This window comes from Hordeum vulgare, chromosome 2H (assembly GCF_904849725.1).
Source record: "Hordeum vulgare subsp. vulgare chromosome 2H, MorexV3_pseudomolecules_assembly, whole genome shotgun sequence".
NCBI lineage: Eukaryota > Viridiplantae > Streptophyta > Magnoliopsida > Poales > Poaceae > Hordeum > Hordeum vulgare.
In genome coordinates this window covers 91222067-91294155 of record NC_058519.1, presented here as the reverse complement: position 1 = coordinate 91294155, position 72089 = coordinate 91222067, and the positions used below count along the sequence as shown (strand labels likewise).

Below are 72089 nucleotides of genomic sequence, written 5' to 3'. Positions count from 1 at the left end.
AATATGACCTAGAGGCAATAATAAATTATTTATTATTATATTTCCTTGTTCATGATAATCGTTTATTATCCATGCTAGAATTGTATTGATTGAAAACTCAAATACATGTGTGGATCATAGACAAGATACTGTCCCTAGTGAGCCTCTAAGGACTAGCTCGTTGATCAAAGATGGTCAAGGTTTCATGACCATAGATATGAGTTGTTATTTGATAATGGGATCACATCATGAGGAGAATGATGTAGATGAACAAGACCCAAACTATGAACGTAGCATGTGATCGTGTCAGTTTATTGCTACTGTTTTCTGCATGTCACATATTTGTTTCTATGATCATGAGATCGTGCAACTCACACGCACCGGAGGAATGCCTTGTGTGTATAAAACGTCAAAACGTAATTGGGTGACTATAAAGGTGATCTATAGGTATCTCTGAAGGTGTATGTTGGGTTGTCGTGAACCGAGATTGGGATTTCTCACTTCTTATGACGGAGAGATATCTCTAGGGCCCACTCGGTGATACAACATCACAATGAGCTTGCAATCAATGTGACTACGGAGTTAGTCATGGGATCTTGTATTATGGAACGAGTAAAGAGACTTGCCGGTAATGAGATTGAACTAGGTATGCAGATATCGATGATCGAATCTCGAGCAAGTAACATACCGACGGACAAAGGGAACACTATATGGGATTGATTGAATCCTTGACATCGTGGTTCGACCGATTAAGATTTTTGTAGAATATGTATGAGCCAATATGGGCATCCATGTCCGTCTATTGGTTATTGACCGGGGAGTGTCTCCGTCATGTCTGCATAATTCTTGAACCCGCAGGGTGTGCACACTTAAGGTTTAGTGACAATTTGGTATTGCTGAGTTATATATGTTGGTTACCGAAAGTTGTTGGGACTTCCGGATGAGATCCGGGGCGTCACGAGGAGCTCCGGAGGTAAAAAATTATATATAGGAAAGTGGTATTTGTTGTAAAGATGCCCTAGAAGCAATAATAAATTGGTTATTATTATATTTCTTTGTTCATGATAATCGTTTATTATCCATGCTAGAATTGTATTGATTTGATACTCAAATACATGTGTGGATTCATAGACAAACACATTGCCCCTAGTGAGCCTCTAGTTGACTAGCTTGTTGATCAAAGATGGTCAAGGTTTCCTGACCACAGACAAGTGTCGTCACTTGATAACAGGATCACATCATTGGGAGAATGATGTAATGGACAAGACCCAAAACTATGAACGTAGCATATCATCGTGTCAATTCATTGCTACTTTTTTCTGCATGTCAATGTATCTGTTCCTATGACCATGAGATCATGCAACTCCCGGACACCGGAGGAATACCTTGTGTGTATCAAAGGTCGCAACGTAACTGTGTGACTATAAATGTGCTCTACAGGTATCTCCGAAGGTGTTTGTTGGGTTGGCATGGATCAAGACTGGGATTTGTCACTTTGTGTGACGGAGAGGTATCTCAGGGTCCACTCGGTACTACAACATCACAACAAGCCTTGCAAGCAATGTGACTAAGGAGTTAGTTACGGGATCTTGTATTATTGAACGAGTAAAGAGACTTGCCGATAATGAGATCGAACTAGGTATGGAGATACCGACGATCGAATCTCGGGCAAGTAACATACCGAAGGACAAAGGGAACCACATACGAGATTAAGTGAATCCTTGACATAGAGGTTCAACCGATAGAGATCTTCGTAGAATATGTGGGATCCAATATGGACATCCAGGTCCCGCTATTGTTTATTGACCGGAGAGTGTCTCAGGTCATGTGTGCATAGTTCTCGAACCCGCAGGGTCTGGACACTTAAGGTTCAGTGACGTTTAAGTATGGTTGAGTTATATGTGTTGGTGACCGAAGTTTTGTTCGGAGTCCCAGATGAGATCCCGGATGTCACGAGGAGTTCCAGAATGGTCCGGAAACGAAGATTGATATATAGGAAGTTGGTATTTGGATTCCGGAAGGTTTTCAGGCATTGACGACAGTGTACCGGTAGTGACGAGTGGATTTCGGGGGCCACTGGGTGGGCCCACCATGCCCCAAGGGGTCCACATGGGTTTATTGGATGCGTAAGAAGGCTTATTGGGCTGACAAGTCATCCAAGGAAAGCCTATGAGGAAAAAGTGTTGGGGAACGTCGCATGGGAAAAACATCCTACGCGCACGAAAACATATCATGGTGATGTCCATCTACGAGAGGGGATTTCCGATCTACGTACCCTTGTAGATTGCACAGCAGAAGCGTTAAGAAACGCGGTTGATGTAGTGGAATGTCCTCATGTCCCTAGATCCGCCCCGCGAACCGTCCCACGAACCGTCCCGCGATCCGTCCCACGATCCGTTCCGATCTAGTGCCGAACGGACGGCACCTCCGCGTTCAGCACATGTACAGCTCGATGATGATCTCGGCCTTCTTGATCCATCAAGAGAGACGGAGAGGTAGATGAGTTCTCTGGCAGCGTGATGACGCTCCGGAGGTTGGTGGTGATCTAATCTCAGCAGGGCTCCGCCCGAGCTCCGCAGAAACGCGATCTAGAGGAAAAACTGTGGAGGTATGTGGTCGAGCTGCCGTGGCAAAAGTTGTCTGAAGGAGCCCCAAGGGGTTCGTTCGAGGCAAGGCGGGAAGTCCTCCCCTTCCAATCCTAGTCCAACTAGGATTGGAAGGTGGAGTCCTTCTCCACTTTCCCACTTCCGCCCTTTTTTCCTCTTTGATTTTTCTTTCTCCTGCGCATAGGGCTTCTTGGGCTGTCCCACCAGACCACTAAGGGCTGGTGTGGCACCCCTAAGGCCTATGGGCTTCCCCCAGGTGGGCTTGCCCCCCCCCCCGGTGAACATCCGGAACCCATTCGTCATTCCCGGTAACTCCGAAAACCTTCCGGTAATCAAATGAGGTCATCCTATATATCAATCTTCGTCTCCGGACCATTCCGGAAACCCTCGTGACGTCTGTGATCTCATCAGGGACTCCGAACAACATTCGGTAACCAACCATATAACTCAAATACGCATAAAACAACGTCGAACCTTAAGTGTGCAGACCCTGTGGGTTCGAGAACTATGTAGACATGACCCGAGGGACTCCACGGTCAATATCCAATAGCGGGACCTGGATGCCCATATTGGATCCTACATATTCTACAAAGATCTTATCGTTTGAACCTCAATGCCAAGGATTCATATAATCTCGTATGTCATTCCCTTTGTCCTTTGGTATGTTACTTGCCCGAGATTCGATCGTCAGTATCCGCATACCTATTTCAATCTCGTTTACCGGCAAGTCTCTTTACTCGTTCCGTAATACAAGATCCCGCAACTTACACTAAGTCACATTGCTTGCAAGGCTTGCGTGTGATGTTGTATTACCGAGTGGGCCCCGAGATACCTCTCCGTCACACGGAGTGACAAATCCCAGTCTTGATCCATACGAACTCAACGGACACCTTCGGAGATACCTGTAGAGCATATTTATAGCCACCCAGTTACGTTGTGACGTTTGATACACACAAAGTATTCCTCCGGTGTCAGTGAGTTATATGATCTCATGGTCATAGGAATAAATACTTGACACGCAGAAAACAGTAGCAATAAAATGACACGATCAACATGCTACGTCTATTAGCTTGGGTCTAGTCCATCACATGATTCTCCCAATGTTGTGATCCAGTTATCAAGCAACAACACCTTGTACATAGTCAGAAGACCCTGACTATCCTTGATCAATTGGCTAGCCAACTGGAGGCTTGCTAGGGACAGTGTTTTGTCTATGTATACACACATGTATCTAAGTCTTCATTCAATACAATTATAGCATGTATAATAAACGATTATCATGAACAAAGAAACATAATAATAACTAATTTATTATTGCCTCTAGGGCATATTTCCAACAGTGTCCCACTTGCACTAGAGTCAATAATCTAGTTCACATCACCATGTGATTCTAACGAATCCAACACCCATATAGTTCTGGGGTCTGATCACGTCTTGCTCGTGAGAGAGGTTTTATTCAACGGTTCTGAAACTTTCAGATCCGTGTGTTCTTTACAAATCTTTATGTCATCTTATAGATGCTGCTACTACGTGCTATTCGGAAATACTCCAAATATCTACTCTACTATACGAATCCGTTTCACTACTCATACTTATTCGGATTAGTGTCAAAGCTTTCATCGACGTAACCCTTTACGACGAACTCTTTTAACCACCTCCATAATCGAGAAAAATTCCTTAGTCCATTAGTTACTAAGGATAACTTTGACCGACGTTTAGTGATTCAATCCTGGATCACTCTCTGTACCTCTTAACAGACTTGAGGCAAGGCACACATCAGGTGCGGTACTCAGCATGGCATACTTTAGAGTCTACGGCTAAGGCATAGAAGACGACCTTCGTTTATTCTCTTTATTCTGCCGTGGTTGGGTTTTGAGTCTTACTCAAATTCACACCTTACAACACAGTCAAGAACTCCTTCTTTGATGATCTATTTTGAACTCCTTCAAAAACTTGTCAAGGCATGCATCTTGTTGAAACTTCTATTAAGCGTTTCGATCTATCTCCATAGATCTTGATGCTCAACGTTCAAGTAGCTCAATCCAGGCATTCCTTTCAAAAACTCCTTTCAAACAACCTTTTATGCTTTACAGAAATTCTATATTACTTCTGATCCACAATATGTCAACCACATATACTTATCAGAAATTCTATAGCGCTTCCACTCACTTCTTTGGAAATACAAGTTTCTCGTAAACCTTGTACAAACCCAAAATCTTTGATGATCTCATCAAAGTGTATATTCCAACTTCGAGATGCTTGCACCAGTCCATTGAAGGATCGCTGGAGCTTGCATACTTGTTAGTATCTTTAGGATCGACAAAACCTTGTGGTTGTATCACATACAATCTTCCCTCAAGGAAACCGTCAAGGAAACAATGTTTTGACATCCTATGTGCAATATTTCATAAATAATGCATCAACTGCTAACATAATTCCAACAGACTTTTAGCATCGCTACGAGTGAGAAAGTCTCATCATAGTCAACTATTTGATCTTGTCGGAAACATCTTTGCGACAAGTCGAGCTTTTCTTATTAGTGACTTATCACCATCATCGTCTGTCTTCCTTTTAAAGATCCATCTTTACTTAATAGTCTTACTACCATTAAGCAGTTCCTCCAAAGTCTACACTTTGTTCTCACACATGGATTCTCTCTCAGATTTCATGGCCTCCAGCCATTTGTCGGAATCCGGGCCCACCATTGCTTCTCCATAACTCGTAGGTTCATTGTTGCTCAACAACATGACCTCTAAGACAGGGTTACCGTACCACTCTGTAGCAGTACGGGACCTTTGTCGACCTATAAGATTTGTAGTGACTTGATCCGAAGCTCTAATGATCACTATCATCAGCTTCCACTGGTTGAACAACTTCCTCACTCGTAGTGAACAACTTCCTGCACCCTGCTACACACTGGTTGAAGTGACGGTTCAATAATCTCATCAAGTTCCACCACTCTCCCACTCAACTCTTTCGAGAGAAACCTTTCCTCGACAAAGGATCCGTTTCTAGAAACAAACACTTTGCTTCCAGATCTGAGATTGGATATGTATCCGACTGTTTTGGATATCCTATGAAGATGCTTTCATCCGCTTTGGGTTCGAGCTTATCAGACTGAAACCTTTTTCACATAAGCATCACAGCCCCTAACTTTCAAGAAACGACAGCTTAGATTTCTCTAAACCTCAGTCTATACTGTGTCATCTCAACGGAAATACGCGGTGCCCTATTTAAAGTGAATGTGGTTGTCTCTAATGCATAACCCATAATCGATAGTGGTAATTCGATAAGAGACATCATAGTATGCACCATATCAAATAGGGTGTGGCTATGACGTTCAGACACATCATCACACTATGGTGTTCTAGGTGGCATGAACTGCGGAACAATTTCCACATTGTCTTAACTGCGTAACAAAACTCGTAACTCAGATATTCATTTCTATGATCATATCGTAGACAGTTTATCCTCTTGTTACGACGAACTTCACTCTGAAACAGAATTGAACTTTTCAATATTTCAGACTTTGTGATTCATCAAGTAAATACTCTTGTACCTACTCAAATCGTCAGTGAAGTAAGAGCATAACGATATCCACTGCGTGCCTTAGCACTCATTGGACTTCACACATCAAAAATGTATTATTCCCAACAAGTTACTCTCTTGTTTCATGTGGCATGTTTTGCATGTCTCAAGTGATTCAAAATCAAGCGAGTCCAAACGATCCATCTCTCATGGAGTTTCTTCATGCATTTATACCAACAGGTATGGTTTGCATGTCTCAAATGTTTAAAAAATGAGTGAGTACAAAGATCCATCAGCATGGAGCTTCTACATGCATTTTATACCAACATGACTCAAGTGGCAGTGCCACAACTAAGTGGTACTATCATTATTACTTTGTATCTTTTGGCACTAATATTATGAACATGTGTAACACTATGATGGAGATTCAATAAACCATTGAGGGTAATTATTCAAGCAAATAGAATAACTATTATTCTCTTTAAATGAATAATCGTATTGCAATAAACACGATCCAATCATGTTCATGCTCAACGCAAACACCAAATAACAATTATTTAGGTTTTACCACCAATCCCGATGATAGAGGGAGCATGCGACGTTTGATCACATCAACCTTGGAAACACTTCCAACACATATCGTCACCTCGCCTTTAGCTAGTCTCCGTTTATTCCTTAGCTTTTATTTCGTGTTACTAATCACTTAGCAACTGAACCGGTATCCAATACCCTCGTGCTACTAGGAGTACTAGTAAAGTACACATCAACATCATGTATATCAAATATACTTCTTTCGACTTTGCCAGCCTTCTTATCTACCAAGTATCTAGAGTTGCTCCGCCTTAGTGACCGTTCCCCTCATAACAGAAGCACTTAGTCTCGGGCTTGGGTTTAATCTTGGGTCTCTTCATTAGTGCAGCAACTGTTTTGCCGTTTCACGAAGTTTCCCTTCTAGCCCTTGCCTTTCTTGAAACTTAGTGGTTTTACTAACCATCAACTATTGATGCTCCTTCTTGATTTCTACTTTCGCAGTGTCAAACATCGCGAATCGCTCAAGGATCATTGTATCTATCTTTGATATGTTATAGTTCATCACGAAGCCCTCACAGCTTGGTGGCTGTGACTTTGCAGAACCATCACTATCTCATCTGGAAGATTAACTCCCACTTGATTCAAGCGATTGTCGTACTCAGACAATCTGAGCACACGCTCAACGATTGAGCTTTTCTCCTTTACTTCGTGGACAAAGAATCTTGTCGGAGGTCTGATACATCTTAACAAGGGCACAAGCATGAAATCACAATTTCATCTCTTCAGAACATCTCTTATGTTCCTTGACATTTCAAAACCGTCTTCGGCGCCTTGCTTCTAAGCCATTAAGTATTTTGCACTGAACTATTGCGTAGTCATCAGAAACGTGTATGTCGGATGTTCACAACATCCACAGACGACGCTCAAGGTGCAACACACCGAGTGGTGCATTAAGGACATAAGCCTTCTGCGCAGCAACGAGGACAATCCTCATTTTTACAGACTCAGTCTGCAAAGTTTGCTACTATCAACTTTCAACTAAATTTTCTCTAGGAACATATAAAAAATAGTAGAGCTATTGCGCAAGCTACATCGTAATTCGCAAAGGCCATTAGACTATGTTCATGACAATTAGTTCAATTAATCATATTACTTAAGAACTCCCACTCAAGAAGTACATCTCTCTAGTCATTTGAGTGGTACATGATCCAAATCCACTATCTCAAGTCCGATCATCACGTGAGTCGAGAATAGTTTCAGTGGCAAGCATCTCTATGCTAATCATATCAACTATACGATTCATGCTCGACCTTTCGGTCTCATGTGTTCCGAGGCCATGTCTGCACATGCTAGGCTTGTCAAGTTTAACCCGAGTGTTCCGCGTGTGCAACTGTTTTGCACCCGTTGTATGTGAACGTTGAGTCTATCACACCCGATCATCACGTGGTGTCTCGAAACGAAGAACTGTCGCAACGGTGCACAGTCGGGGAGAACACAATTTGAGCTTGAAATTTTAGTGAGAGATCACCTCATAATGCTACCGTCGTTCTAAGGATAATAAGGTGCAAAAAGGATTAACATCACATGCAATTCATAAGTGACATGATATGGCCATCATCATGTGCTTCTTGATCTCCATCACCAAAGCACATGCACGATCTTCTTGTCACCGGCATCACACCATGATCTCCATCATCATGATCTCCATCAACGTGTCGCCATCGGGGTTGTCGTGCTACTCATGCTATTACTACTAAAGCTACGTCCTAGCAATATAGTAAACGCATCTGCAAGCACAAACATTAGTTTAAAGACAACCCTATGGCTCCTGCCGGTTGCCGTACCATCGACGTGCAAGTCGATATTAACTAATACAACATGATCATCTCATACATCCAATATATCACATCACGTCTTTGGCCATATCACATCACAAGCATACCCTGCAAAAACAAGTTAGATGTCCTCTAATTGTTGTTGCATGTTTTACGTGGTTGCCATGGGTATCTAGTAGGATCACATCTTACTTACGCAAACACCACAACGGAGATGTATGAATTGCTATTTAACCTCTCTCCAAGGACCTCCTCGGTCAAATCCGATTCAACTAAAGTTGGAGAAACCGACACTCGCCAGTCATCTTTGAGCAACGGGGTTGCTCGTAGCGATGAAACCAGTCTCTCGTCAGCGTACGAGTAATGTCAGTCTGAGCCGCTTCGATCCAACAATACCGCGAAATCAAGAAAATACTAAGGAGGGCAGCAAATCGCACATCACCGACCACAAAAACTTTTGTGTTCTACTCGAGATAACATCTACGCATGAACCTAGTGTCGTGGGTATAAGCCTGACAGTAGATGTGTAGGGTATGAATGAGATGGGCAGAGTCCTAGCTACGGCGAGGTTGTATGAGTTCAGGCCCCTCTACGGTGGAGGTAATAGCCCTACGTCTCAGTGCTCCTGGAGCTTGTTACCGAGTGTAATATGGAGTATAATGTTTTTCTAACCCTTTTACCAGTGGGGGAGGGCGGCTTATATAGAGTGTGCTGCCCTCCACAACGGTTCTGATTCAAGGGTGGAGTAGTGGCGATTTAATGCATGCATTAAAGGTAACGTATGCTGTAAATGCTAGTTAATGCACCCGGAAACGTACGGCAGTTTCCCTCCAGGGAGGGTTGGACGCACCGAGTGTATCCAGTCGGTAGGTCCGGTGTCCTCCGAGTCTTAGTCTCCGACTGGATGATGGGGGCACCTTAATACAGTCGGGCATACTTAAGGTCCTGTCCCTTGCGTGGGGTAGTCCTTGGGTAGGACCTGTAGGACAGGCCTATGACCCTACCCTAGGACTATGACCCCATCATTAGTCCCCGAATGGATTGGGGTTGAAACGTCAAAGCAGTGCTCGATGCTCAGATCCGACTGGACTAGGTTCGGCTTGGGCGTTGCTTGCCTCTATCCATTCTATCTCTCCTGGCCAATGATCCGAGTGAATGTGTTTTGCAGAACGGACTGTCGGGAACCGAGTGCCTTCGCGACATCTTTTGACATGACCGGTCAATTGTGAGCGGCGGATTTTCCGGGATCTCAAATTTCGGGTTCCGCGCGCTTAGCGGGGGCGACGTCAGCGCGCTCGAGTAGCGCCTAACTCCTCGATCCTCGAGCCTTCAACTCTTCCGCCGATATCGCAACAGCTGGTTGGGCGGATAAGATTTCGGGCCCGCTCGCCAGCGACCCAGTCGGTGTTCTATTTAACTCTGGCCGACGAGACTCTTCGGTTACGCTCGCCGAATCTTCTGCTCTTGCTTGCTCCGTCTTCCTCGCCACCTCTTGCGCTCATACACCTTTCCCTTCACATCCTTCTCGAAAGCTCACCATCGCCGCCATGACCAAGGGCCAGACCAGCAAGATGGAGGCAAGGAAGAAGAAGGGCAAGGCGGCGGCTGCTCAGCGGCGGCAGCGGCCATTGCCAGCGGGATGGATCCAGGGAGACTTTCTCCCCTCCAGAGTGACGGAGGGGGACCTGCTGGAGTTGGTAGAGCACGGCCAGCTCGTGCATAAGTCTTGGAGGTTGCCGGCGGACGACGAGGTTGAGCCGGCGCCACGGGAGGGGGAGCGCGTCTTGCTCCTCAGCCATGTTCACCGAGGTTTCTCTCTGCCCCCCACCCTTTCTTCAAGGGTATCATGAATCATTTTGGTGCACAACTCCATCATTTCCCTCAGAATGCCATCGTCCACCTTTCTGCCTTCATCGTTTTATGCGAATGCTTTATTGGTTGTCCTCCCCATTGGGGTTTATTCAAACACATCTTTTCCGTCCGCCCCCAAACCATAAAACGTCTTAGTCAATCGGATGACAAGACGCATCTCCTCCAGCTCTGTGGGGGTTTAGGGTTTCACAAGAAGAATCGGAGCATTTACCCTGCTCTACAGTTGAGTGAGTCGGTTAGGAACTGGCAGTCGACGTGGTTCTACTGCCAGGACATAGCCTGTCCGAACGCGTCGACTGGGCTGCCTCCATTCAGTCTAGACCGCCCTGCTCCGCCCAAGCAACTCGCTTTCTCGAAAGCGGAGAAAAAAGACATCCAGCCTTTGGTTGAGGCACTCGCGGATGTTGTCAGGACGGGGGTCACTGGGATGGACTTGCTGGAAGTCTTCATCGGTCGGCGAATCCAGCCCCTGCAAGCCCGCCACCACGCTATGTGGCACTACGCAGGACCCGAGGACTCCACTCGGACCAACGTGGAGGGCATTCTCGAGGAGAAGGTGACCTCAGGGGTGCTCCAAATCACGGGTCCCTGTGAGAATCCCAAGGGGGCCCGCCGAGTGACGCCTTACGGCACGGACAACCCTCCACCGAATCAGGTGAGTAGCATTAGCCGAGTGCGTTGAACTGCCTTGATTTCAGCAACTCATTTATATCTCCTCGTGATGCTTAACGTTTCCGACTGAAATTCATGCAGGCGTGGACCAACTGGTTCTCCCCCGTCTCGAGCGGGAAACTGGAGGAGGAAGATGAAGAAGGCAGCCAGGAGGGAAGCGTGGAGAGCGACGAATACATCTTCGACAGCGGAGAGTCGGAGGAGGAAAACAGCGAGGAAGAGGAAAAGGATAAAGAGCCAGACTCGCCGCCTCCGCAGCCAGAGCATCGGAATAGGCGTCGGCAAGAGTCTGCCGTCCCTTCAGTTCCCCCTGTGTCGCCGAGTGCCCCGCCTGCTTCCCCGGCTGCACCGAGTGTTCGAGGTACCAAAAGAGCCAGGGACGCAGTCGCTGAACCTGCGGGCCAGTCCTCCAAGGCGCCCAAATCGAGCGGGTCCAAACCTCGGAAGGCTCTGCCGCGGATGAGGGTGGCCATCCCCGTCACCTCCACGTAAGCGAATCTAGTTTTCGGTCCTTTCTGTTGACCGAGTGAACTCTTGTTTTACAAGTAGAATGGTCTTCACTCGACAGGGTTGCCACTTCTGCGACCTCGCCGGCTTGCCAAGGGGACGACCCCACGGACGCGGACAATGTCGTTTCATCACAGCCATGTACGTTGTGGGAGAGTCGGGTATTTTATTCCTGCAGACTGCGCCATCTCTTTCTTCTTCTGAAGCACTGCGTTATTCGGCTTGTCAGGGGGGAGAGCTGACCCGACCGCGGAGCCCGTCGAAGAGCCTGTCCCTGAGGCTGCTCCTCCTGCCGCCGCCCCTGCCGCCGACGCTCTACCAAACGATGTGCATCCGCCGACTGAACCGGCGCTGACGGGTGAGGAACCTACTGGGGCGAACCTTGGGATGAACCAGGATCTCCCCCCGATTCCCGGTTCGTCGAACACCGAATTCAACATTCGGTGTGTCCCGGAGGAGCAGGTGGGAGCGGTCAAGGGGACCATGGTTCAGGCGGAGCTGATGGCCGGAGAGGCCAAGAGGGTTTATGACTCCGCTGCAGCTTTATATCAGCGGAGCTTGGAGCTGCGCGATGACATCCGAGTAAGTAACCTAGTAAGTACTTACTTTTCTTCTGTAACCCACTGGGTGTTGTCTGTTGTTTGCAATGGGTTCACTCCGAGTGAACCCAGTGGGTGTAGTCCCCGAGACTTCTGTCGAGTGCTTGCACCGACAGTTGTCTTTATACGTTTGGCCTTTATGTTTATCGTGTCCGTAGACAAGATTTCCGAGTGCGAGTATTTACTGCAGTCGGAGCACTCTTGCGGTAAGAGTCTCTAGAGTAAACTACACACAAGTCGAGTAGTTTTAGCCTCGGAGGCGTAGGTGAAAACGTGCACCTCAATAGGGCGGACCTGCTTGAGGTGCGTGTCAGTGGGGTCACTCTCAGTGAACCCACTGGGTGTAGTCCCCGAGACCGCTGTCGACTGCTTGCGTCGGCAGGGGTCTGAAAAACTTAGTGTGTGAACTGATAAACTTGTTGACCGCCCTTTGTTTGTTTGGTGCAGAAAACTTGTGAAATGGGAACTTCTTATGAAGCCCTCAGAGCGGAGAGGGATCAATATGCTGGTGAACTAGAAGCTGCAATGCTTGCCATGGCTGGTATGAAGGACGCTCTGGAAGCGCGAGAAAAGTCCTTGGAAGAAGCTCGGGAGGCAAACAGGGTATTGACGGCGGAGACGCAGATGATGAGGAAACATAGGACCGATCTGCATAATCAGATGGGCGTCCTGAACAGAAGGTGCATAGCTCAAGAGAAGTATGTCACCGACTGGGCTGAGCAAATGATGACTTGTCTGGCTGGTAAGTCTTATGCTTTGTCGAGTGGCTTTATCGTGTGCCATACATTCGGTTTTCATTGCCTGCTTGCTTGTTGGTGGCAGACTTTTGCGGAGACCCTGAAGCTGAAACAGCGGATGTGGAACGGTCTGTTAAGGACAAAGTTCCACTCGGTGAGGACGCCAATCGGGATCTGCTTCGAGCACAAATCCGCGCTAGCAAAGTAGGTCCTTTCATCAGTCGACTGAGAGAAGTCGTCAGCCGAATTAACAAGGAACTTTGGCCGGAAGACGAGTCGCGGGAGGAGATGGAGACCCTAACGAGCCGACTGGAGGAGGTGCCGAGCCAAGTGCAATCTTGGAAGAAATCGGCAGCGCGTTGCGGTGCTGATGTGGCGCTGTCCTTGGTCCGAGTCCATTGCAAAGAAGTGCGGGAAGATAAGCTGAAAGGCTTGAAAGTCGCCAACACGAAGAAGCTTCAATTCGAAGACTTCATAGAGACATTCCTGGAGACCGCGACCCGCATTGCTGATGGAATCGACCTGGATACCTTTGTGGAACCCTCCAGTCCTGACGCGGGCCCAGCTGACTCATGATCAAACTCTATCCTCGGTATGCCGAGTGTTTGTCTGTAAGATATTCTGGCCACTTCTGTTGGCCGTCATACTTTTAGATCGGTGCGGGTAAGCTTGATCCGCACCGAGTCCGTTATCGTTTCTAGACTGCTGGTAGTCACAATGAAAACACTTATTCTTTTGCTTGAATGCTGTTTGGAGTTGAACACTTAATGTGTACTCGTAGAATATTAGGACTTAGGTGATTCATGATCAGTGCTAAGTTCCCGAGTGTAACGTATAGAGCACACTCGGAGGAGCGATTAGTGCTTAGGCGATGCAGGATCGCAGCTAAGTCCTCGAGTGTGACGTGAAGTGCACACTCGAAGGAAGATTAGTACTTAGGCGATGCGTGATCGCAGCTAAGTCCCCGAGTGTGACGTAAAGTGCACACTCGGAGGAAGTTAATACTTAGGCGATGCAGGATCGCAACTAAGTCTCCGAGTGCGACGTGAAGTGCACAGTCGGAGAAGTAAATACTTAGGCGATGCAGGATCGCAGCTAAGTCCCCGAGTGCGACGTGAAGTGCACACTCGGAGAAGTTAATACTTAGGCGATGCAGGATCGCAGCTAAGTCCCCGAGTGCGACGTGAAGTGCACACTCGAAGGTAGTTAATACTTAGGCGATGCAGGACCGCAGCTAAGTCTCTGAGTGCGACGTGAAGTGCACACTCGGAGGAAGTAAATACTTAGGCGATGCAGGATCGCAGCTAAGCCCCCGAGTGCGACGTAAAGTGCACACTCGGAGGAAGTTAATACTTAGGCGATGCAGGATCGCAGCTAAGCCCTCGAGTGCGACGTGAAGTGCACACTCGGAGATAGTTAATACTTAGGCGATGCAGGATCGCAGCTAAGCCCCCGAGTGCGACGTAAAGTGCACACTCGGAGGAAGTAAATACTTAGGCGATGCAGGATCGCAGCTAAGTCCCCGAGTGCGACGTGAAGTGCACACTCGAAGAAGTTAATACTTAGGCGATGCAGGATCGTAGCTAAGCCCCCGAGTGCGACGTAAAGTGCACACTCGGAGGAAGTTAATACTTAGGCGATGCAGGATCGCAGCTAAGCCCCCGAGTGCGACGTGAAGTGCACACTCAGAGATAGTTAATACTTAGGCGATGCAGGATCGCAGCTAAGTCCCCGAGTGCGACGTGAAGTGCACACTCGGAGGAAGTTAATACTTAGGCGATGCAGGATCGCAGCTAAGCCCCCGAGCGCGACGTAAAGTGCACACTCGGAGGAAGTAAATACTTAGGCGATGCAGGATCGCAGCTAAGTCCCCGAGTGCGACGTGAAGTGCACACTCGGAGGAAGTAAATACTTAGGCGATGCAGGATCGCAGCTAAGTCCCCGAGTGCGACCTGAAGTGCACACTCGAAGAAGTTAATACTTAGGTGATGCAGGATCGCAGCTAAGCCCCCGAGTGCGACATAAAGTGCACACTCGGAGGAAGTTAATACTTAGGCGATGCAGGATCGCAGCTAAGCCCCCGAGTGCGACGTGAAGTGCACACTCGGAGATAGTTAATACTTAGGCGATGCAGGATCGCAGCTAAGTCCCCGAGTGCGACGTGAAGTGCACACTCGGAGGAAGTTAATACTTAGGCGATGCAGGATCGCAGCTAAGCCCCCGAGTGCGACGTAAAGTGCACACTCGGAGGAAGTAAATACTTAGGCGATGCAGGATCGCAGCTAAGTCCCCGAGTGCGACATGAAGTGCAGAGTCCCATTGTCCGTGATTATGCTATGAGGCACTCCGAATCTGGAGATGATGTCTCTGACAAACTTCACGGCTGTGGAGGCGTCGAGTTTCTTGATGGGCTTGGCTTCTATCCACTTTGTAAACTTGTCGACTACCACCAACAGATGTGTGTAGCCTCCTTGGCCTGTCTTGAATGGTCCGACTGTGTCTAATCCCCAAACTGCAAACGGCCACACAAGTGGGATTATCTTTAGTGCAGATGTTGGCTTGTGGGACTTGTTGGAGTAGAACTGACAGCCTTCGCATCGATCGACCATAGCTTTGGCCATTTCGTTAGCCTGCAGCCAGAAGAATCCAGCCCTAAACGCCTTGGCGACGATTGCTCTTGAAGAAGCATGATGGCCGCAGGTTCCCGAGTGGATATCCTCTAGGATCAACTGCCCTTCCTCTGGGGAAATGCAACGTTGGAGAACGCGTGAAACACTCTCCTTATACAATTGACCGTCAATGACAGTGAACGCCTTCGACCTGCGAACTATTTGTCAGGCTTGGACTTCATCTTCTGGAAGTTCTTGCCTTAGGATATATGCCATAATCGGCACAGTCCAATCGGGAATGATTACCAGAATCTCTGTGACCAGATCAACCATAGCAGGCACATCGACTTCAGTCGGGTCTGTTGCGCTCTTGGGTTGTACTGGCTCTTCCGTGAAGGGATCTTCTTTAACTGAAGGAAGATGGAGGTTCTCGAGGCAGACATCACTCGGGACGGGTCTCCGAGTTGATCCGAGCTTCGCCAACTCGTCCGCCGCTTGGTTCTTCAGTCTTGGAACATGATGAAGTTCTAGACCTTCAAACTTCTTCTCCAGCTTCCTGACTGCATTGCAGTAGGTTGTCATAGTGGGGTTCCTTACGTCCCACTCTTTCATCACTTGGTTGACCACCAAGTCTGAATCGCCGTAGACCATCAGGCGACGGACGCCGAGTGAGATGGCCATGCGCAATCCGTAGAGAAGAGCTTCATACTCTGCCTCATTGTTAGAGGAATCAAAGTGTATCTGAAGCACATACTTGAGCTTGTCACCCTTTGGTGATATGATCACAACACCAGCGCCGGATCCATTCAACATCTTAGACCCATCGAAGAACATTGTCCAATGAGCCGAGTAGATGTGAGTCGGTTGCTGTTGTTCTACCCATTCTGTTATAAAGTCAGCCAGGGCTTGAGACTTAATAGCTTTCTTGGCCTCGAACTTGATGTCGCAGTACAGCATCTCCATCGCCCACTTCGCCACTCGGCCTGATGCGTCCCGATTGTGGAGAATTTCCGATAACGGAGCATCAGAAACGACAGATACCGAGTGGTCTTGGAAATAATGAGCCACCTTCTTTGCAGTCATATAGATCCCATAGATAAGCTTTTGATAATGGGGATACCTTCCTCATCCATCTTCGAATGGATTGGACAAGGCTGGTCCAGGATGGGATTGTTGAAGAGTTTTTTCTTAGGGGTGAACCGCGATTTCCCTTTACCCTTGAATTTGGCGCTGGTTACAGCTGCAGCTTCTGCTTGCGGTGTGGGCGGAACCTTCGGTTTCTGCTTCCGAGTGTTACCTCCGTCGGCATCGCCGACTGTCTTGTGTTTGTCGCTCCGGATGCGGTCCTCTTCTTCGCCATTTGCATAGCGAGTTGCTATCTCCATCATCTTGCTCATGGAGATGTCGCCGGTTCGACCAAACTTCAAGTACAGCTCCCTGTACCGCACGCCTGCCTTGAAGGCGTGGACTGCTTGATGCTCGGTGACATTCTCCACCGTGTGGTAAAGAGTCGTCCATCGCTGGATGAAGTCGCGCAAGGGCTCATTCGGCTTCTGGACACAGTGCTGAAGCTCCACAAGACCTGCATGGGCGCTTGCACGTTCCTTCGAAGGTTCTGATGAACACTTGGGCTAGATCTACCCAACTGTAAATGCTTGAGGGGGCCAACTGGTTCAGCCAAGCTCGGGCCGAGCCGTCGAGCATCAGAGGGAGGTGCTTCATAGCGACATGGTCGTCTCCTCCTCCGATCTGGACCGCCACTCGGTAGTCGTCTAGCCATGTTTCGGGCTTGGACTCTCCTGAGAATTTACCGATTCTCGCAGCCAATCGGAAGTTGGGCAGGATATCAGCCGAGCGGATGGCTCGACTAAAACACTCGGGGCCAGATACGATGGCCCTGCTTCCACTCGGACGGTCCATATCGCGGCCATCGCGGTGGGCTCGACCCCTGTCGACTCTTCGCTGAGTGTTTCGGCCCCTTGCGTCGGGTCTTGGGTCGTAAGTGTCGTCGACTGAATGCTGATCATCATGATGTCGGGACCCGTAGGGCCCACCCCGCGGAGGGGTGCGTGAGCGACGGCGATACTGATGAGATCCAGGACTGTGAACCGATCTATGCGTGTTTGCATGGACGGAACTATTGTGGATCCGATTGTGTGACTGGGAGACTGCCGAATTCTGCTGTTGCGTCGTGCGCAACAGGGCTCAGATTTGTTCGATTCCCCTTCCTGCCTCTGAATCAGTCGGCTGGAGGGAATCGGCAATCTGGGCAGCCGCGGCCAGGTTGAGGAGAGGTGTGCGGAACACCTCCACGTTACTCCGCCGAGTGTGTCGGCTAGCAGAACGACGAGGCGGACGACGCGCACCGGATGCTTCGCCAACTTCACCTCGGTCGGCCTGACGAGGATCTTCATGGGAGTTGGCCATGTGTACTTCTGCTGCAGGCCCACGACCCACGTATTCGGTATGAAGCTCAGTCGGAACCGAGTCCGAGCACTGGGAGCGTGGGGCTACTACAACAGACTCCAGAACTGCCACCTGAGAGGACGCGATCTGGCGCGCTCGGGCATGCTGCACCCAACGTTGGAGACGCGGACTGCGGGACCGCTTACTGCGGCGAGTAACGAGGGTGTAATCCGGAAATGGAGCCGATTGTTGGAGAAGAAGAACGCTGCGAGCGCCGGCACGGAAGTGCGTGGCCCCACGACGGGGAAGCGCCTCGACGTCAAGGGGTGCCTCCTGAAGCCACGCCGAATCGTCGACTACGAAGGAGAGAGCATCGAAGAGGATCTGGTGACCCATGCTCGAAACTCCACCGGACGACATGACGAAAGGAAGTAGTCGCAAACTCGCCGGAAGTCGCTTAGACGCCTGCCCCACGGTGGGCGCCACCTGTCGTGGGTATAAGCCTGACAGTAGATGTGTAGGGTACGAATGAGATGGGCAGAGTCCTAGCTACGGCGAGGTTGTATGAGTTCAGGCCCCTCTACGGTGGAGGTAATAGCCCTACGTCTCAGTGCTCCTGGAGCTTGTTACCGAGTGTAATATGGAGTACAATGTTTTTCTAACCCTTTTACCAGTGGGGGAGGGCGGCTTATATAGAGTGCGCTGCCCTCCACAACGGTTCTGATTCAAGGGTGGAGTAGTGGCGATTTAATGCACGCGTTACAGGTAACGTATGCTGTAAATGCTAGTTAATGCACCCGGAAACGTACGGCAGTTTCCCTCCAGGGAGGGTTGGACGCACCGAGTGTATCCAGTCGGTAGGTCCAGTGTCCTCCGAGTCTTAGTCTCCGACTGGATGATGGGGGCACCTTAATACAGTCGGGCATACTTAAGGTCTTGTCCCTTGCGTGGGGTAGTCCTTGGGTAGGACCTGTAGGACAGGCCTATGACCCTACCCTAGGACTATGATCCCATCACCTAGCTCATGATGCCACTGTTGGGGAACGTCGCATGGGGAACAAAAAATTTCCTACGCGCACGAAAACCTATCATGGTGATGTCCATCTATGAGAGGGGATTTCCGATCTACGTACCCTTGTAGATCGCACAGCAGAAGCGTTAAGAAACGCGGTTGATGTAGTGGAACGTCCTCACGTCCCTTGATCCGCCCCGCGAACCGTCCCACGAACCGTCCCGCGATCCATCCCACGATCCGTTCCGATCTAGTGCCGAACGAACGGACCTCCGCGTTCAGCACACGTACAGCTCGACGATGATCTCGGCCTTCTTGATCTAGCAAGAGAGACGGAGAGGTAGATGAGTTCTCCGGCAGCATGACGGCCCTCCGGAGGTTGGTGGTGATCTAATCTCAGCAAGGCTCCGCCCGAGCTCCGCAGAAACGCGACCTAGAGGAAAAACCGTGGAGGTATGTGGTCGGGCTCCCATGGCAAAAGTTGTCTCAAATCAGCCCTAAAACCACCGTATATATATGTGGGAGGGGAGGGGCCTTTCCTTGGGGATCAAGGAGCCCCAAGGGGTTCGGCCGAAGCAACTAGGATTGGAAGGTGGAGTCCTTCTCCACTTTCCCACTTCCCCTTTTTTTCTCTTTGATTTTTCTTTCTCCTGCGCATAGGGCTTCTTGGGCTGTCCCACCAGCCCACTAAGGGCTGGTGTGGCACCCCTAAGGCCTATGGGCTCCCCCCCCCCCGGTGAACATCCGAAACCCATTCGTCATTCCCTGTACATTCCCGGTAACTCCGAAAACCTTCCGGTAATCAAATGAGGTCATCCTATATATCAATCTTCGTCTCCGTACCATTCCGAAAACCCTCGTGACGTCCGTGATCTCATCCGGGACTCCGAACAACATTCGGTAACCAACCATATAACTCAAATACGCATAAAACAACGTCGAACCTTAAGTGTGCAGACCCTGTGGGTTCGAGAACTATGTAGACATGACCCGAGGGACTCCTTGGTCAATATCCAATAGCGGGACCTGGATGCCCATATTGGATCCTACATATTCTACGAAGATCTTATCATTTGAACCTCAGTGCCAAGGATTCATATAATCTCGTATGTCATTCCCTTTGTCCTTCGGTATGTTACTTGCCCGAGATTTGATCGTCGGTATCCCCATACCTATTTCAATCTCATTACTGGCAAGTCTCTTTACTCATTCCGTAATACAAGATCCCGTGACTAGCTCTTTAGTCACATTGCTTGCAAGGCTTGTATGTGATGTTGTATTACCGAGTGGGCCCCGAGATACCTCTCTGTCACACGGAGTGAAAAATCCCAGTCTTGATCCATGCTAACTCAACGGACACCTTCGGAGATACCTGTAAAGCATCTTTATAGTCATCCAGTAACGTTGCGACGTTTGATACACACAAGGCATTCCTCCGATGTCAGTGAGTTACATGATCTCATGGTCATAGGAATGAATACTTGACACGCAAAAAACAGTAGCAATAAAATGACACGATCAACATGCTACGTCTATTAGTTTGGGTCTAGTCCATCACATGATTCTCCCAATGATGTGATCCAGTTATCAAGCAACAACACCTTGTACATAGTCAGAAGACCCTCACTATCCTTGATCAACTCGCTAGCCAACTAGAGTCTTGCTAGGGACAGTGTTTTGTCTATGTATCCAAACATGTATCTAAGTATTCATTCAATACAATTATAGCATGGATAATAAATGATTATCATGAACAAAGAAATATAATAATAACTAATTTATTATTGCCTCTAGGGCATATTTCCAACAAAAAGGTGGAAAAACCAAAAGAGGTGGGAAATTAAGGAAGGAGTCCTAATCCAAGTGGGATTGGAGGAGGACTCCTCCCTCCTCCACTTCGGCCGAGTCAAGGAGGCTCTCCTTGAGCCTCAAGCCTAGCCCCTCCCTCATCCTATATATACTATAGGGTTTAGGTCTTTTTGAGACACAATTTTGCCACGTGCAACCCTAAACCTCTACTTCGTAGTTCTTCCTCTAGATCGGATTTCTGCGAAGCTCGGGCGGAGGCCTGCAGGAATAGATCACCACCACCACCGGAGCGCCGTCACGCTACCGGGGAACTCATCTACATCCCCGTCTCTCTTGCTGGATCAAGAACGCGGAGTTGCCGTCCGTTTGGCACTTGGTCGGGACGGATCGTGAGATGGTTCGTGGGACGGATCATGAAGATGTACCACTACATCAACCGTGTTATTAACGCTTCCGCGTAGCGATCTACAAGGGTATGTGGATCCGATCTCCCTCTCGTAGATGATCATCACCATGATAGGTCTTCGTGTGCGTAGGAATTTTTTTGTTTCCCATGCTACGTTCACCAACAGTGGCATCATGAGCTAGGTTCATGCGTAGATGATATCTCGAGTAGAACACAAAAGAGTTTGTGAGCGTTGATGTTCAATTTGCTGCCCTCCTTAGTCTTTTCTTGATTCAACGACATTGTTGAATTGAAGCGGCCTGGACCAACTTTACTCGTACGCTTACGAGAGACCGGTTTCATCGACTGACATGTAACTTGTTGCATAAAGATGACTGGCGGGTGTCTATTTCTTCAAATTTAGTTGAACCGGATTTGACCGAGGCGGTCCTTGGAGAAGGTTAAATAGCAATTTGCATATCACCGTTGTGGCTTTGCGTGAGTAAGATGCGATCATACTAGATACCCATAGCAGCCACGTAAAACATGCAACAACAAATTGGAGGGCGTCTAACTTGTTTTTGCAGGTATGCATGTGATGTGATATGGCCAAAGACATGATATGATATATTGGATGTATGAGATGATCATGTTGTAATAGTTAAATATCAACTTGCATGTCGATGCTACGGTAACCGGCATGAGCCATAGGGTTGTCTTTAAACTAACGTTTGTGCTTGCAGATGCGTTTACTATATTGCTAGGTAGTAGCTTTAGTAGTAATAGCATAGATAGCACGACAACCTCGATGGCGGCACAATGATGGAGATCATGGTGTGGCGCCAGTGACGATGAAGATCATGCCGGTGCTTTGGTGATGGAGATCAAGAAGCACAAGATCATGGCCATATCATGTCACTTATGATTTGCATGTGATGTTAATCATTTTATGCACCTTATTTTGCTTGGAACGATGGTAGCATTATAAGGTTATCCCTCACTAAAATTTCAAGATAAAATTGTGTTCTCCCCGATTGTGTACCGTTGCGACAGTTCGTCATTTCGAGACACCACGTGATGATCGGGTGTGATAGACTCAACGTTCACATACAATGGGTGCAAAACAGTTGCACACGCGGAACACTCGGGTTAAACTTGACGAGCCTAGCATGTACATACATGGCCTCGGAACACAAGAGACCAAAAGGTCGAGCATGAATCATATAGTTGATATGATCAACATGGAGATGTTCACCACTGAACTATACTCAACTCACGTGATGATCGGACTTGAGCTAGTGGATTTGGATCATGTGCCACTCGAATGACTTGAGGGATGTCTATTTGAGTAGGAGTTATTAGTAATATGATTAGCTAAACTCAATTATCATTAACATAGTCAAAAGGTCTTTGCAAATTATGTTGTAGCTTGCGTTGTAGCTCTACTGTTTTAGATATGTTCCTAGAGAAAATTTAGTTGAAAGTTGATAGTAGCAATTATGCAGACTGGGTCCGTAAACTAAGGATTGTCCTCATTGCTGCGCAGAAGGCTTATGTCCTTAATGCACCGCTCGGTGTGCTGAACCTCAAGCGTCGTTTGTAGATGTTGCGAACATTTGACATACACGTTTTTGATGACTACGTGATAGCTCAGTGCGTAATGCTTAACGGCTTAGAATTGAGGCGCCAAAGACATTTTGAACGTCACAGAACATATGAGATGTTTCAAGAGATGAAATTGGGATTTCATGCTCGTGCCCTTGTTGAGAGGTATGAGACCTTCGACAAGATTCTTTGCCTACAAAGTAAGGGAGAAAAGCTCAATCGTTGAGCATGTGCTTAGATTGTCTGAGTGCTACAATCGCTTGAATCAAGTGGGAGTTGATCTTCCAGATGAGATAGTGATGGTTCTTCAAAGTCACTGTCACCAAGCTACTAGATCTTCGTGATGAACTATAACATATCAAGGATACATATGATGATCCTTCGAGCTATTTGCAATGTTTGACACTGCGAAAGTAGAAATCAAGTAGGAGCATCAATTTTTGATGGTTAGTAAAACCACTAGTTTCAAGAAGGGCAAGGGTAAGAAGGGATACTTCATGAAACGGCAAACCAGTTGCTGCTCTAGTGAAGAAACCCAAGGTTGAACCCAAACCCGATACTAAGTGCTTCTGTTATGAGGGAAACAGTCATTGACGCAGAACTATCCTAGATACTTCGTAGATGAGAAGGCTGGCAAAGTCGACAAAAGTATATTGGATATACCTGATATTAATGTGTACCTTACTAGTACTCCTAGTAGCACCGGGGTATTAGATACCGGTTCAGTTGCTAAGTGTTAGTAACTCGAAATTATAGCTACAGATTAAATGGATACTAGCAAGGGTGAGTTGACGATGTGTGTTGGAAGTAATTATAAGGTTGATGTGCTCAAACATCGCACGCTCCCTCTACCATCGGGATTAGTGTTAAACCTAAATAATTGTTATTTGGTGTTTGCGTTGAGCATGAACATGATTAGATCGTGTTTATTGCAATACGATTATTCATTTAAAGAGAATAACGGTTATTCTATTTTCTTGAATAAATACCTTCAATGGTTTATTGAATCTCGATCGTAGTGATACACATGTTCATAATATTGATGCCAAAAGATGCAAAGTAGTAATGATAGTACCACTTACTTGTGGCACTGCCGCTTGAGTCATGTTGGTATAAAATGCATGAAGAAGCTCCATGCTGATGGATCTTTGTACTCACTCATTTTTGAAACGTTTGAGACATGCAAACCATACCTATTGGTATAAACGCATGAAGAAACTCCATGCAGATGGATCGTTTGGACTCACTTGACTTTGAATCACTTGAGACATGCAAATCATACCACATGGGCAAAATGACTGAAGGCCTCGTTTTTTCAGTGAGATGGAACAAGAAAGTAACTTGTTGGAAGTAATACATTTTTTATGTGTGCAGTCCAATGAGTGTTGAGGCACGCAGTGGATATTGTTATGTTGTTACTTCACTGACGATTTGAGTAGATACAGGAATATTTACTTGATGAATCACAAGTCTGAAATATTGAAAAGTTCAAAGCTATTTCAGAGTGAAGATCATCGTGAAAAGAGGATAAAATGCCTATGATATGATCATAGAGATGAATATCTGAGTTGTGAGTTCGGTACACACTTAAGACAATGTGGAAATTGTTTCACAATTCATGCCACCTAGAACACCATAGTGTGATGGTGTGTCCGAATGTCATAGTCGCACCCTATTTGATATGGTGCATACTATGGTGTCTCTTAGCGAATTACCACTATCATTTATGGATTATGCATTAGAGACAACCGCATTCACTTTAAATAGGACACCACGTATTTCCGTTGAGATGACACCGTATGAACTATGGTTTGGAGAAACCTAAGCTGGCGTTTCTTAAAATTTTGAGGCTGCGATGTTTATGTGGAAAAGTTTCAGCATGATAAGCTCGAACCCAAAGCGGATACATGCATCTTCATAGGACACCAAAAATGGTTAGGTATACCTCCTATCTCAGATCTGGAAGCAAAGTGTTTGTTTCTAGAAACGGGTCCTTTCTCGAGGAAAAAATTTTCTCGAAAGAATTGAGTGGGAGGGTGGTGGAACTTGATGAGGTTATTGAACCGTCACTTCAACCGGTGTGTAGCAGGGCGCATGAAGTTCTTCCTGTGGCGCCTACGCCAATTGAAGTGGAAACTGATGATAGTGATCATTAAGCTTCAGATCAAGTTACTACAAACCTCGTAGGTCGACAAGGTTGCGTACTTCTACAGAGTGGTATGGTAACCCTGTCTTGGAGGTCATGTTGTTGAACAACAATGAACCTACGACCTATGGAGAAGCGATGGTGGGCTCGGATTCCGGCAAATGGCTGGAGGCCATGAAATCCAAGAGAGGATCCGTGTATAACAACAAAGTGTAGACTTTGGAAGAACTACTTGATGGTCGTAAGACTATTAACTACAGATGGATCTTTAAAAGGAAGACAGACGATCATGGTGAAAAGTCACCATTAAAAAGGCTCGATTTGTCGCAAAGATGTTTCCGACAAGTTCAAAGAGTTGACTATGATGAGACTTTCTCACTCGTAGCGATGCTAAAAGTCTGTTGGAATTATGTTAGCAGTTGATGCATTATTTATAAAATGTTTCACATAGGATGTCAAAACATTGTTTCCTCGACGGTTTCCTTGAGGAAAGGTTGTATGTGATACAATGAGAAGGTTTTGACGATCCTACGGATGCTAACAAGTATGCAAGCTCCAGCGATCCTTCTATGGACTGGTGCGAGCATCTCAGAATTGGAATATACGCTTTGATGAGATGATCAAAGCTTTTGGGTTTATACAAGGTTTATGAGAAACTTGTATTTCCAAAGAAGTGAGTGGGAGTACTATAGAATTTCTGATAAGTATATGTGGTTGACATATTGTTGATCGGAAGTAATGTAGAATTTGTGAAAAGGATAAAGGGTTGTTTGAAAGGAGTTTTTCAAAGGAAAACCTGGATTAAGCTACTTGAATATTGAACATCAAGATCTATAGAGATAGATCAAAACGCTTAATAGAACTTTCAATGAAATGCATGCCTTGACAAATTTTTGAAGGAGTTCAAAATAGATCAGTAAAGGAGTTCTTGGTTGTGTTGTAAGGTGTGAATTTGAGTAAGACTCAAGGCCCGACCACAGCAGAAGAAAGGGAAAGGACGAAGGTTGTCCCCTATGCATTAGCCATAGGCTCTATAGTATGCTATGTTGTGTACCGCACATGATGGGTGCCTTGCCATGAATTTGTCAAGGGGTACGAAAGTGATCCACGAATGGCTTACTGGACAGCGGTCAAAAGTTATCCTTAGTAACTAGTGGACTAAGGAAAATTTTCTCAATTATGAGGTGTTAAAAGAGTTCGTCGTAAAGGGTTACGCGGATGTAAGCTTTGACACTAATCCGGAAAACTCTTAGTAGTACACCGGATTCGTATAATGGAGCAGTCATTTGGAATAGTTTCAAAATGGCACATTGGTAGAAGCACCTACAGGATGACATAGAGATTTGTAGAGCACACTCAGATCTAAAAGGTTCGGACCCTTTGTGTAACGCCCTAGATGCGATACTATCCTTATTTAGGCACGAGGGCCTCGACAGGGATAGAAGCGCATCTCGTCGTTTCGTAAGAATGGATATCGTTTCAAGTACATGTACTGAAAAGACAAGATATATAGAATTGGCTTACACTCGCCACAAGCTACATCAGAGTCACATCAGTACAATACGTAAACATCATGAAGAAGAGCATGGTCCGACTACGGACGAAAACAAACGAGAAAAGAAGAACGACGTCCATCCTTGCTATCCTAGGCTGTCGGCCTGGAACCCATCCTAGATCGATGAAGAAGAGGAAGAATAAGCAACTCCAAATGAACAATCAACGCGCTCGCGTCAAGTAACCTTTACCTGTACGTGCAACTAGTGTTGTAGTAATATGTGAGCCATGGGGGACTCAGCAATCTCATTGCCAAAGGTATCAAGACTAGCAAAGCTTATTAGGTGAGGTATGGTTAAGTGGTGAGGCTGCAGCAAGCGACTAAGCAATATATGAGGTGGCTAACTTACGAGTACAAGAATGAAGAGGGGGATGATTTACGCATAATGAACGTGAACTACTGATGATCAAATGAATGATCCTGAACACCTGCTCACGTCAAACATAACCCCACCGTGTCCTCGATCGGAGAAGGAACTCACGAAAGAGACAGTCACGGTTACGCACTCAGTTGGAGAGTTTTAATTAAATTAACTTCAAGTTGTCTAGAACCAGTGTTAAACAAAGTTTCCATGTTACCACATAACCGCGGGCACGGCTTTCCGAAAGATTTAACCCTGCACGGGTGCTCCAACTAATCCATCACAAATTACCACAAGCCGCATAGAAATCCTCGATCACGAAACTCGCGATCTCGTCGGACTCCTTAGTGGAAAACCTCAACTCTGAGATTACCCAAAGCATCACCGGAATCCCGATGCACAAGACATTCGTCAAAGGTAAAACTAATCCAGCAAGGCTGCCCGGCGTGTCAACGATCCCGATAGGAGCCGTGTATCTCGTTCTCAAGACACGAAGGATGAGCGACGCGTACAGTGGCCTGATAGAAATCTCCCAAGTTGCCCTGGGTTGGCCCCGCACAGTGCTCTGTTTTGGACCAGCACCATCAGCACTGGCCCTCCCTGTATTATGTAAAATTACTCCTCGTGTTCATGACGCCCTATACATTTCAGTGTTAACAAAATTATTATGTTGGGAAAATATAGTACCAATGTTGGGCCTTGCTAGACCAGCTTTAATCTAAAACGAATTATAAAGGGGGTCCCCATAACAACCCCGACCGTGTTAGGAGCGCTCAAGTACGGAACATAACACCGGTAGCCAAAAACTAAGGGGGAAAAAGTGTAACAAAACACCAGGCTAGAAAGGCCGAGCCTTCCACCTTTTACCAAGTATATAGGTGCATTAAATTAAATAGCATTTAATAGGGTGATATGAGAAGGAACCCATGTTATCACATGGAAGCATCTGCACCTGCAACTAGCAACGCTAACACATGGTTAAGCAAGCGGTAACATAGCCAATCAGTGGTTTGCTAGGTTGTGAACAGGTTGAAGGTTTTCATGGCAATGTTGGGAGGCTGATATTTAACAGGTGGTAGGCAACGAGACAATAACGATAGCATCGAAATAACTAGCATGGCAATGATAGTAATGGTATCTGGGGAAATGGTCATCTTGCCTGAGATCCCGCTTGGAAGAAGAGTGACTCCGTGAAGCAGACGAACCAACGTAGTCGAACAGGTCCTCACTTTCCGACACGCTTGCGGAACTCTATCGAGACGAAGGAAACCGGAAACAAGAATCAACACACGATATTCACCACGGCACATGCACGAAAAGATGCAATCCACATATGATGCATGATCAGCTGAATATATGCAAGACACGGCATGCCAATTCACAACAATCAAATACTACACATTAAGTGAAGTTCAATATGCACGAGTTGCATATTGACGAAACTCCACATACGAGTTATTTAGTTCTATCCCAATTAGGTACACGACAATATTAAATGTGGTTACACATGGAAAGAGGTGAAGTGTAATTAAACTATCTATCTAGGCATTTAAATGAGGTCAGAAATGACATATAGCACCTCCGAGACGACCTCACATGTTAATTTACAATTTTTCCCAGATCTGAACTAACACATTTAAATGTTTGTTAAACAACACAATGAATAGTTTCACGTGATTCTACGCGTCATTTCAATCAATTTACACATAGAGAACATATCCAACGGAGCTACGGTTCAAAAGATACGAACACCGCAAGATATGATGGCATGAATGCAAGATGTGTGCAAATGGCATCCACAACATTTCAAAACACACAACCAGCAAGAAATATGAAACTACACGAGATTCTAAGCAAGTTTCATATATGAAACGATCAAAACGAAGGAACGGTTCAACAACTACGAGCTAAACAAGAAATCACTACAAACTGCCAAAATCAGCCACATAGCATTTTCTACACCCCATAACTATGAGCTACACAAATCCAATATACTCAACCAAGGCATGAGGCGGTAGAGGGCAAGAAGCACTACAACATACAACTAACAACACCTAGCATGGAAGCATGGATCACTAGGAAAAGAAGTCATAAAATGGCATCTCACACACTATTTCAGACTTAGAGAAAAACACAGTTTATGAAAGTGCAGTTTTCGATCTGAATGCATATTGACAACAGCAAAACCATAAGCTACAGGACTCCAAGTGGCATGAAAATTGACAACATGCTAGAGAATCCTAAAGTCTACAACTAACTCCATTGCACCAACCTCAAAAGAGCTACAGAACACCATATAAAATCAAGACAATACAGCAACAAAATATAACAGATTTCAGACTTAGAAGTATTTCAGCATCTCTAAAACAGCACTATTTCCTAGCCAGTTGAGAGCAAGCAAACCACACCTAAACATGAAGTTATATTGCAACCAAAATTACCAGGGGCTAGTCAACACATCCAAGGCCAAATCTCTAGTTGACAACTCCTTCATATCACGCACGGATTAAATCTCACAAAATAAACAAAAGGGCATCATGGCAAAATATCACGCGAACTAACTTACTCGAAAGCTAAAACTAAATGCACAGTTAAATTCTATGGATTTTTCTACCCCGAAAACATATATAACATGAGGGGTTGCAAAATAAAAACAACGCCACACGTATATGCGGGAATATGTCCTAAACACGGTATAATAAACTAGCGACGGAATCCTACATGCAAAAATACCAACAACTACTCTAAAATACATGGCAAGAGGTTCCTAAAAACATGATCATTTTATCTACGGGGTTTGAGCAATTCGGACACGCACGAAAAATAATACGGGACGATCCCCTATTGGGACAACACGCTAATCTAGGCATATGGCAAGCTAAACTACGTCAAACATGCATGCAAGTTATAAATTACGAATCTACGCGCAAAACTACACAAGATCCATATACAATACGTTCCGATCCGACATACGGATTAAAAGTTACGGACGTTTTAAATATCTAATAATTCCTGAAATTAACTAATTCGAAAAAGACCTAAAAAATACCATCAGGCCGAATCCTTGCACTGGGCCTAAACGGGCATTGAGCGCAATATAGAACAATGCGCCTGCGGCACAATATAGATGTTGGGGGTCTCACCTTGGGCTCGGGTCAACGGCCTAGGAGAGAAGGCCGGTGATGCTGGGCCGAAGGGGGGCGCGGTGCGCACTGGGCCGGCGTCGGTGGCTCGTCTGGGCCCGGTCCAGTCGCGGTGGGACGCTGGGCCGGGGCGCTGGCCAGCTGGGCCGCTGCGGGAGGGATGTGACGCTGGCGGCTCGTCCCTCCTCGTCCTGATCCAGCTCGGGATCGAGAGGAGGCGGCGGCTGGTGTTGCCGCAGCTCGCTGGCCGGCTCGAGGCGGCAGGGGAGAAGACCGGGGACGGAGCCGGCGAGCTTGCGCTGGCCAGATCCGGTGAGGGAAGGCGAGGCAGGGTCGGCGGAACTCCAGCAGCTGCTGTTGCGGCTCCGGCGAGGCACGAGGGCTCCGGCGAAGGAACTACAGGCGGCGGCGAGGCAAGGTGGCCGGAGGCTGGAGGCGAGACGGCGACGCTAGCTCCGGCGAGGGGCGGCGACGGGAGCTGCACGCGGCGGGGAGCTGCGGAGGCAGTTGCCTCCGGCACGGAGAGGCGGCGGCTGGCTGCGGAGCCTCGGCCCCAAGCGGTGGCGCGGACAAACCGGGCTCGGGCGGGCCCCAGATGGGCTTCGCGGGCCCAACGGCTGGAGGGGGAGAGAGAGGTGGGAGGCTAGGGTTTCGGGGGCACGGATTTCGAGGGAGAGGGAGAGAGTGGTTGGCTAAATTGATCTCGGGGTATATTTATAACAATGAGGGGCCTAGGCTTAGCAGTTTTTCGCCCCGGTTACAACCGTGCGATCGGAATCGAATGGTTTCGCACGTGGGACGGGCTAAGTGACCGTGTAGAGTAGGTTAGCCGGAGATGAGAGGGAGAACGGGCACCCGACAACGTATTTTCAAACACAGATAAAACGTCCGACGATAGACCAGAGACGGTGCCGCTATGGTCGACCGTTCGGGTACCAGACGGACTCCAATTGCGACGTAATTTGATAGGCGGCCTACTAAAATAAAACACGACCGCACGCCAAGTTTCAACCCAATCAGAGAAAGTTTTATACATACTTTCAAAAACAAGGATTTGACGATGCCGCGGGCGTGTGCGAGTGTGGTCGGGCTCAGAACTGGCAACGACGAGAGCGTGCAACTAATAACGGATGCAGCTTTGAAAACTGGCGACAACGGGGTGCCGATGCAATGTTAATAATGCGAATGATGCGATGATGATGCGACAAATAAAAAAATAAACACACGACGAAAACGTAATAAAATGGGGAATCTTCTCGAACGTCAGTCTCGGGTTGTCACACTTTGACTAAAACCTCTCTCACAAGCACGACATGATCAAACCCCAGAACTTTATGGGTGTTAGAATCATCAAAATCACATAGTGATGTCAACTAGATTATTGACTCCACTGTAAGTGGGATACTGCTGGAAATATGCCCTAGAGGCAATAATAAATTGGTTATTATTATATTCCTTTGTTCATGATAATCGTTTATTATCCATGCTAGAATTGTATTGATTGGAAATTCAAATACATGTGCGGATATATAGACAAACACACTGTCTCTAGTGAGCCTCTAGTTGACTAGCTCGTTGATCAAAGATGGTCAAGGTTTCCTGACCAGAGACAAGTGTTGTCACTTGATAACGGGATCACATCATTGGGAGAATGGTGTGATGGACAAGACCCAAAACTATGAACGTAGCATATGATCGTGTCAGTTTATTGCTACTGTTTTCTGCATGTCAATGTATCTGTTCCTATGACCATGAGATCATGCAACTCCCGGACACCGGAGGAATACCTTGTGTGTATCAAACGTTGCAACGTAACTAGGTGACTATAAAGGTGCTCTACACGTATCTCCGAAGGTGTCTGTTGGGTTGGCATGGATCAAGACTGGGATTTATCACTCCGTGTGACGGAGAGGTATCTCGGGGCCTACTTGGTAATACAACATCACAACAAGCCTTGCAAGCAATGTGACTAAGGATTTAGTTACGGGATCTTGTATTACGAAACGAATAAAGAGACTTGCCGATAACGAGATTGAACTAGGTATAAAGATACCGACTATCGAATGTCGGGCAAGTAACATACCAAAGGACAAAGGGAACAACATACGGGATTAACTGAATCCTTGACATAGAGGTTTAACCGATAGAGATCTTCGTAGAATATGTGGGAGACAATATGGACATCCAGGTCCCGCTATTGGTTATTGACCTAAGAATGTCTCAGGTCATGTCTGCATAGTTCTCGAACCCGCAAGGTCTGCACACTTAAGGTTCGGTGATGTTTCGGTATGGTTGAATTATATGTGTTGGTGACCGAAGTTTTGTTCAGAGTTCCGGATGAGATCCCAGACATCACGAGGAGTTCCGGAATGGTCCGGAAACGAATATTTATATATAGAAAGTTGGTATTTGGATTCCGGAAGGTTTTCGGGCATTGACGAGAGTGTACCAGGAGTGACGAATGGGTTTCGGGTCCCACTGGGTGGGCCCACCACGCCCCAAGGGGTCCACATGGGTTTATTGGATGCGTAATAAGGCTTATTGGGCTGACAAGTCATCCAAGGAAAGCCCATGAGGAAAAAGGTGGAAAATCCAAAAGAGGTGGGAAATTAAGGAAGGAGTCCTAATCCAAGTGGGATTGGAGGAGGACTCCTCCCTCCTCCACTTCGGCCGAGGCAAGGAGGCTCTCCTTGAGCCTCAAGCCTAGACCCTCCCTCCTCCTATATATACTAGAGGGTTTAGGTCTTTTTGAGACACAACTTTGCCACGTGCAACCCTAAACCTCTACTTCGTAGTACTTCCTCTAGATCGGATTTCTGCGGAGCTAGGGCTCAAGTTCTTCCTCTAGATCGGATTTCTGCGGAGCTAGGGCTCAAGTTCTTCCTCTAGATCGGATTTCTGTGGAGCTCGGGCGGAGCCCTGCAGGAATAGATCACCACCACCACCGGAGCGTCGTCACGCTGCCGGGGAACTCATCTACATCCCCGCCTCTCTTGCTGGATCAAGAAGGCGGATATCGTCATCGAGCTGTACGTGTACGGAACGCGGAGGTGCCATTTGTTCGGCACTTGTTCGGGACGGGTTGTGAGACGGTTCGTGGGACGGATCGTGGGACGGTTCGTGGGACAGATCGTGAAGACGTACCACTACATCAACCGCATTCATTAACGCTTCCGCTTAGCGATCTACAAGGGTATGTGGATTCGATCTCCCTCTCGTAGATGATCATCACCATGATAGGTCTCCGTGTGCGTAGGAAATTTTTTGTTTCCCATGCTACGTTCCCCAACAGTATTCGGTTTCCGGAAATGTTTCGGGTGTTTCAGGTAGTGTACGGGGAGTGTCGAAAGGGTTTCGGGGGTCCATTGGGAGGGGCCCACCCACCCCGATGGGCACATGGGCCTGAGAGGTGGCGCCCCGACCCTTGGTGATCTTGGGCAGCCGACCCCAAGAGGCCCATGCGCCCAAGGGTAGGTGGGAGGGAGTGCCTTGGTGGAGGAGGACTCCTCCCTAGTTCGGCTGAACCCTCTCTCCTTGGAGGAGGGGCCAAGGCTAGCCCTACCTACCCCTTCCTCATATAAATAGAGAGGGAGAGGGAGGCAACCAACACACAATTACTTAGCGACACCCTACCTCTCTCTCGTAGCAATTCTCCACCATAGCGATTGCACCAGTGCTTGGCGAAGCCCTACTGAAATTGCACCACCACCACCGACACCACGCCATCGTGTTGCCAGAGTACTCAACCTCTACTTCACCATCGCTCGCTGGATCGAGGAGATGATGGCGTCATCGAGCTGTACGTGTGCTGAGCACGGAGGTGCCGTCCGTTCGACACTAGATCGAGGCGGATCATGATGGGATCGCGGGACGGATCGTGATGGGATCGCGGGACGGATCGTGATGAGATCGCGGGATGGATCGTGATTGGATCGCGAAGACGTTCGACTACATCAACCGTGTTATATACGCTTCCGCTCAGCGATCTACAAGGGTATGTAGATGCACTTCCCCCTCTCATAGATGTTGATCTCCATAGATTGATCTTGGTGAGCGTAGGATTTTTTTTGTTTCCCATGCGATGTTCCCCAACACCCTTGTCCTGCCCCGGCCCGCCCGTCAGGGACACAGACCCCCCCTGTTCTCTTTCTCTACCTCCCTCTGCCCCCGGCATTGCCACCACCGTCACCCTCCCTGGTCGCGCCATCTTCCACAAAGGTCGTCGAAGCACCACACCATGCCATAGCTATCTTCGCACCGGCTTTCCACAAAGCATTTGGCCAGGATTCTCTTTGGTCGCCGGTGGGAGAGATAGATACGGCAGTCAGCGTCGCCCACCGTCCCAGACCTCCTTCAACCGGCCGTTCATTGCCGCAGGGCTCCCTCCAGCACCACATACTCCGGTCAACCGTCGTCGCATGCGAGGGGAGCAGGACGTGCACCACCTACTCCGGCCAACACGACCATAAGGCATTCGACGGATTGCTCGCAAGGTACAATGGATAGCGGTGATGAGTTTTTCTTTCATAACTTCATTTGCTCATTGGATGATTCATCATCGGATGATGAAGAGCTCGGTGTTGTGTTGGTTGTGCATGAACACATTAGTAGGAAGCGGCCTCGGTTCAGGGGATCAATCCCCGGCTATGCTTCGGCCTTGAACCGCAATACGGAGAAAGGCCACGCCCTTCTCTATGTCAATTACTTTAAGGACGGTGCACTCTTCAGGCCAAATCAATTTCGTCGCCAATTTTTAATGAGAAGGCATGTGTTCAATCGTATTCGTGAGGGTGTGGTCGCACATGACCCATGCTTCGAGTGCAAAGAGGATGCCCTAGGCAAGCTTTCTTTCTCTTCATACCAGAAATGCACAACGGCTATCCGCATGCTAGCATATGGAATTCATGATGATCTTATGGATGAGTATGTTCGTATGAGTGAGTCCACATGTATCATGTCTCTCTATAGTTTCTGCATGGCCATGGTGAAAGTGTTCGGCCCTGAGTACCTCATAGAGCCAACTGCAGCCGACACAGAGAGGTTGTTGGCGATCAATGTCGAGAGGGGCTTTCCGGGCATGCTTAGTAGTATAGATTGTATGCATTGAAGTGAAGAACTGTCCATTTGCTTGACAAGGGCAGTACAAGGGGCATGTGAAAGGTGCCACTGTTATACTTGAAGTTGTGGCTTCACAAGATCTGTGGGTATGGCATTCTTTCTTCGACACGGCTGGTTCTCAGAATGATATTAGTGTTCTTCAGCGTTCTCCGATGTTTGCAAGGCTTGCAGAAGGCCACTCCCCGGAGGTCAACTTTGAGATCAATGGTCACCATTACAACAAGGGATATTATCTAGCTAATGGTATCTATCCTCAGTGGTCCGCTCTCATGAAGAACATATCCAACCTGTAAGGAGAGAAGCGTCAGAGGTTTGCCCAAATGCAGGAGAGTGCTAGGAAGGATGTGGAGCGTGCTTTGCGTGTGCTTCAGTAACCCTGCATTGACATGAAATACGAAGAAGCTTTGGGAGGTGATGACTGCTTATATGATCATGCTTAACATCACGTGAAGGATGAGCGTGATGATAGCATCTACGACCAATGGTTTGATTTTCAGGATGAAAATGTTGAGCCTGAGCATGCACCTCCTACAACATTTGAACAGTTTGTCCAGTTTCATCGTGAATTGCGTTATTGACATACTCATATCCAGCTTTAGAATGACTTGGTTGAGCACATGTAAACTCACATTGACAACCAATAGATGCATCTATTTCTTTTCGTGCAAACAAATTTTAATTGGATTATAATAATACTATTTGATATTATTTCTATTTTTGATTGGGTTGTTATTACATACTCATATCCAGCTTCAGAATGACTTCGTTGAGCACATGTAAACTCACATTGACAACCAATAGATGCATCTATTGATTTAATTTCTTTTCGTGCAAACAAATTTTAATTGGATTATAATAATACTATTTGATATTATTTCTATTTTTGATTGGGTTATAATAACAGTATTTCAGACGTGCAACAATTGACAGTTTAATTTTCGATTGAGTTGTATTTTGACAGTTTAATTTTCGATTGAGTTGTATTTTTCGAAGGGTCGTGCGTTGGAGTTGGCCTACCAAGAAAATGTTGCTCCTACTTCTGATCTTGGAACTGGCCCGTTCCATCAGTCCTCACTCCTCAATCAATGTTTCACCATTCATTTTCCTAGAACGGGCGTGCACCCACAGTGGGTTGCATTTAACAGGGGCAGCTGAAGGTTCTTCAATGGCCGGGCCCGGCCGCCGTACCAGTACCATAAGACATGATCTTCCAAAGATTTCTACAGCAAGTCTTGCAAATGTGTACTGGATGAAGCTATAATGAACGCACTGGACGTACAGCGAGATGTGGTGTACAAGTGATCAAACGTCTTAGTCAAATATGGAACTGCCACCCAAAACCAGAACTTCTCTCTATGCTCCTAAAACGAGCCTCTCAGGACGTCCCACCACATTGTGATGTGCCTGCAGACTACTAACGCTAGAAATTTGCATTTTGGTCACCAACCCAACCACCAGGAGTTGTGGGTTTCATTATTTCGTAGGCCAAGCTAGCTGCCTAGCTTGATCTGCTGCAATTTGTGTGGACCAGTGCAGAATTCAGAGGTGCTACTACAACAACAAAAATCCTGGTTGGATCTCACATGACCAAAAGAACCCAGAGCTCCATTTGACAAAAGTTCTCAACTGTTAAATACATATGGAGATTTCCTCAAACAGTACTGGGTGTCTAGCTGCACATATCCACATATATAGTTGTGAAACAGTACATCATGTTAGCTTTTGTAAAATTTAGTTGATACTTTCGCTGGAGATTTAGTTGCTGGGGTAGTATTATGTACCAAAAATCTAAAAACCTACAATACAAAACTTGCACACCTTTTTGTACTGAACTTTATATCAAAGCCATTGGCATAACCTATTCACCTAAAACGCAAGCAATAAAATGGACGAATATCTGCTCCAGAAAAATGGAAACAACTCGGTTTATAGGGGACTGTATAAAGGAGCAAAACATTAACCGGCCAATTGCTATCAGGATCACCATAAGCTCTCAATTACTTTGTTGTTACGATTTAACCACATTTCTAAAAGGTAAAGCATCTTACAAAAACATTGAACATCAAGTGGAAGTTGGCGGCTGGACCCAAATGGGAAAATGATATGAGCAAGCAAGCAACTGATGCCTATGCTGCCATAACAAATAGGACAACTGACAACGACACTTGGGGATAGACGGATAGTAGAAAACAGTTGTGGGACTTGATGTTCCTGTCTACTCCCTCTGTTCCCAAATACTTGTTGGGGAAAACTAGATTAGTTCTCCCCAACAACAAATATTATGGTACAGAGGGAGTACATGATTAAGACTAGCATGCAGTTTCGAGACTCGCCCATTAGATTGGACACAGAGTTAACATATACAGGTTTTTCTTATTTTGTACACAGTGTGTTAGCATATAGATGTGTGCAACACAGGTTTTTCTTATTTTGAATCAACACAGGTACACCAATGATGTATGGTATAAGAAGAATATATATGGTGTACACCAATGAGATCCAGTAAGAGGAAGATTCGGATTTTCAAACAAGTGTACGAAATTGTTTGATGGGTATGGCTGAAAACTCTGCACCTGAACACACCCTACATACACATAACAAAAAATACAGCCAGATTCATACAGCCCTCAATTGGTAGTTTTGGCACAAATCATAATCAAAATTTCATCTAGTATACAAGATGAATGGTTGATTCATTACCAGTCCCAATCACAGTACTAACACCATGCATACTACAAGATGATTGAATATTCTAACACCTCAGTGAGAATAAAAATGCACGCTAAGCAAATTCCAGAGTTTCGATCCTAAAGTACAATAGTTTTGACCCCAAATTACTCAATCAAAAAATAATTTCCTATTTTCCTCAACAAAACTCCAAATTATACTGTACTTAACAACAAATAAACTGTAATTTCATATGTTGATTGCCCCCTAAAGCAATCCCTCACACTACCGTGTACTAAATCATTCATGATTACCCAAGGACAATTTGCCAACAAGAATGGCAGCTGCAGTTGAGTAAAGTCGAGGTTCAGAAGCCCCAATATATGAAACAAAAGCGCGATTTGGAGCAAAACGTCACAGGTAGGAGTAGTTTTTATCAAGGCACGACTTCAAAAATACACAATTCATACTAAGATAGTTCATACGCACAATCTTAGGAGTCCAAGCCCTGGAAGTGCATACATAACCAACCGTATGTGGCACGAGCAAACAAACAAGCAAGCAAGGCAGCCGGCTGGTGATACTCGCGAGTCAGTGCCGCACCTCGTCCTCGTGGAGAAGCATATTGGGGACGCCCTTCAGGATGGGGAAGGAGCGGCCGCTATCGGGGCAAACGAGGGTGCCCTCTTCGACGTGGATCTCGAGGAGCGCGTGGTGGAGGCGGCGGATCGCGCTGCCTTCGACGTCCGCGGCGCCCTCGGCGAAGAGCTCTGCCTCGGGCGGCTGCTCCGCCGCGAGCAGCTCCGGGAACCCAGCGGCGCTGGTCGCGGCGAAGAGCGCCCGCCAGTCGATCTTGGGAAGGATCCCGCGGAGGAAGTCGACGTTGAGCTCCACCTCCTTGATGGACGTCTTGGCGACCTCCAGCGCGAGCGGGTAGCCCGTGCTCACGCCCTTCACGTTCGACGCCAGGAAGTTGTGCGTGAGGAGCCTCATCTCCCCCCACCTCGAGTTCGCTCGAGCTCTCGCGGTGGTTTGGTTGTCGCCGCCGACCGCCGCCGCTGCTGCGCAATAAAACCTGAAAACCCTAGCGGCGGAGTGGTGGATTGGAAGGAGAAGGGAAAGTGGAGTAGCGGGACTGGGTTTCGGCCCTTCTGGGCTGGTTGCTTCGACTTCGATATTAGACCCAGGCACGTGGTCAAGTACATTGTTTTTTTTGTTTTGTTTTTTTAGGGGACGTCAACTACATGGACCGTGCTGGGCTGAGACGTGTGCTGTGCTCCCTCGCCCAGGCACGGCAGAACAAGGAAACTGGCCGGCCCATCGGCAGGTCTAGCCCACCAACCAGCCTGATTGTATGCTGTTTTAACAGAATATCCAATTTCACACTTGTTGCATCAAAGTGTCCGGCAAATGCACAGGGAGAGCAGGCGAGCAATTTAAACGGGCTGGCCCATTCACACGTTTCATTGATTTCGGTTTTGGAAAATCTTCTAGAGGTTCCAGCAAGTTTTTCATGTTTTGGAAAACTTCAAGAAGATTTCTCAAACTGTTTTTTTTTTATTTTTTCCTGTAATTTTTTGTTTTCTGTTTCTGTTTCAAAAAAGTTTCTTGATTTTCAAAAAATGTTTAGGGTTTTCATTTTTTTTCTTCAATACATTTTTTTTTGTTTTTAAAGAAACGTTCTAATTTTAAATAGTTGTCATTTTTCAAAAACATTCATAACTTCAAAAAATATTCGAAATTTTTAAAAAATGTTCGATTTTTAAGAAAATGATGGGTATTTTAAAAAAACTTTTTTATTTTCAAAAACTATTCGAAATAACAAAATTTTGTTCAATTTTTAAACTAAGTTTGTGTTCGAAAATTGTTCTTAAATTTCAAAAAATGTTCCGACTTTTTAACAAATGTTGATTACCAAAATTTGTTCATAAATTCAAAAAATGTTTGTGTTTTCAAAAAATATTTTGGATATTCAAACATTGTTCTTCAAATTGGAAAAATGTCTTTGTCTTTTTCGAAAAATGTTCTAAATTTCAATTACTTGCCGTTTTTAAAAAACATTCATAACTTCAAAAAATATTCATGATTTTAAAAAAATGTTCTCGGTTTTAAAAATTGTTCTTCAAATTTTACAAATATTTTTGCCTTTTAAAAAAATGTTCTAAATTTCAAATAGTTGTCGTTTTTCAAATACAATCATAACTTCAAAAAATGTTTGAGATTTTCCAAAAATGTTTGGTATTTTAAGCAAATTTTCGGTACTTTCAAGAATATTCTGTAATTCCAAGAAAAATTCGAAATATCAAAATTTTGTACAGCTTTTAAACTAAGTTCATGTTCAAAAGTTGTTCTTAAATTTCGAAAAATCTTCTTGCTGTTAAAAAATGTTCCAAATTACAAAAAAAATGTCGTTTTCCAAACTGTTCATAAATTTAAAAACAATTCTGGATTTTCAAAAAATGCTCTTCAAATTCAAAAATGTGTTTGCTTCAAATTCAAAAAGAAAAGGAAGAAAGAAAGAAAATACGGACCAAAAAAGAAAAAGAGAAAGGAAATAAGCAGAAAAGGGAAAAAGGAATAGCAAAAAAGGAAGTTATCAGATTTTCGTAAGATAAAAAAAAAACTAGGCTGGCCTAGTGGGGCGACCCCGTGTGCGTCCGCTCGACAATCGGCCACAACGAGTGGCACATAGGAGGTCCATGTTTTAACGCTAATATAAAAAGGTAAATGGGCCATGCCGTTCACATGGCCCAATTAAATTTGTGTCGGGCCAAGCCCATCATGGTTTGGCACGCGGGCTACCGTCTCGTCGTGCTTGGCCTGACCCAAATGGCCACCTTTGCCCGACAATTGGACCGTGTGTCGCGTGTTAGCACACATGCTCAGCCCATCATGGGTGTGGCTCGGCACGTGGCTAACCGGGTCGTGCTCGGCATGCAGAATGCCGGGGGTTGTGCCTCGGCCGCAAAGTGAGGTTCGCATGGCTGCACACAATGTTTTTTAAAATTTATTTTTTATATATAGGCCCAAAAGTCTCAAAACAACCTAAATTGACCCCAAAACACGTAACCCATAACAGAGTCACGGGGTCGACACACTTAACTAATGTGTCGTGTCTGGCGTGGAAGTGTAGCATGCATGCTGACATAATATGTCCGCTTATAAACGGGTTGTCATGGCCATGTCATGCCAGGCTTGTTTAGTGAGGGGTGGTCGGGACGGTCCATTTGGCCAGGTTTGCGTGGTTTGTCAATCTTTCTTTCTTTTTTAGGAAAATACACCAAAGGGCATCAAGTGCATTTTTCTGTGAGAAGCATAAACTCTAGATTTAATTAGTGACTTATAGATGTTTTAAGGGGAGTAGCTTAGGGTATCTTTAGTTAGGCTTAATTTACTTTTGTGGAAACTTTTCCAGCTATTCATCAACTGTCAAGGCAGTACAAAGAGCGTTAGAGGTAAATAGAGATTACATCTAGATCTATAGACCACGTAGAGATGAGTGCGAATACTGAAGTGAGCAGAAGGTGTACCATCATCATCACCCCTTCCTCATGAGAGTTGGGCAACCTTATTGTAGTATACATTCAAAAATTCATTGCGCGAAGGCCTCAGAAGACCTGTGCAACAGAACATCAACCATGGTTGATGAAGAAAAGTGTACATCAGAAGGATCCAATTTGCATACACATGCACACACACGGGCGAAGACCGTATCAAAGCGGATCCATCGAAGACAAACACTCGACCGCAAGGTTCATTGTAGACACACCTCCACACACCCTCATACGATGCTACACGCATCGTCGAGACATGAGTTAGCTAGGAATAATCTTATTCCATTTTTAAGGAGTTGTCGTCACCTCGTTTTCATGAGGAGGACACAAAGCATAACCAAACTAGAAAAATAAACTAAAAACGGAGCCTCCCCGCTGGCAAAGGCCGAGATCCACCACACCTTCATGGCTCTAAGGGCACATGAGACGAAGTAGATCGATGCTAATGCCGACGGGAGGCAAGTAAAACCTAGTGCATGTTCGCGTGAGTCACTAAAGGGTATGAGGTACAGACTGTTGCATTTTGGTTTACAGATAAAATATATTTATTTATGAGCTTTTGACTTCGGCTTTCAAATTATAAATAAAATACAGTTATTTATGAGCTTTTGACTTTGGCTTTCAGCTTATGACAATCCAAAAGCTCATAAATAGGCGTTTTTTGGCTTATGAGCCAAAGTGCAAGTCTATCGTTTTGGGGTCTCTCTTTTTTCTTTTCATTTTTGTCAGGATTTTGCGGTCGTTTTCGTGCGCATTTTCTATTTGACGCCACAGACGCTATTTAACGTGCATTTTTTGTTAATTGGCGCATGTGACGTTCGTCCCATTTGTTCACCGGTTGATGATTTTTTTTAATTCTATGAACTTTTATAAATATCGATAATTTTTTTTAAAATTTTAGCGAATATTTTTTAAGATTTATTAACTTTTCTTTGAAAATCGATGAACCTGTTCTAAAATATTCAAATTTCTATGAACTCTTTTATCAATGAACTTTTTTGAAATTTGATGAACATCTTTTTGAAACTGGATGAATTTTTATCAAAGTTGATAAAATTTTCTAAGATTTATGAAATTTTATTGAGTTCAATGAACTTTTTTAAAATACATGACCTTTTTTTTAATTTCTATTAAGTTTTTTTCAAATTTAATGAACTTTTTCCAAACTGATGATCCTTTTTCAAAGATATGAAGCCTTTTTCAAATGGATGAACCTTTTTCTTTAAATCTGTAAACCTTTTTTGATTTTGTATTTTTATTTTCGTAATAATTAAAAAATCTGGACACTTGTTTCTATTGGATTAACAGAAAAAAAAACAGATAAGAAAAACTAGACAGCATGCTAGTGGGCCAACCCATGCCAACGATGCTGCAGACGTCAGATCGTTAACGGATGCCTGCAGCTTTGGATAGGAGCTCCCCTTTCTGTGCATCCTGTTAGCGCTGCAGCGCCTAGCGCTCGATGCACCCGGACAGAGGAAGTGTACGAATCTAAATTGCCGTATCATGTCCCGATATGTTTGTTGTTCAACTTGGACAGTAATAACAAAGGTGGAGAAGTAAAATAGTGTTTAAAGAGAGGGGGAAAATATCGATGTTCGCAGTTTGGCACGAGCCTAAGGTCAAATTTAGTAGTCTCAAAGTGGCCAGAAGCTTATGCTCCTCTCACTAGTTCACCTTCCTGCCTTCATTTTGATAGGAAACCATCTCGGTTTGCTCATCTTTGGTGAGAGAGGGGCTCATCGTTGGTCTCGGCTATATTTGTTTTGATCTCAAAAATAGGCCGTAGTTTGACCTCCCAGAAGAAAACGGTCCGTGGTCAGTGCTAACTTTCATCCCAGCTAAACTTGAGCCTCTCAAGAAAAGGAAAACAGTGCGCTGCAATTCAGCAGCAAAGGAGGAGTCCATGCATAAACCAAAAGTGACTAACAGAAGAACTATATATGTCCGATGTATTAGTTATATCGAGTCAAATGGTGAGCAGTGAACATCTAGCACAAGAATTTACAACTAGTCTGGTAAAACGAACAAGTCACAGCCTAACTGGTCTAGTAAAAGCCCATCAACGTCACAAAATAGTGGACATCGGTGTGTCTAAAAGCTCATCTGCGCACAAATCCTCCAAATCAACCATGAAATCACCTCCATCGACCCCAGCTGCGTCGCTTAGCATCTTATCCTGTATCGCCTGTCCAAAACCATAAAAGATACAGTTCCAGTTAGATGAAAGTATTGGTTCATGCCATGCTCAGACGGGCGCTTCAGCAAAGTTAAGTAGGATAAATAATAGGAGGGAATGTATGTTGCATGTTTGATTTTCATGTTACGATGATTTAAGATGCTAATAATATGTCATGCAAAAGGAAGCGAACCTTGGACTCTTGTAGTTCTGTAACACAGGCTTGCAGCCTACTGTATTGTTCTCTTGCTTCTGGGTATTGAGTCATTGATTTCACACGAGCTAATGACCTCTGTAGTCTGCCTTCAGCCTGCTTCCTACCGTCCTTCAAGAAATCATATTCATCTTCACCTTCTGCAGTTCCACCTTCTGCAGGTTGGATCTGCGAGGACGGCCCTTCAAGTTGTTTGTCAGGTTGGAAACCACGCAAGCCCCTTCCCTTTCTCCTCCACCTCAGTATAACTTTCTCCACGATGCCCACTGACCAGATTACCTTTCTATAGTTTCTCCTTACTTGATGTCCTCTTACATGAGCCTAGTGAAAAACACGAATATAAGTATAATCCATTAGCAATGTCAAAATAAATAGAAAATAGCATTTTTATACTAGTTGACAGCCCAACACAACTAGAATTACTCATATCAAGATAGTACAACATCTGCAATTCAAGAGTCAAGACTACTACAATAACATTTGGCTTTATGTTAAATTTTCTCTCAAGACTACTACAATAACATTTGGCTTTATGTTAAATTTTCTCTCATCTAAAACGTGATTTTGCTAGTTGTTAAACAATCTCGCTTCAATTATTTAAATTAGTGGAAGTTGGAATAAGCAAACATTCAAAATGACCAAGTACCACAAAAGATTCAATGGAACAGGGCACTCGCTCTACAAAAGTATCTGGAGTATAAACTACAACTTGTAACATACACTAGTCTCAGCTTTGAAGCAGTTAATGGTTAAAACTATTTACAATTCCAAATTATCCCAAAAAATACAAAGGAGCAGAGTACTATTAAAATGTCTGGAGTATAAACCACATTAAAACAGTTGTTCGTTTAACATAAACACAGATTGTTCCATAGTGTTAAGCTTCATGCACTAGCTAATGCAACCAAAAGCCCGAACTGATGGAAAGGGCTAGGCAATCCACATATACCCTTCAACACCCCCATCTCACTTGTGACTCTGGGAAGTCAACATGTATATTTGAAGCATAAACCCATCAAACCACTTAGTTGGTCTATAGCCTCGAACGCGAATATTAAATCCCAAGTTAAAGCGCTAAAAGAGTTAAGTACTAAGTACTAATTGTCATGTCAGCAATCATATGGATGTGCTACAAGAGAATATGCACCATTATTATGTGGTTATATGAGTTAGGCATACAACAAGATGGGATTTGTTAGATTAGAACAGAGCATACCTGTATCTTGATGATTTTCTGTCGAATAATCATAAACTCCTTTCTTCCTTTCCATCCTCTAAACTTGTTTTGGATACGAACTGCAGCAGAATGCGGCATATCATTCTGTCCAGATTTGGTATTTTTAAGAGAAACAAGTGAAAGAGTGCGCTCATCAGATAATCCGCAATCATCATCTCCATATTCAACCACCTTCTTTCTGTGGAATGACTCCACCCTAAAAGCTTGAAATATTTTGGATGCAGCTAGAGTTGATTTACGAACAGCACTAAGTGAATCTTTTAATGACTCTGCCTGAGAATCTTGACGATAAAGCTGAGCAGAACTTGGTTCTGCAAAGCCATCGGCTTCAGCGGATCCACATATTTCTTCCACATTGCAACCCTTTGCTTCTTTCAATGTAAGTGCTGAAAGATGACTTGTCAAGGCAGACTCAGCAAGAAAACCCGCAATGCCTTTGTGTCCATTGTCTGATGCTAAATCAGCAGGTGTTCTTCCAGATGAGAACTGAGGAGTTGGGTCTGTTAGTGCACCAGCTGCAGCTCCATTTGTTATCAGGGCACCAACTGTCCGCTCTCTAAATAATAGACACTGTAAGTTCAACAGAGAAGAGTAAACATGAAATACTGACAGGTACAAACATTAATGCATTACCTTCCACATGACGCAGCCCAGTGAAGCGCAGTCCATCCACGCACATCCCTGAAGTTCACATGTACGCCTGCAGCAATAATTGGTCTTATAGCCCAATCATAGCCAAGTGCAGCTACTAAATGGATCACGCCTTGCCCTTCCTTGCCTAACACACAGGGACCTTTCCCATCATCATGTATCTTATGGATAAGCCAATAATACAACTTATCTTTGACCAATTTCTCAAGATTCTTGTCCTGTGTAGCAGAAAATTCTTTTTCGTCCGCTGGTGCTGATGGGTTTGTAAATTTATCATCAAGCATTAGGGAACCAATAGTGCTGATTAACTCAGACTTCTCATTTCCAACACTCAAAACATAGTTCTCATAGTCATCTGGTCCCAGGGAAAGCAACTTCTCAAGACGGATATGTAAATGCATTTCATTGATACCAGTAATATGGGGATCTGCCGCCTCCATATACTGGGTCTCGGAATCACGAAACTCGAATTCTCTTACTTCACTACAAGCTACCCTATTAGAGCATGTCACATAAAATGGAACTCGTCCAGATTGATGTACTGGTGTATAGCAGCGCAGGGAGCCATCTGCTAAAACCTCAACCGGCACTTCAACATCCCCGAACATACATGACCAGTTGCAATTTTCGACATGTTCTTTATTTGTCAAGAATGTACCAGTAATTAGGACCTGCATTGGTGGTGACAGGCAGAATAAAGATGATTAATGGTAATATTATAACATTTAGAAGTCTCATAGAGCATACTAGCAGGTAATTAAGACCTGCATTGGGGTGACAAGCGGAATAAGGATGGTTAATGGTAATCATTATAACTTTTAGAAATCTATAACAGAATGCTCAACATAGAGCATACCAGTTCGTTCACATGCCTATTGCCAAAATAAAAGCAGAATGAAATAAGAAAAAACTGCAAACCTTATATTGAGAGCCAGTGTACGCCCAGCTTGGAGAAACGTCAATAATGCTGAAGAGCTGGTCTTGGGAAAGCGAGGGGCTGACCACATATGCATCTAGCTGCTCGTTGATAGGTATACTCATACTAGAGCCATCAGCAACATTTACAGTTTCAGTACTGCTCCAGAAAGCATCAGAACTGGATTTGATATCCAGATCAGCTGCAAGTTCATCACTCATCCATTTTGAGAAGCTGTCAAATTTCTTCAACCCATTGGGCTCAATCTTAAAGAGGTCCAATGATGACTGCTTTAATAGCGGATATCCCATGCTTCCATCTGTATAGCTATCATTATGCACCTGCAAATTTGGGATAATATTTTAGTTTATTGTGAAGTAAGTACACATATGGGATTAGTCAGACAAACAATTTCTTAAAGCTGGTCGGCACATGTTACCACTGCCATTAATTTATTCTCATGTGCAATATATATCAGACAGCAGTGGGTACTGAAGAGTTGAAAAATGAATAACCCCTTCTTAAAGGTAGTGAAATAGTACCCTTAAATATTCCTCATTGGAACATAATATACATCAGGCAGCAACGGATACTGAAGAGTTAAAAAATGAATATGCCCTTCTTAAAGGCAGTGAAACATAGTACCCTTAATATTTCTCACTGGAACATTATAGGGGAACTCCAAATTACAAAGTGCAATCAGATAAACGGAGGTATAGTGCAGTAGTCCTGTGACAAAGCACAGCAGAAAGGACCTTCCTACACCTCTGCAATGGTCTCAAGGACTCAACAGTAGGCACAAAGGAGATCATGTGTAGAGAAGTTGCATGATTGCTACACGGAAACAAACATCTCACAAGACAACAAGAAAATTAACAGAAGAAAACTGCAAATCACCTGCGAGGATGTCATGCCTGCAGCACTGAGCGCATCCGTTTCCTTTTGAGTAAGATTGTTGGTGTACAGTGCCTCAGTCATCAATGTTTCTAAGCGAGAGTTATCATCCAGATTGCCAGAGCCCATGGTGGTAACAGAAGAATAGAGTGTCGGCTCTGTGAATCCAGTTGGATATTCTGGAAAGGGCTCACCAAAGTGCACTGAATCAAGTGCAGTTTTGGAACCACTCCTTAATCCAGCTCCAACATCATTGAACACACTAGCTATGCCATGGTGAGTAACAAAATTATTGCTTATGTTAGCTGTTCTAGCCTGCTTTTCATCCTGATAACCTGCAACATTTGTAAAACGAAATCTGAGACGGAAGTCAATATTTAGAGAAATAGCTCAGAAGTCAGAAGGTTGGTAGAATACAAATCTTGCCTAGATTATTTACGGAAGTACTTGGAGCTGGAGTACCCAACCGATTATCCATCATGGCTCCATCCACAGGCTGCTGCATCTCAATGAAAGGGTGGTATCTGGAGCTTGCTCGACAATTATCTGTGGCACCGAATTTTGCTTTAGATACACTGTAAGAAGTTACGTTATTGAATATATGCATCACCTAATATATACTGAGTGCAGATGATGCCAAATGAAGATAGAGAAACAGCAAGACCTGTTTCAGCATCTTCATATTCCGAAATCTGTCCACTATATGGGCTTTCAGCATCCATAGTTTGGGAGGCTACCTGGCTCTGACTAGCAAAAGAATTTGAACAAGCAGGACTATCTTCAGCTTCTTTCGAACGACTGAAACTTTGTTTGCCACCCTGAAACCATTTTTACTTACCAAATCAGATAAAGAAAAGCAATATTCATAAATAAAGTGGTAAATCAAAGAGACTGTTGGAGCATATGTGGATTGCCCAAACTTCTCCATCAGTTTGGACTTTTCGTTCTGCTGGTTGGTGCAGGAAACTTAATATGGTGTCAGAGATTCAAGTCTTGGCTTTCGCAATTTAAATTAAAAATATGCTAGCCCTCTTTCTGTCCATGTATAGGCTTAATCATAGACACGTGCAATGTTGAGGATATCGCTTATCGTTAGCGTCTCGGTCAGCTGGGGATTAGAGATTAATCGGAAATCGGTCGATTAATCGATTTTATCGGTCGACTATTAATCAGCCATTTTTTTTGTAAATCCCAGGTTCCCAACAATAAAATATGACACTCAACACCAAAACAATATTGGACATAAGTTTTACCTTGATTCCTAGCCTTTGAATCCTCGTCTAATGACAAACAAAATAGGAAACATTACATATTACCTAACAAGTTCCACAAAACGCAAATAAACATAGTTCTTGCAAACATAGTGCTATGAATAGGCCCGATTTATTGTTAGATACAAAATAAATCGCTTGTCATAGTGATAAATCGTCCAAAATGATAAACGGTGAACATAAGGCATAATCTTATCTGTCACCCCAAGAGTAGCCATAAGTCGGAAGATAAATCGCTGAATCGGAAGATTTTTTGAACAGTGCACACGTGAGGGGGGTTTTGAAGCATATGTTGATTGCCCAACCTTCTCCATCAGTTCAGACTTTTGGTTCTACTAGTTGGTACACGAAACTTACAAGAGACAACATGCATGCAGAACATATTGATGAAGTGCAGTTATAGTTTGCACTATGACAGTCACAGTGTGTGTGTGTGTGTGTGTGTGTGTGTGTGTGTGTGTGTGTGGTGCCCTGTACATATTCGTTATCCATTCCTTTGTTTACTTTATGGGGAAGGTTATTGCAAATGGAGGTGTGGATGTGCACTGCATACCAGCAAAGTTGGTACTAATATGCATGTGAGGTTTTCAGTTGATACTATCACAAACTTACAAAAGAAAGTCAAAAGTTCATCATGGATGAAACTATACGTACCTTGATTTCAAGATAGTGCACAAGAACAATATTCATGAAACCCCTGGGGAAAAAAATAGGAGATGATTATCATCATGGCATGTTGTCATGCTTCTGTTGTGATATCATTTCAGCTATCATTAGACTATCCAAATTGGCTTTGGAATCTGATTTACATTATACTCAAAGAATTTATTGCATTATTCAGCACTTACTCTTCTAACAACCAATAGGTCCGTCTTTGGAAGTTCTCATTCTCTTCCCCATGGGCATAATAGCAATGAAGTACATCAACACTGCCAACCTAAAAGGACAAGCTTCAGTTTCACTGTTCCAGTAATAAGGGCACAAGAAAAGAACAGAGAGCTACAATAAAATTATTGTAACTATTTAGACCAGACCACGTAATTTTCTTCATCAATAGAAAGCTTAAGAGTAAAAAAACTGCGGGCTATCAAAGCTGCAAGACAAGAGATACAGAAAGTTTATGATCACTTCTTCTAGTTACATAAAGATGTCATCAAGGAAAACAGTTTAAACTTTTCAAACTTCCCGAGTCTCTGAGCAATCAGCATTAATATGTTCAAAATCTATATATTTTCCATTAACTTTAGGGACAGATATTTTTTTAAGTTGTAGCTTGGAGACTGAAAACAGCAATCTCCCATGAATAGGGATGGGTAAAGTTTGTATAGGACAGCCTGTAGAGCAGTATAGAGCAACTATACATGTTAAGAGAATAGTGATACTATAGGATTTGTAGACTTGAAGTGATTCATGAAGAAGTGAACAACAGTATCCATCATTTGCAGGGTGTTCTCAAATTATATAGGAAGGAAGTCCTCTGTGGAAGAGCTTGTACATACTTTCAGTTTTTCATGAGCTTCCTTAACTGTCTTGCCATCCTTCTTCTTTCTCCAGATGTGTCCATCCTTTCTGAAGTATCTCAATATTTTCCGGTCAAACAGAAATAGTGAACCACCTACAAGAATGACGTGGATAAAAAACCCATATCAGTATTGGTATGTCATTTCGCAAAATGACCAGCATGTACTTACCAGGTACAAATCAAGCAGGTACGGGTTATACAGCACACAAGATACAGAGGAAAAAGAAACCAAGAAACAATAATAATAAGCATGGCACCTATCCCTACAAACAGGGAGTTCGTATGGAAGTACAACCGCACAAAATAATCCAAACATCCAAGTAGTACCATAAGCCACCTGGTCCCATGCCATTTGTTTGTCTAGCCCCATTGTGAAGTGACTAGTGATTAATGGATGGATGATCACTCATCTTTTTAAACTTAAAGGAGCCGGTTCGCATGGTTGATGCTTTAAAAGGTTATTCCCTGGATCATGCTCCACATATTTCATGCAATGGCAGCCTTAGATAAATTTTTAATGCGAGATGAGGTAGATATTCCCTTTATGGGACTATTATTCCAGGCTGTAGCATGTTAATACCAATGTTAAAAGATTTTTAGGCCCCTTGGAACTGCTGACTGAAATTGGAACAGTCCTAGCAAAACAGCACTTCCTAGGACCTCAATAAGTTGGACTTTTAGAATATCGGCGTGCCACTTCCATGCTACAGAAGAAAAATATGACGAGCACAGAAACCTAGCACATAACTCCACACCTTCAAGCCGAATGGGTGAGAAATGATAAATAGCCACTGTGGTGGTGTCAACGTTTTTCTAAGAAGTTGGTCCGAAATTCCAAATAAAGAGAAGGCATACTTGGAGGCCTGTTTGGCGGCTCGGGCGCAATGGAGAACTTCTTGTAATTCGACAGTATTTGGCAGATTTCTGTGGGCCGCAGCCATCGACTCTGAGCTTCTTGCAGTATCTGGGGGATATCTGCGAATTAACAACGACATTAGTCAGTCAGTAACCAACAACAGCAGTAACTTACTCGGAACTCGCTTTCATCAACACTAGCATGCCGTTAGGTTTCGACCATGCCCCGATTAGTTTTCATCGTTCTCCTAATCCAACCCCGAATCAACTGCGAGTCTAAACTCTACAGAAGGCGCTAGAAATAAATTCCGAACTCTAAACCCATAGAAACAGAGCGGCCTCCAAAAATTCGCAACCCGGAGGAATCGCCCGAAGGCGGAGGCCCTAAATCTCCCCGCAAGGCCCCACCAAAACCCTGATAGAATCACCGAAAACCTCCGCCGGCGAACCGGGAAAACCCCGCGAAATCCCTAGGCGGGCGTACGGATCAACCGCCGGGGGAAGAGAGAGAGAGAGAGAGGTAGGGAGAGGCGAATCCGCACCTGGGGGCTGGTTGGACAGCCCGTACTTGTGCATCTCCGCCATGCGATGATCCGACCGGGTGAAGCCCGTCCGCCGCTCCTCGGTGCTCAGTCCTCCCCGCTCCAATCGCCCGCTTCCCGAGGGGGGATATGGGGGGAATTTTTATCCGGGCGGCGGGGGCGGCTTCACGGGATTCTTCGGCTCGGGCCACGGCGCCGTCGGATTGGAATATTTGCTTCGGGGGGGAGAGAGTGAGGGGGAGGAAAAAGGCAGCGGGGAGCTGCGGAAGGGTGTGCGAAGGGCGCGGAAATGACGCGGCTGCCCCGGCCTGGACGGTGGTCTGGGACTCTGTCTGGGTGCGTGGGTTAGGTGGGGCTCCCGTCGTCGCTAGCGCTCAACTCTGGTTAGGATCGCGGAACCCGGGCACCGGGAAGAGAAGGGTCGCGGAACCCAACCCAAGCCCGCGGTGGCCGCCGCGGCTGACGACCGGCCTGACGGCGACGCGACTAGCGGGCCCGAAGTTACGGTGCTGCCCCTCCCGGGTTAAGGACCACGTAATCGTGGTTTGGGAGTTTTCTTGCGGGATAAAGCGGGTTTGGGATTGCCTCCCGCATGATAAGGACCACGTGCACCGCATGCTGCGTCATGTGCGCATCTCGGTATCTAGTGTGCGCAGCTGCGTATGATTAGTAGCATTTCTTTGGGCATTTTGAGTCAAAGAATGTTTGCATGTAGGGCCTATCATCTGCTATCCTATTCGGAGCTGTTTGCTCGGACTCGAAGCTCTCAAAAAATGCAGTATATAGAAGAAAAAGAATACTCCCTCAGTCCCAAAATTCTTGTTATAAATTTGTTAAATATGAATGTATCTAGTCACATTTTAGTATTTAGATACATCCATTTCTAGATAAATTTAAGATAATAATTTTGGTACGGAGGGAATATTACATTATAGGCGTTGATCATAGAAAACTATCACTTTTTTAATAAACTACCACAAAAGTGTTACGTTGTTTCAGAAAACCCTAGTGACCGAACGGTCAATTTTAAGTGCTTTATGACACGTAGGGCCCACTCGTCAGGGTTTTGTCAACTAGGGGCTGACGACGCACGTGTGGACGGTCGTTTGGTTGACCCGTTCCGATCGTGGTCAAAATGACCGGCCAAGCTCACTCTATTTCTCCTTCCCCTCTTTTCTCTCGCTCGCACTCCCTCTCCTGCGATGGCGTGGGCGGCGGCGAAACCAGGCGACGGCGGCCACTCTAGGGGGGAGGTGGAACGGGGGATGGCGGCGGCGAAGAATATTCGGAAGTGGATAACTGGCTGGGCAGCGGCAGCTTTGCAACGCAACTGCCGGTGCCGGCGCTGCAACATGCTCCTCCGACGATGCCAAAGGCTACACCACCGTCGTCGGACAATCAACAGTTCTCGCTTGAGTACAGATCGGTCAAGGCTCTTGCTAGAGTTATCGTCGCGGATCCGGCCAACTCCCACTATGCGCATCTGCATTTGGAGGGGTTGAGTAATTTTTTTTCTTCTCTTGCACAAACCCTAGTTTAATGCATTAATGCTAGTGTAGTTGAGCAGTTGGATGCAGTAGTGATGCAGTATTTAGGAAGCAGTGTTGATCAAGTTGGATGCAGTAGTGGGCTATAACTGAATTTTGCAGCATTGATTCAGTTGGATGCAGTAGGAGACTTATTCATTTATGTTTATAAGCAGGCTGAATGATGACATTTGGGAGGTGAGGTTGCATTTAGAGGGCAGAGATAACATGAAGAGAAAGTTCTCTCTTTCAGACATCACATTTCTAAACTTCATAGCACTTATTGAAACTAAAGGCTATGGCTGAGCTGACTTCATGTACTAGGTAAAAGAAGTAGGAACTCGACATGATGGATTATTTCTTCTAGATAGTCAAGATGCAGTTGAAGAAATGATAGATAACTCTGATTTCACAGTTTTGAATATCATAGCGGCCAAGGCAAATGTGTAGGGGAATGATGCATGGGAAACAAAAAAATTCCTATGCACACGAAGACCTATCATGGTGATGTCCATCTACGAGAGGAGATTTGGATCTACGTACCCTTGTAGATCGCACACCAGGAAGCGTTAAGAAACGTGGTTGATGTAGTGGAACGTCTTCACGTCCCTCGAACTGTCCCACGAATCGTCCCGTGATCCGTCCCGCGATCCATTCCGATCAAGCGCCGAACGGACGGCACCTCCGCGTTCAGCACACGTACAGCTTGACGATGATATCGGCCTTCTTGATCCAGCAAGCAAGACAGAGAAGTAGACGAGTTCTCCAACAGCGTGACGGCGCTCCGGTGGTGGTGATGATCTACTCCTACAGGGCTCCGCCCGAGCTCCGCAGTAATCCGATCTAGAGGTAAAACTATGTGGTATAGGTTTGAGTTGCATGTGGCAAAGTTGTGTCTCAAATCAGCCCTAAACCACCAATATATATAGGAGGGAGGGGGAGGGCTAGCCTTGAGGCACAAGGCCTCGAGGGTGCGCCGGCCAAGGGAGGAGGAGGACTCCTCCTCCAATTCGGTTTGGGAAGGAGGAGTCCTCCCCTTCCTTCCCACCTCCCTCTTTCCCTTTTTCTTTTTATTTTTCTTTGGTATTTTCTTATGTGGCGCCATGGGCCCCTTGGGCTGACTCCACCAGCCCACTAAGGACTTGTGGCGCCACCCTAATGCCTTGGGCTCACTCTCGGGTGGGTGGGCCCCTCCCGGTGAACTCTTGGAACCGATTCGTCACTCCCGGTACACTGCCAGAATTGCCCGAAACTTTTCGGTGACCAAATGAAACCATCATATATATCAATCTTCGTTTTCGGACCATTCCGGAAACCCTCGTGACGTCCTGATCTCATCCGGGACTTCGAACAACATTCGGTAACCACACATATAACTCAACTATACTAAAACATCGTCGAACCTTAAGTGTGCAGACCCTGCGGGTTCGAGAACTATGTAGACATGCCCCGAGACACTCCTTGGTCAATATCCAATAGCGGGACCTGGATGCCCATATTGGATCCTACATATTCTCCGAAGATCTTATCGGTTGAACCACAGTGTCAAGGATTCATATAATCCCGTATGTCATTCCCTTTGTCCTTCGGTATGTTACTTGCCCGAGATTCGATCATCGGTATCCGCATACCTATTTCAATCTCGTTACTAGCAAGTCTCTTTACTCATTCCGTAATTCAAGATCCCGTGACTTACACTTAGTCACATTGCTTGCAAGGCTTGTGTGTGATGTTGTATTACCGAGTGGGCCCCGAGATACCTCTCCGTCACACGGAGTGACAAATCCCAGTCTTGATCCATACTAACTCAACGGACACCTTCGGAGATACCTGTAGAACACCTTTATAGTCACCCAGTTACGTTGTGATGTTTGATGCACACAAGGTATTCCTCCGGTGCCAGTGAGTTATATGATCTCATGGTCATAGGAATAAATACTTGATACACAGAAAACAATAGCAAAAAAACGACACGATCAATATGCTACGTTCATAGTTTGGGTCTAGTCCATCACATGATTCTCCTAATGATGTGATCCAGTTATCAAGCAACAACACTTGCACATAGTCAGAAAACCTTAACTATCCGTGATCAACTGGCTAGCCAGCTAGAGGCTTGCTAGGGGCATTGTTTTGTCTATGTATCCACACCTGTATCTATGTTTTCATTCAATACAATTATAGCATGGATAATAAACGGTTATCTTTAAACAGGAAATATAATAATAACTATTTATCATTGCCTCTAGGGCATATTTCCAACAGTCTCCCACTTGCACTTGAGTCAATAATATAGTCCTCACATCGCCATGCGATTTACATTGTAATAAATCTAACACCCATACAGTTCTGGTGTTGATCATGTTTTGCCCGTGGAAGAGGTTTAGTCAGCGGGTCTGCTACATTCAGATCCATGTGCACTTTGCAAATATTCACGTCCTCTCCTTCGACGTAGTCGTGGATGAGGTTGAAGCATCATTTGATGTGTCTGGTCTTCTTGTGAAACCTTGGGTCCTTTGCTAGAGCAATGGTACCAGTGCTGTCACAAAACAGAGTTATTGGATTTAGTGCGCTCGGCACAACTCCAAGATCTGTCATGAACTGCTTCATCCAGACACCCTCCTTTGCTGCCTCCGAGGCAACCATGTACTCTGCTTCACATGTAGAATAAGCTACGATGCTTTGCTTGGAACTGCACCAGCTTACCGCACCCCATTAAGAATAAATATGTATCCGGTTTGCGACTTAGAGTCATCCGGATCGGTGTCAAAGCTTACGTCGACGTAACCCTTTACGACAGACTCTTTGTCACCTCCATAAACGAGAAACATTTCCTTAGTCCTTTTCAGGTACTTCAGAATATTCTTGACCGCCATCGAGTGATCCGCTCTTGGATTACTTTGAAACCTGCCTGCCATACTTATGGCCAAGCTGACGTCTGGTCTAGTGCACAACATTGCATACATGATAGAACGTATGGCTGACGCATAGGGGACGGAACTCATTTGTTCTCTATCTTCTACAGTAGTTGGGCACTGAGTCTTACTCAATTTTATGTTGGAAATATGCCCTAGAGGCAATAATAAAATAGTTATTATCATATTTCCTTGTTCATGATAATCGTCTATTGTTCATGCTATAATTGTATTAACAGGAAACAGTAATACATGTGTGAATAAATAGATCACAATGTGTCCCTAGCAAGCCTCTAGTTGGCTAGCTCGTTGATCAATAGATGATCATGGTTTCCTGATCATGGGCATTGGATGTCATTGATAACGGGATCACATCATTGGGATAATAATGTGATGGACAAGACCCAATCCTAAGCATAGCACTAGATCATATTGTTCGTATGCTAAAGCTTTTCTAATGTCAAGTGTCTTTTCCTTCGACCGTGAGATTGTGCAACTCCCGGATACCGTAGGAGTGCTTTGGGTGTATCAAACATCACAACGTAACTGGGTGACTATAAAGGTGCACTACGGGTACCTCCGAAAGTGTTTGTTGGGTTGGTACGAATCGAGATCGGGATTTGTCACTCCGCGTGACAGAGAGGTATCTCTGGGCCCACTCGGTAGAACATCATCATGAGCTCAATGTGACTAAGGAGTTAGTCACACGATGACGTGCTACAGAACGAGTAAAGGAACTTACCGGTAACGAGATTGAACAAGGCATAGGTATACCGACGATCGAATCTCAGGCAAGTTCTATATCGATAGACAAAGGAAATTGTATACGGGATTGATTGAATCCTTGACATCGTGGTTCATCCGATGAGATCATCGTGGATCAAGTGGGAGCCACCATGGGTATCCAGACCCTGTTGATGGTTATTGGCCAGAGAGGTGTCTCGGTCATGTCTGCGTGTCTCCCGAACCCGTAGGGTCTACACACTTAAGGTTCGATGACGCTAGGGTTATAGGGAATTGTTGTACGAGGTTATCGAAAGTTGTTCGGAGTCCCGTATGAGATCCCAGACGTCACGAGGAGCTCCGGAATGGTTCGGAGGTAAAGATTGATATATAGGATGGATGGGTTTGGACGCCGAAAATGTTTCGGGCACCACCGCCAAAGTGTCGGGACCACCAGAAGGGTTCCGGAGGCCCACCGGGAGGGGCCACAAGCCCCGGAGGGCTACATGGGCCAAGTGCGGGAGGGAACCAGCCCCTAGGTGGGCTGGTGCACCCCCCACACCCAGCCTAGGCGCACCAGAGAGGGAGGGAGGGGAAACCCTAGGCGCAGGGGAGGCCCAAGGCCCACCTAGGCCGCCGCCCCCCTTTCCCTGTCCTGCCCTGGCCGCCGCCCCCCCCTTACCATCTGGGTTGCCGCATCACCTAGGGTGGTGCACCCCCCTCCTCCTATATATAGTGGGGGGTTTGGGACTGGTTCGCACACAGTTTTCCCTCTCCCTCGGCGCAGCCCTGCTCCCCTTCTTCCTCCTCTCCCACGGTGCTTGGCGAAGCCCTACTGGGAGACCTCGTCTCTCCATCGACACCACGTCGTCGTGCTGCCGTAGATCTTCCCCAACCTCTCCCTCCTCCTTGCTGGATCAAGGTGCGAGAGACATCACCGGGCTGCACGTGTGTTGAACGCGGAGGTGTCGTGGTTCGGCACTAGATCGGAATCACACCGCGATCTGAATCGCCGCGAGTACGACTCCATCAATCGCGTTCTAGCAACGCTTCCACTTAGAGATCTTCAAAGGTATGAAGATGCACTCACCCCTCTCTCGTTGCTGGTCTCTCCATAGGAAGATCTGAATATGCGTAGGAAATTTTTTGATTTTATGCTACGTTACCCAACAGTGGCATCCGAGCCAGGTTTTCTATGCGTAGATTCTATGCACGAGTAGAACACAAAAGGTTGTGGGCGATGATTTTTCAATTGCTTGCCGCTACTAGTCTTATTCTTTTCCGGTGGTATTGTGGGATGAAGTGGCCCAGACCGACATTACACGTACGCTTACGTGAGACTGGTTCCACCGACAGACATGCACACCGTGCATAAAGGTGGCTAGCGGGTGTCTGTCTCTCCTACTCTAGTCGGATTGGATTTGATGAAAAGGGTCCTTATGAAGGGTAAATAGCTTTGGCATATCATCATTGTGGCTGTCACGTAGGTAAGAAAGCGTTCTTGCTAGAAACCCAAATCAGCCACGTAAAACTTGCAACAACAATTAGAGGACGTCTAACTTATTTTTGCAGGGTTTGACATGTGATGTGATATGGCCAAAGTTGTGGTGTTGCATGTATGATGTATGAGATGATCATGTTATTGTAATAGGTTTCACGCTTGCATGTCGATGAGTATGACAACCGGCAGGAGCCATAGGAGTTGTCTTAATTTATTGTATGAGATGCAACGCCATGTGCTTACTACTTTTACTTAATTGCTAACGGTTAGCTATAGTAGTAGTGATAGTAGTAGTTGGCGTGACGACTTCACGGAGACACGATGATGGAGATCATGATGATGGAGATCATGGTGTCACGCTAGTGACAATGATGATCATGCGATGCCTGAAGATGGAGATCGAAAGAGCAAAGATGATAATGGCCATATCATGTCACTATATGACTGCATTGTGATGTTTATCATGTTTTTCATCTTATTGCTTAGAACGACGGTAGCATAATAAGATGATCCCTCTTAAAATTTCGAGAACATATTCCCCTAAGTGTGCACCGTTGCGAAGGACCATTGTCTCGAAGCACCACGTGATGATCGGGTGTGATAGATTCTAACGTTCGCATACAACGGGTGTAAGCCAGATTTACACACGCGAAACACCTAGGTTGACTCGATGAGCTTAGCATGTACAGACATGACCTCGAATACAAGAGACCGAAAGGTCGAACATGAGTCGTATGGTTGAATACGATCAACATGAAGTTGCTCACCATGGTGACTAGTCCGTCTCACGTGATGATCAGACACGGGTTAGTCAACATGGATCATGTATCACTTAGATGACTAGAGGGGTGTCGATTTAAGTGGGAGTTCATACTTAATTTGATTAAATGAACTTAATTGTCATGAACTTAGTCTAAAAGTTGTCTTTATAAATATTGTAGATGACCAGCGTCAACCTCAATTTCAACGTATTCCTAGAGAAAAACAAGCTGAAAGATGATGGTAGCAACTATGCGGACTGGGTTCGCAACTTGAAGCTCATCCTTGAAGCAGCTAAAAAGGTTTATGTCCTTGATGCGCCGCTAGGTGACCCTCCCGATCCCGCAGCAGCCCAGGACATTTTGAACATCTGGCAAATGCGGAGTGATGACTACTCTCTGGTTAGGTGTGGCATGTTATACAGTTTGGAAACGGGGCTCCAAAGGCGTTTTGAGCAACACGGTGCATATGAGATGTTCCAAGAGCTGAAACTAGTTTTTCAAGCTCATGCCTGTGTCGAGAGATATGAAGTCTCCGACAAGTTCTTTAGCTGTAAGATGGAGGAGAACAGTTCTGTCAGTGAGCACATACTCAAAATGTCTAGGTTACACGGTCGTCTGACTTCACTTGGAGTCGAACTTCCGGATGATGCTATAATTGACAGAATCCTCCAGTCTCTCCCACCAAGCTACAAAGGTTTTGTACTGAACTACAACATGCAAGGGATGGAGAAGACCATTCGTGTGTTGTACTCGATGCTCAAGTCTGCAGAAGTAGAAATCAAGAAAGAGCATCAAGTGTTGATGGTCAACAAGACCACTATTTTCAAGAAGGGCAAGGGTAAGAAGAACTTCAAGAAAGATGGCAAAGCCGTTGCCGCGCCCGGTAAGCCAGATGCCGGGAAGAAGAAAAAGAATGGACCCAAGCCTGAGACTGAGTGCTTCTATTGCAAGGGAAAAGGTCACTGGAAGCGGAACTGCCCCAAATACTTAGCGGACAAGAAGACCGGCAACGTTAAAGGTATATGTGATATACATGTTATTGATGTGTACCTTACCAGCGCTCGTAGTAGCTCCTGGGTATTCGATACAGGTGTTGTTGCTCACATTTGCAACTCAAAGCAGGAACTGCGTAATAAGCGGAGACTGGCCAAGGACGAGGTGACAATGCGCGTCGGGAATGGCTCCAAGGTCGATTTGATTGCCGTTGGCACGCTACCTCTACATCTACCGTCGGGATTAGTTTTAAACCTTAATAATTGTTATTTAGTACCAGCTTTGAGCATGAATATTGTATCAGGGTCTTGCTTAATGCGAGACGGCTACTCATTTAAGTCAGAGAATAATGGTTGTTCTATTTATATGAGCCATATGTTCTATGGTCATGCTCCGCTGGTGAATGGTTTATTCTTGATGAATCTCGATCATGATGTTACACATATTCATAGTGTGAGTACCAAAAGATGTAAAGTTGATAATGATAGTCCCACATACTTGTGGCACTGCCTCCTTGGTCATATCGGTGTTAAGCGCATGAAGAAGCTCCATACTGATGGACTATTAGAGTCTCTTGACTTTGAATCATTTGACACATGCGAACCGTGCCTCGTGGGCAAGATGACTAACACTCCATTCTCAGGAATAATGTAGAGAGCAACCGACTTATTGGAAATAATACATACTGATGTGTGTGGTCCAATGAACGTTGAAGCTCGCGGTGGCTATCGTTATGTTCTCACTCTCACCGATGATTTGAGTAGGTATGGGTATATCTACTTGATGAAGCACAAATCTGAGACGTTTGAAAAGTTCAAGGAATTTGAGAGTGAGGTCGAGAATCAATGTGACAGAAAAATTAAGTGTCTACGATCTGATCGTGGAGGAGAATATTTGAGTCACGAGTTTGGCACACACCTAAGGAAGTGTGGAATCGTTTCACAACTGACGCCGCCTCGCACACCGCAACGCAACGGAGTGTCTAAACGTCATAATCACACTTTATTAGATATGGTACGATCTATGATGTCTCTTACCAACTTACCGCTATCATTTTGGGGAAACGCATTAGAAACTGCAGCATTCACTTTAAATAAGGCATCGTCTAAATCCGTTGAGACGACACCGTATGAACTATGGTTTGGCAAGAAGCCTAAGTTGTCGTTTCTTAAAGTTTGGGGCTGCGATGCTTATGTGAAGAAACTTCAACCAGAAAAGCTCGAACCCAAAGCGGAGAAATGCGTATTCATAGGATACCCTAAGGAAACTATTGGGTATACCTTCTATCTTAGATCCGAAGGTAAAACTTTTGTTGCCAAGAACGGATCCTTTCTAGAGAAAGAGTTTCTCTCGAAAGAAGTAAGTGGGAGGAAGGTAGAACTTGATGAGGTAATTACACCCCTCTCGAACAGGAAAGTAGCGCAGCGCAGGAAGTTGTTCCTGTGGCGCCTGCACCAACTAAAGAGGAAGTTAATGATAATGATCATGAAGCTTCGGATCAAGTTACTACTGAACCGCGAAGGTCCACAATGGCACGCTCCGCACCAGAGTGGTACGGCAACCCTGTGATGGAAATCATGTTGTTAGACAACGGTGAACCTTCGAACTATGAAGAAGCAATGGCGGGCCCGGATTCCAACAAATGGCTTGAGGCTATGAAATTCGAGATAGGGTCAATGTATGAGAACAAAGTATGGACTTTGGTGGACTTGCCCGATGACCGGCGAGCCATAGAAAATAAATGGATCTTCAAGAAGAAGACTGATGCAAACGGTAATGTGACAGTTTATAAAGCTCGACTTCTCGCAAAGGGTTTTTGACTAATTCAAGGAATTGACTACGAAGAGACTTTCTCTCCCGTAGCGAAGCTGAAATCAGTCCGAATCATGTTAGCAATTGCTGCCTTTTATGATTATGAGATTTGGCAAATGGACGTCAAAACAGCGTTCCTTAACGGGAACCGTAAGGAAGAGTTGTATATGATGCAACCAGAAGGTTTTGTCGACCCTAAGGGTGTTAACAAAGTGTGCAAGCTCTAGTGCTCAATCTATGGGCTGGTGCAAGCATCTCGGAGTTGGAACATTCGCTTTAATGAGGTGATTAAAGCGTTTGGGTTCATACAGGTTTATGGAGAAGCCTGTCTGTACAAGAAACTGAGTGGGAACTCTGTAGCTTTCCTCATACTGTATGTGGATGACATATTATTGATGGGGAATAATATAGAGATGTTGGAGAGCATAAAGGCCTATTTGAACAAGAGTTTTCAATGGACCTTGGAGAAGCTGCATACATATTAGGCATCAAGATCTATAGAGATACATCGAGACGCCTCATAGGTCTTTCGCAAAGTACATGCCTTGACAAGATATTGAAGAAGTTCAATATGGAAAACTCAAAGAAAGGGTTCTTGCCAGTTTTGCAAGGTATGAGATTGAGTAAGACTCCGTCACCGACCACGGCAGCAAATAGAGAGAAGATGAGTACTATCCCCTACGCTTCAGCCGTAGGCTCTCTAATGTATGCCATGCTGTGTACCAGACCTGATATAAACCTTGCCATAAGTTTGGTGGGGAGGTACCAAAGTGATCCCGGTATGGAACACTGGACAACGGTCAAGAATATCCTTAAGTACGTGAAGAGGACTAAGGAAATGTTTCTTGTTTATGGAGGTGATGAAGAGCTCGTCGTAAAGGGTTACGTCGACGCTAGCTTCGACACAGATCCGGATGACTCTAAGTCATAGACCGGATACGTATATGTTTTGAATGATGGGGCAGTGAGCTGGTGCAGCAGCAAGCAAGAAGTCGTGGCAGCATCTACATGTGAAGTGGAGTACATAGCTGCTTCAGAAGCAGCTCATGAAGGAATTTGGATGAAGGAGCTCATCACCGACCTTGGAGTGGTTCCAAGCGCGTCGGGTCCAATGACACTCTCCTGTGATAACACTAGGGCCATTGCCATAGCCAAGGAGCCCAGGTTTCACCGGAAGACGAAGCACATCAAACGCCGCTACAACTCCATCCAGGACCATGTCCAGAGCGGAGTAATAGAGATTTGTAAAGTACACACGGATCTGAATGTTGCAGACCCGTTGACTAAACCTCTTCCACGAGCAAAACATGATCAACACCATAATCTATGGGTGTTCGATACATCACAATGTAACTAGATTATTGACTCTAGTGCAAGTGGGAGAATATTGGAAATATGCCCTAGAGGCAATAATAAAATGGTTATTATCATATTTACTTGTTCATGATAATCGTCTATTGTTCATGCTATAATTGTATTAACAGGAAACAATAATACATGTGTGAATAAATAGATCACAATGTGTCCCTAGCAAGCCTCTAGTTGGCTAGCTCGTTGATCAATAGATGATCATGGTTTCCTGATCATGGGCATTGGATGTCATTGATAACGGGATCACATCATTGGGATAATAATGTGATGGACAAGACCCAATCCTAAGCATAGCACTAGATCATATTGTTCGTATGCTAAAGCTTTTCTAATGTCAAGTGTCTTTTCCTTCGACCGTGAGATTGTGCAACTCCCGGATACCGTAGGAGTGCTTTGGGTGTATCAAACATCACAACGTAACTGGGTGACTATAAAGGTGCACTACGGGTACCTCCGAAAGTGTTTGTTGGGTTGGTACGAATCGAGATCGGGATTTGTCACTCCGCGTGACAGAGAGGTATCTCTGGGCCCACTCGGTAGAACATCATCATGAGCTCAATGTGACTAAGGAGTTAGTCACACGATGACGTGCTACAGAACGAGTAAAGGAACTTACCGGTAACGAGATTGAACAAGGCATAGGTATACCGACGATCGAATCTCAGGCAAGTTCTATATCGATAGACAAAGGAAATTGTATACGGGATTGATTGAATCCTTGACATCGTGGTTCATCCGATGAGATCATCGTGGATCAAGTGGGAGCCACCATGGGTATCCAGACCCCGTTGATGGTTATTGGCCAGAGAGGTGTCTCGGTCATGTCTGCGTGTCTCCCGAACCCGTAGGGTCTACACACTTAAGGTTCGATGACGCTAGGGTTATAGGGAATTGTTGTACGAGGTTATCGAAAGTTGTTCGGAGTCCCGTATGAGATCCCAGACGTCACGAGGAGCTCCGGAATGGTTCGGAGGTAAATATTGATATATAGGATGGATGGGTTTGGACGCCGGAAATGTTTCGGGCACCACCGCCAAAGTGTCGGGACCACCAGAAGGGTTCCGGAGGCCCACCGGGAGGGGCCACAAGCCCCGGAGGGCTACATGGGCCAAGTGCGGGAGGGAACCAGCCCCTAGGTGGGCTGGTGCACCCCCCACACCCAGCCCAGGCGCACCAGAGAGGGAGGGAGGGGAAACCCTAGGCGCAGGGGAGGCCCAAGGCCCACCTAGGGCGCCGCCCCCCTTTCTCTACCCTGGCCGCCCCCCTTCCCATCTGGGCTGCCGCACCACCTAGGGTGGGAACCCTAGAGGTGGCGCACCCCCTCCCCTCCTCCTATATATAGTGGGGGTTTTGGGGCTATTTCGCACACAGTTTTCCCTCTCCCTCAGCGCAACCCTGCTCCCCTTCTTCCTCCTCTACCACGGTGCTTGGCGAAGCCCTGCCGGGAGACCTCGTCTCTCCATCGACACCACGCCGTCGTGCTGCCGGAGATCTTCCCCAACCTCTCCCTTCTCCTTGCTGGATCAAGGTGCGGGAGACGTCACCGGGCTGCACGTGTGTTGAATGCGGAGGTGCCGTGGTTCGGCACTAGATCAGAATCACACCACGATCTGAATCGTCGCGAGTACGACTCCATCAACCGCCTTCTAGCAACGCTTCCGCTTAGCGATCTTCAAAGGTATGAAGATGCACTCCATAGTAAGATCTGAATATGCATAGGAAATTTTTTGATTTTATGCTACGTTACCCAACATTTTATACCTTGTAACACTCGCAAGAACCCTTTCTTGGTCTGATCCATTTTGAACTTCTTCAAAACTTTCTCAAGGTATGTGCTTTGTGAAAGTCATATCAGGTGTCTTGATCTATCCCTATAGATCTTAATGCCTAGAATGTAAGAAGCTTCTCCTAGGTCCTTCATAGAGAAACTTTTATTCAAGTAATCCTTTATGCTCTCCAAAAACTCCATGTTGTTTCCAATCAGCAATATGTCATCCACATATAATATTAGAAATGCCAGAGAGCTCCCACTCACTTTCTTGTAAATACAAGATTCTCCAACCACTTGTATAAACCCAAATGCTTTGATCACCTCATCAAAGTGTTTATTCCAACTCCGAGATGCTTGCACCAGTCCATAAATGGATCGCTGGAGCTTGCACACTTTGTTAGCATTCTTTGGATCGACAAAACCTTCGGGTTGCATCATATACAACTCTTCCTTAAGAAACCGTTAAGGAACGCCGTTTTGACATCCATCTGGCAGATTTCATAATCAAAAAATGCAGCTATTGCTAACATGATTCGGACAGACTTAAGCATCGCTACCGGTGAGAACGTGTCATCGTAGTCAACTCCTTGAACTTGTGAAAAACCCTTTGCCACAAGTCAAGCTTTATAAACGGTCACATTATCGTCTGCGTCCGTCTTCTTCTTAAAGATCCATTTGTTCTGAATAGCCTGGCGGCCTTCAGGTAGTACTTCCAAAGTCCACACTTTGTTCTCGTACATGGATCCTATCTCGGACTTCATGGCCTCCAGCCATTTGTTGGAATCCGGGCCCACCATTGCTTCTTCATAATTCGCAGGTTCATTGTTGTCTAACAACATAATTGATAAGACAGGATTACCGTACCACTCAGGAGTAGTACACGATCTTGTCGATGTGCGAGGTCTGATAGGAACTTGATCTGAAGTTTCATGATCATCATCATCAACTTCCTCCTCAACCGGCGTCGCAACGACAGGGGTTTCCCCTTGCCTTGCACCACCATCCAGAGGAATTAGAGGTTCGACAACATCATCAAGTTCTATCTTCCTCCCACTCAATTCTTTCGAGAGAAACTCCTTCTCAAGAAAAGCTCCGTTTTTAGCAACAAACACTTTGCCCTCGGATTTTAGATAGAAGGTATACCCAAGTGTCTCTTTTGGGTAACCTATGAAGACGCACTTTTCCGCTTTGGGTTCCAGCTTTTCAGGCTGAAACTTTTTGACATAAGCATCACATCCCCAAACTTTAAGAAACGAAAACTTCGGTCTTTTGCCATACCACAGTTCATATGGTGTCGTCTCAACGGATTTTGATGGTGCCCTATTTAAAGTGAATGCAACTGTCTCTAATGCATAACCCCAAAACGATAATGGAAAATTGGTAAGAGACATCATAGATCATACCATTTCTAACAAAGTACGATTACGACGTTTGGACACACCATTACGCTGTGGTGTTCCAGGCGGTGTCAACTGTGAAACAATTCCACATTGCCTTAAGTGAGCACCAAACTCGAAACTCAAATATTCACCCCACGATCAGACCGTAGGAACTTGATCTTCTTGTTACGATGATTTTCAACTTCACTCTGAAATTGCTTGAACTTATCAAATGTTTCAGACTTGTGCTTCATCAAGTAGACATAACCATATCTACTCAAATCGTCAGTGAAGGTGAGAAAATAACGATATCCGCCGCGTGCCTCCACACTCATCGGACCGCACAAATCGGTATGTATGATTTCCAACAAGTCACTTGCACGCTCCATTGTTCCGGAGAACGGAGTCTTAGTCATCTTGCCCATGAGGCATGGTTCGCACGTGTAAAGTGAATCAAAGTCAAGTGACTCCAAAAGTCCATCGGAATGGAGTTTCTTCATGCGCTTTACACCAATATGACCTAAGCAGCAGTGTCACAAAAACATGGCGCTATCATTGTTAACTCTAACTCTTTTGGTCTCAATGTTATGTATACGTGTATCATCGCTATCAAGATTCAAATATGAACAATCCTCTCACATTGGGTGCATGAACATAAAAGATATTACTCATAGAAATAAAACAACCATTATTCTCTGATTTAAACGAGTAATCGTCTCGCAATAAACAAGATCCAGATATAATGTTCATGCTTAACGCAGGCACTAAATAAAAATTATTTAAGTTCATAACTAACCCTGATGGTAACTGCAGTGAAACTGTGCTGACGTCGATTGCATCAACCTTGGAATCATTTCCCACGCGCATCGTCACTTCATCCTTCGCCAGCCTTTGCTTATTCCGCAGTTCCTGTTTCGAGTTGCAAATATGAGCAACAGAACTGGTATCGAATGCCTAGGCACTATTATGAGAGCTGGTTAAGTACACATCAATAACATGTATATCAAATATACCTGATTTTTTTCCTTGGCCGCCTTCTTATCAGCCAAATACTTGGGGCAGTTGCGCTTCTAGTGACCCAGTCCCTTGCAATAATAACACTCTATTGCAGGCTTAGGTCCAGCCTTGGGTTTTTTCATCGGATTGGCAACGAGCTTGCCGCTCTTCTTGGAGTTACCCTTCTTGCCTTTGTCGTTTCTCTTGAAACTAGTGGTCTTATTGACCATCAACACTTGATGCTCTTTCCGGAGTTCTGACTCTGCGACTTTCAGCATCGCGAATAACTCGTCGGGTGACTTGTTCATCCCTTGCATGTTATAGTTCAACACAAAGCTCTTGTAGCTTGGTGACAGTGATTGAAGAATTCTGCCAGTGATAGCCCCTTGCGGGAGTTCAATCCCCAACTCAGCTAGACGGTTTGAGTACCCAGACATTTTGAGCACATGTTCACTGACAGACGAATTCTCCTCATGTTGCAAGCATAGAATTTATCGAAGGTCTCATACCTCTCGATCCGGGGGTTCTTCTAAAAGATAAACTTCAACTCCTGGAACATCTCATATGCTCCATGATGCTCAAAGCAACATTGAAGTCCTGGCTCTAAGCCATACAAGACTGCACATTGAACTACTAAGTAGTCCTCCTTACGTGTTAACCAAGCGTTCTTAACATCTTGGTCAGCCGTAGCGGGTGGTTCATCTCCTAGCGCAGCATTAAGGACATAACCCTTCTTCCCAGCTTGTAGGAGCAACTTAAGATTACGAGCCCAGTCTACAAAGTTGTTTCCATCATCTTTCAACTTAGCTTTCTCTAGGAACGTATTAAAATTCAGGGTGAGTGTCGCATGAGCCCTTGATCTACAACACAAATATTTCAAAGTGGACTTAGACTATGTTCAAGATAATTAGAGTTTAACTAATCAAATTACTTGCTAAACTCCCACTCAAAAAGTACATCTCTCTAGTCATTTGAGTGGTACATGATCCAAATTCACTAACTCAAGTCCGATCATCACGTGAGTTGAGAATAGTTTCAGTGGTAAGCATCTCTATGCTAATCATATCAACTATACGATTCATGCTCGACCCTTAGGTCTCATGTGTTCCGAGGCCATGTCTGCACATGCTAGGCTCGTCAAGCTTAACCTGAGTGTTCTGCGTGTGCAACTGTTTTGCACCCGTTGTATGTGAACGTTGAGTCTATCACACCCGATCATCACGTGGTGTCTCGAAACGACGAACTGTCGCAACGGTGCACAGTCGGGGAGAACACAATTTTGTCTTGAAATTTTAGTGAGAGATCACCTTATAATGCTACCGCCGTTCTAAGCAAAATAAGGTGCATAAAAGGATTAACATCACATGCAATTCATAAGTGACATGATATGCCATCATCTTGTGCTTCTTGATCTCCATCACCAAAGCACCGACATGATCTTCTTGTCACCGGAGCCACACCAGGATCCCCATCATCATGATCTCCATCAACGTGTCGCCATTGAGGTTGTCGTGCTATCTATGCTATTACTACTAAAGCTACGACCTAGCAATATAATAAACGCATCTGCAAACACAAACGTTAGTTTAAAGACAACCCTATGGCTCCTGTCGGTTGCCGTAGCATCAACGTGCAAGTTGATATTAACTATTACAACATGATCATCTCATACATCCAATATACCACATCACGTCATTGGCCATATTATATCACAAGCATACCCTGCAAAAACAAGTTAGACATCCTCTAATTTGTTGTTGCATGTTTTACGTGGCTGCTATGGGTCTGTAGTATGATCGCATCTTACTTACGCAAAAACCACAACGGAGATGTGCAAATTGCTATTTAACCTCTCCAAGGACAACCTCGGTCAAAACCAATTCAACTAAAGTTGAAGAAACAGGCACCCGCCAGTCATCTTTATGCAACGAGGTTGCATGTCAATCGATGAAACCAGTCTCTCGTAAGCGTACGAGTTATGTTGGTCCGGGCCGCTTCAATCCAACAATACCGTTGAATCGAGAAAAGACTAAGGAGGGCAGCAAATCGAACATCACCATCCACAAAACCTTTTGTGTTCTACTCGAGATAAAATCTACGCATGAACCTAGCTCATGATGCCACTTTAGGGGAACGATGCATGGGAAACAAAAAAATTCCTACGCACACGAAGACCTACCATGGTGATGTCCATCTATGAGAAGAGATTTGGATCTACGTACCCTTGTAGATCGCACAACAGGAAGTGTTAAGAAATGCGGTTGATGTAGTGGAACGTCTTCACGTCCCTCGAACCGTCCCGTGATCCGTCCCACGATCCGTTCCGATCTAGCGCCGAACGAACGACACCTCCGCATTTAGCACGCGTACAGCTCGACAATGATATCGGCCTTCTTGATCCAGCAAGCAAGACGGAGAAGTAGATGAGTTCTCCTACAGCGTGACGGCGCTCCGGCTGTGGTGATGATCTACTCCTGCAAGGCTCCGCTTGAGCTCCGCAGAAATACGATCTAGAAGTAAAACTACGTGGTATAGGTTTGAGTTGCACGTGGCAAAGTTGTGTCTTGAATCAACCCTAAACCACCAATATATACAGGAGGGAGGGGGAGGGCTAGCCTTGAGGCACAAGGCCTGAAGGGTGCGTGCTACGTCAACAGACAACAGCGCCAAAAATTGGCACGTTGACGGAGACTTGGCTTGCTCTGGTTTTTCCCTTGAAGAGGAAAGGGTGATGCAGCACAGGAGCAGTAAGTATTTCCCTTAGTTTCAGAACCAAGGTATCAATCCAGTAGGAGAATCGCGTCAAGTCCAGAGTACGTGCACAAACACAAAAGAGCTTGCACCCAACGCTATAAAAGGGTTGTCAATCCCTTCAAGATTGATTGCAAAGTGAGATCTGCACGCGGAAAGTGCAACGAAGTAAAAGTGTAAGGCTGAAAATATGATGTGAAGTAGACCCGGGGGCCATAGTGTTCACTAGAGGCTTCTCTCAAAATAGCAAATATTACGGTGGGTTAACAAATTACTGTCGAGCAATTGATAGAACCGTGCAAATTCATGACGATATCTAAGGCAATGATCATACATATAGGCATCACGTCCGAGACAAGTAGACCGATACTTTCTGCATCTACTACTATTACTCCACACATCGACCGCTATCCAGCATGCATCTAGTGTATTGAGTTCATGACGAACAGAGTAACGCCTTAAGCAAGATGACATGATGTAGAGGGATAAACTCAAACGAATGATGAAAACCCCATCTTTTTACCGTTGATGGCAACAACACGATGCGTGCCTCGCTACCCCTTCTGTCACTGGGTGAGGTCACCGCACGGTATGAACCCAAAACCAAGCACTTCTCCCATTGCAAGAATCATAGATCAAGCTGGCCAAACAAAACCCACAACTCGAAGAGAATTACAAGGATATGAAATCATGCATAAGAGAGATCAGAAGAAACTCAAATAAGATTCATAGATAATCTGATCATAAATCCACAATTCATCGGATCTCGACAAACACACCGCAAAAGAAGATTACATCGGATAGATCTCCATGAAGATCATGGAGAACTTTGTATTGAAGATCCAAGAGAGAGAAGAAGCCATCTAGCTACTAGCTATGGACCCGTTGGTCTATGGTGAACTACTCACGCATCATCGGAGAGGTCATGGTGTTGATGAAGAAGTCCTTCGTATCCGAATCCCCCTCCGGCAGGGCACGAGAACGTGCCCCAGGTGGGATCTTGCGGAGACAGAAGCTTGCGGCGACGGAAAAGTACTTTTGATGATCTCCTAATTTTTTCTGGAATTATTGGGAATATATAGGCGAGAGACCTAGGGCAGAGGTGGCCTAGGGAGCCCACAAGCCTGGGAGGCGCGGCCCCCCTAGCGCGGCTAGGGCGCTTCTGGGGTCCCTGGTGGCCCCCTTCCTTGGTTCTCAAGCTTCCCGATCTTCTTCTGTTTCGGAAAAAATCTTTTCGGAAGTTTTATTCCGTTTGGACTCCGTTTAAAATCCTCCTCTGAAAAGGGTCAAAAACACGGAAAAAACAGGAACTTGCACTTGGCACTGAGTTAATAGGTTAGTCCCAAAAAAGATATAAAAGGCATACAAAACATCCAAAGTTTGACATGATAACAGCATGAAACCATAAGAAATTATAGATACGTTGGAGACGTATCAAGCATCCCCAAGCTTAACTCCTGCTCATCCTCGAGTAGGGACGTGATAAAGACTAAATTTTTGATGTGGAATGCTACCTAGCATAGTTGTCCTTTGCAACTTCTTTCATGTGACATGAATGTTCAGGTCTGTAAGATTCAAAACAATAGTTTGCTATTGACATGAAAACAATAATACTTCAAGCAAACTAGCAAGGTAATCATGAACTTTCGAAATAACAAGGCCAAAGAAAATTATCCCTACAAAATCATATAGTCTGGCTATGCTCCATCATCCCCACACAACTAATTTAAATCATGCACAACCCCGCTATTGGCCAAGTAATTGTTTTCGCACTCTTACTTTCTCAAACCTTTTATAACTATCACACAATACATGAGCGTGAGCCATGGATATAGCACTATAAGTGGAATAGAGTGTGGTGGTGGTTGTGAGACAAAAAGGAGGAGATGGTCACATTGACTCGGCGTATCAAAGGGCTATGGAGATGCCCATTAATAGATATCAATATGAATGAGTAGGGATTGCCATATAAAGGATGCACTAGAGCTATAAGTATGTGAAAGCTCAAAAGGAGAACTAGTGGGTGTGCATCCAACTTGCTTGCTCACGAAGACCTAGGGCAATTTTGAGGAA

At 45.3% G+C, this 72089-nt stretch overlaps 2 protein-coding genes across 3 annotated transcripts; both read right to left on the bottom strand.

Annotated features, from left to right (window-relative positions):
- Positions 1–38032: 38032 nt before the first annotated feature.
- Positions 38033–38853, bottom strand: LOC123425247 (multifunctional methyltransferase subunit TRM112 homolog A-like). The gene has a single exon (XM_045108922.1). The coding sequence runs from the start codon at positions 38673–38675 to the stop codon at positions 38274–38276; it is 402 nt and encodes a 133-aa protein (XP_044964857.1). The 5' UTR covers positions 38676–38853; the 3' UTR covers positions 38033–38273.
- Positions 38854–43162: 4309 nt separating this feature from the next.
- On the bottom strand, positions 43163–51752 carry LOC123425246 (calmodulin-binding transcription activator 1-like). 2 transcript variants are annotated; one of them, XM_045108920.1, is made up of 13 exons: positions 51518–51752; positions 50976–51095; positions 50098–50213; positions 49447–49535; positions 49253–49295; positions 47992–48145; positions 47754–47873; positions 47331–47662; positions 46436–46774; positions 45500–46188; positions 44846–45422; positions 43609–43950; positions 43163–43424 (listed from the first exon to the last, which is right to left on the bottom strand). In XM_045108920.1, exons 1-13 carry the CDS (start codon positions 51558–51560, stop codon positions 43305–43307), a joined length of 3084 nt encoding a protein of 1027 aa, XP_044964855.1. In that variant the 5' UTR covers positions 51561–51752; the 3' UTR covers positions 43163–43304. The 2 variants fall into 2 exon arrangements, with proteins under 2 accessions (XP_044964855.1, XP_044964856.1); XM_045108921.1 differs by lacking the exons at positions 49253–49295; positions 49447–49535; positions 50098–50213; positions 50976–51095; positions 51518–51752 and having other exon boundaries at positions 47754–47902; positions 47992–48084.
- Positions 51753–72089: the final 20337 nt, after the last annotated feature.

Bases quoted from the DNA above. Each gene is read 5' to 3' on its own strand.
- LOC123425247 (XM_045108922.1), bottom strand. From the start codon at position 38,675: ATGAGGCTCCTCACGCACAACTTCCTGGCGTCGAACGTGAAGGGCGTG.
- LOC123425246 (XM_045108920.1), bottom strand. From the start codon at position 51,560: ATGGCGGAGATGCACAAGTACGGGCTGTCCAACCAGCCCCCAG. The intron at 49,536-50,097 runs GTATGTACAAGC...TTGTCCTTTTAG, and splicing joins AAGCTCATGAAAAACTGAAA to GTTGGCAGTGTTGATGTACT. The intron at 48,146-49,252 runs GTACGTATAGTT...AAATGGTTTCAG, and splicing joins TGCACTATCTTGAAATCAAG to GGTGGCAAACAAAGTTTCAG.